Source organism: Centropristis striata, unplaced genomic scaffold (genome assembly GCF_030273125.1).
Source record: "Centropristis striata isolate RG_2023a ecotype Rhode Island unplaced genomic scaffold, C.striata_1.0 Scaffold_25, whole genome shotgun sequence".
Classification (NCBI taxonomy): domain Eukaryota; kingdom Metazoa; phylum Chordata; class Actinopteri; order Perciformes; family Serranidae; genus Centropristis; species Centropristis striata.
This window is the reverse complement of record NW_026739041.1, coordinates 173,640-245,728: the sequence shown is the minus strand read 5'-3', so window position 1 is coordinate 245,728 and position 72,089 is coordinate 173,640. Positions and strand designations below refer to the sequence as shown.

General features: G+C 39.5%; 2 protein-coding genes, 1 long non-coding RNA gene and 1 pseudogene across 3 annotated transcripts; 1 reads left to right on the top strand and 3 right to left on the bottom strand.

Moving 5' to 3' along the window:
• Nucleotides 1-23,067: 23,067 nt before the first annotated feature.
• LOC131967739 (scavenger receptor cysteine-rich type 1 protein M130-like) lies at nt 23,068-31,799 on the top strand. Its single transcript, XM_059328681.1, has 7 exons — nt 23,068-23,335; nt 23,429-23,719; nt 28,132-28,446; nt 28,540-28,833; nt 29,392-29,490; nt 31,196-31,278; nt 31,390-31,799. The coding sequence occupies exons 1-7, from the start codon at nt 23,218-23,220 to the stop codon at nt 31,504-31,506; spliced, it is 1,317 nt and encodes a 438-aa protein (XP_059184664.1). The 5' UTR covers nt 23,068-23,217; the 3' UTR covers nt 31,507-31,799.
• Nucleotides 31,800-51,950: 20,151 nt separating this feature from the next.
• LOC131967747 (uncharacterized) lies at nt 51,951-54,120 on the bottom strand. The gene is made up of 4 exons (XR_009393818.1): nt 54,105-54,120; nt 53,793-53,871; nt 53,591-53,630; nt 51,951-52,511 (listed from the first exon to the last, which is right to left on the bottom strand). It is a non-coding gene; the product is annotated as an uncharacterized LOC131967747 (long non-coding RNA).
• Nucleotides 54,121-54,152: 32 nt separating this feature from the next.
• LOC131967725 (vascular cell adhesion protein 1-like) lies at nt 54,153-55,752 on the bottom strand (annotated as a pseudogene).
• An 8,081-nt stretch (nt 55,753-63,833) lies between these two features.
• LOC131967724 (uncharacterized) lies at nt 63,834-67,913 on the bottom strand. Its single transcript, XM_059328666.1, has 6 exons — nt 67,877-67,913; nt 67,325-67,657; nt 67,065-67,241; nt 65,961-66,056; nt 65,820-65,863; nt 63,834-64,154 (listed from the first exon to the last, which is right to left on the bottom strand). The coding sequence occupies exons 1-6, from the start codon at nt 67,911-67,913 to the stop codon at nt 63,834-63,836; spliced, it is 1,008 nt and encodes a 335-aa protein (XP_059184649.1).
• Nucleotides 67,914-72,089: the final 4,176 nt, after the last annotated feature.

Below are 72,089 nucleotides of genomic sequence, written 5' to 3'. Positions count from 1 at the left end.
CCATGCAAGATGAGGATCCTCTACAGGGGGAAAATACACCTGTTTTCGTCACTGAAAGAGGCAGAAGACTTCCGCCGCGAACACGTTGGTATGAAACGAAAACCAGACTGAGACTCAGAAGACATTTATTCCTTTTCTTTTACTTTCCATTTCTTTCAGTCTGCATTATTTCCAGCATCCTGTTGTATTTTGAAAATGCTCGGTATTTTTTGCCGTCAGGATAACTGTAGTAGATAACTCAGAATTTTTTGTTTATTTACATTATTTAGCCAGCAGGTGTCAGCTGTGTCACTGGTACACTTAACTGGACCCAAGAAGATTTCTTTTTTCTTCTCACAGGATTTGCTTTGTTTTGCTAAAAAAAAATAATAATAATAATCCTCAACCTCTATTATTATTTTAGAAGATGTCTATACTGCCAGAGTGACTTTATCATTCTGCTTACTTTCATTTGAAAAAAAAAAAAAATTTTCATCTTAAAAAAAAAAGAAAAAAAAAAGGATGTCACTGCCTGCTTAAGAGGTGTAAAACTATACTGACTGGGCCCAAGAGAATCGATTTGTTTTCAATATATTCTTTCTTGGAATGAGAAATACCTCATCAACTTCTATTGTTTTTGAGTTTATTAAGAGGAGGTTTATGTCAACAGAGTTTTCTATAACAGCTCTGGTTGCTTTTGAAACTTGATTTGAGTCTTAAAGAACATTTTACTATTCAATATTGGTGTTCAAAATAGTTGCTACTCTGATGTTATTATTAAGCCATGAGGGTTAAATACGAAATGTTTTAATAGACTACAAGGTGCACGGCTGATGGAGACCATTGGCTGCTTGCAGGGTTAGGTTTGCACAGTTTAGCTGCTCCTCCATAGGGTGGATCAGTATAAGCCCCACAAGTTCTTGTAGTGAGTAAGGGGAGGGGGGTTCCAAGGGTTCAAATGTTCATATGTGTAAGCTTTTATATGTTTTTTGTTTTCTTTTATGTCTGTCAGGGACTCAGCACAGCAAAAAAACCTTTAATGACTTCTCCTTGTAAAACCAACAAATTCTATATATGGAACAAACTAACACCCTGAATACTTCTGACATTAAAATCACAAGCTGGAATGTTAGGGGGATGAGGAAGCCAAGAAAATTGAAACAGGTCATAAACAGGATTAAAGAGCTCAAGTCCAAAATAATTTTTATTCAAGAAAGCCATTTGACAGCCTCTGATATTAAATTGGTTCAGAATAGATGGACTGGTCAGGTAATATACGCATCATACAACAATTATGCTAGGGGTGTACTTATTCTTATTCACAGAACTATACCATTTCAGACCACAAAAACCATTTAAGACCCAGCTGGAAGGTATGTTATTACTCAAGGTCATATTTTATCTGTCACATTAAATCTAGTAAGTAAGTAATATGGGCCAAATGAGGATAATCCGAAATTTTTTGAAGATCTGTTTCTGACCATGTCCACTTTACGAGGATCTTATATAATTGGGGGAGACTTCAATTGCGTTTTAAACCCAGTAAAAGACCGATCTACAGGCTGTGATACCTCTAAGGCACAAACTAGAAAATCATTGAAACAGTATATTGTGGATTTAAATCTGGTTGAAGTATGGAGAGAACAGAATCCTGGTAAAATAGAATACTCCTGTCACTCAGGTGTTGGTAAATCCCGTTCTCGCATTGACTATTTTCTCGTCTCAAGGGAGCTTTTATCAAGGATTAAAAGTTGCTGGTATGATAGTATCATAATTAGCGATCACGCTGCTATTTCATTAAGTATTCATATAACAAAACTCGTACACAGTCCCCCCAGCTGGAGATTTCAGGTTTGGTGGCTACATAACCCTGACTTTGTTAAACATATAGGAACTAAAATAGATGGCTACTTTGAAATCAATACGGATCAAACCAGCGCTAGCACAAGGTGGGAAGCATTTAAAGCATACATAAGGGGGGAAATTATTAGCTATACAAGCTCCAAAGCAAAACAACGAAGAATAGAGATGGAAAATTTGGAAAAGCAAATAAAATCCATAGAGACAGATTTAAATAAAAGAGACAACCCAACAAAAGAAAAAGAACTGTTAGTTTTGAGAACCAAATACAATAAATTATCCGCAGACAAAGCTGCAAAAAGCCTGTTGTGGCTGAAGCAATCCTATTATGATCAAGGGGAAAAATAGACATGCCAATATAATTTTACAAAACATTCAGAGAAAAACGTCTTCTCCCACTCTTAAACATGTTTAACGAGTCCTATCAAAATGAAACTCTTCCACCCTCTTTAAGGTTAGCAACGATAACCCTGATCCTGAAACCAGGCAAACCTTCTACAGAGTGTTCTTCATTTAGACCAATAAGTCTTCTTGGAGTTGACACAAAAATCCTCTGTAAAGCTCTTGCCATGAGATTAGATCCTCATATTCCACACCTGATTCATATTGATCAAAACGGTTTTGTACAAAAACGCCAAGGATTCCACAATACTCGAAGAGTACTTAACATAATACATGAAAAATTTGACACTAAGGACACAGCAGCACTATCACTGGATGCTCGACAGGCCTTTGACCGAATAGAATGGCCATACCTATTTCATGTTTTGCCTTGATTTGGTTTTGGAAATAATTTCTTGAAATGGATTAAAATTTTATATACTAACCCAACAGCCAGTGTCTTAACAAATGGTATGGTCTCTAAACCAGTTACCTTGGAACGGTCTACTCGCCAGGGATGTCCTCTGTCGCCGATGCTGTTCGTGTTGGCCATAGAGCCATTGGCTATGGCAATAAGAACAAAGACAGGTCTGTCTGGCATCCAGCTAGGGGAACAGGAGCATCAAATTTCCCTATATGCTGACGACGTTATTATTTTTTAAACAAACTTATCTGTCAGTATCCCAAACTTAATGCAACAGATTGAAATATTTGGGCGATTCTCCGGATACACTATCAACCACTCAAAATCATCAATATTATTTCTGAATAAGGAAGAAAGACTGAAACCAATCATAAGAACCCCTTTTATTAATTCAAAGGAAGGATTCACCTACCTCGGTGTCAAAATTACCCCCGAAATTAAAACTATTGTCCCAACAAATGATCCGTTAGTGGATGAAGTGAAGGAAACATTGGACCGTTGGATGACATTGCCCATATCAATGATCGGCCGTATAAATATGATTAAAATGGCTATAGTACCAACATTTTTATACCTATTTCAATCACTCCCCTTACCATTATCGAAAGGATTTTTTGACAAAATAAATAGCATCTTTAGTAAATTTATCTGGAATAATAATAGACCCAGATTGAGACTTAGACTGCTATACCTGCCTTATGAACGGGGAGGGTTAAGGCTCCCTAACCTGAAACTGTATTATTGGTCCGCACAGTTACGCTCTGCAATGTTTTATTTTTCAACGGAAGCTCCTCCATCCTGGATGAATATCGAACAGGCATCAGCACTAAATCTCCCATTAAAGCTGTATCTTTATGCTGCAGACCCAAAAAGACTGAAAAGAACAACAAAGAACCCTTTCCTCAAAAATACTATTGATATCTGGTATGAAGCGCATCAGTATATTCAAGACATTCCTCCCATATCCCAGTTCTCTCCCATATGGGGTAATACAAATTTCAGGGCAGGAAGAGCAGATGGCGGTTTTAAACTCTGGGCAGAAAGAGGTGTTGTGAAAATAGGGGACCTTTATATGAATGGTAATTTTCTCACTTTTGATCAGATGTGTCAGACTTATAACATTCCAGAAAAACATTTCTTCAAACATTTACAATTAAAACATTTCATACAATCAAAACATAAGCAAATGTTATCTAAACCGCCACCGCTATCACATCTTGAAAAACTTACAATTTCAAATTTATATGGGAGAGGTCAGATTTCTCTATTCTATACAGCTTTGATGTCATATGACAAGGAATCTAGTACTGACAGGCTTGAGGCATGGAGAGTAGATCGTCAAGAAGATATACATGAAGCTGACTGATTGTTTTTGAGCTTTTAAGCATGCCATTTCCCAATCAATACTAGAATGAAACTATTGCAATACAAGTGGTTGATGAGAACTTACATTACCCCGGTGAAATTGAATCGTTGGTGCCCTGATGTTCCAGATACTTGTATTAAATGTTTGGAAGGAAAAGGCACCCTGTACCATTGTGTATGGGAGTGTCCAAAATTAAATGAATACTGGGTGAAAGTTGTTGAGTATATATCTAGGATTGCGGGAGTGAATGTGCCCCACCAGGCAAAGCTGTGTGTACTGGGTATATACCCGGACAATTGTGTAGTCAGCTCTAAACAGTCAACTTTGATTGACTTTGGACTCCTGCAGGCCAGGAGAATGATAGCTCTATCTTGGAAAAAAATGGATATACCTTCAATAAACGTGTGGGTGAAGGAGATGGCGTCCTCTGTGGTACTGGAAAGACTGACTTATATAACCAGAGGAAAAGCGGAGGAATTTGAAGAAGTGTGGAGACCCTTATTGAACTTTCTTGCAAATCAGGGTGCGCATTCACCTTGACTCGGTTGTGAGGTGCTGAGTTGTTGCTGAGTTTGTTTGTTTTTGTTTGTTTGTTGTTTTTTTTTGTTTGGTTGTTGTTGTTGTTTTTCTCTCTTTTGTTTTGTTTTGTCTGGTTTTGTTTGTCAATTTACTTGTGTTATGTGGAATATGTGAAATGTGATGTATCTTTTTTTATGAGAAATGTAACTTGGTGATCATGTTCCACTGCTGTCTATAAATGTGTAAAATTCAATAAAAATATTGTGAAAAAAAAATAAAAATGAATAGCATCCGCACATAACTGTCACGCTGGTCAAGGTGCGTCAGGGTGGAGTGGAGGGCTATTGACACTGCATCCTCCATCGACCTGTTTGCCCTGTAGGCAAATTGGTGGTTGTCTAAGGAGGGGGGGGATGCTGTTCTTCAAGTGCCCCAGTACCAGACGTTCGAAGCACTTCATCACCACTGGTGTCAGCGCCACTGGCCGGTAGTCGTTGAGGGACCTGGTGGCTGATTGTTTTGGGACAGGGATGATTGTGGCTGTCTTGAGGCATGTGGGGACGGAGGCCTGCAGCAGGGAGGTGTTAAACAGGTCCGTGAGCACCGCAGTCAGCTCTGCTGCACAGTGCTTCAGAACCCGCCCTGGAACTCCGTCAGGTCCAGTAGCTTTGTTGGGGTTGATGTGCTGCAGGGTCCGTCTGACGTCCTGGAGGCTCAGAGTCAGAACCGGTGGTGAGGGTCCCTGCTGTGTCCGTGTGTTGTCGCTGTTATCAGTGCAGTCAAACCTGGCAAAAAAGCAGTTTAGGTCATCAGGGAGGGATGGACTTTGAGCCTGGGTGGAGCTGCTGCTGTTGTAGCCAGTCACAGTTCTGATGCCCTGCCACACGCGTCGAGAGTCCGAGCTGTTAAAATGCTCCTCAATACGCTTTGAGGAAGGGCATCAGGGAAGCAAAGCACCGCTACACAGAGTGGACCTTGCTGTTCTGTAGGCCTCTGCATCACCTGAGTGGAGAGCTGCATCCCGGGCCTTCAGCAGACCAGTTACAGTGCCATTCATCCATGGCTTATGGTTGGGGAGTGTTAGTATTGACTTCTGTGTGGCAACACTGTTCATACAGAAGGTGATGTAGTCCAATACTGATGAGGTGTAGGTGTTGAGGTCTATGTGGTTGTTGTCATTGGCAGCCTGTTTAAAGATGTCCCAATCGGTGTACCCAAAGCAGTCCTGTAGCCTGTCCATGGCTCCGTCTGGCCAGGCAGTGATGGTGTGAACTGTAGGTTTGGACCTTGCAATGAGGGGTTTGTATGCAGGTGTTAAGTGCAGACTGATGTGACCGGATCGGCCCAGATGGGGAGAGGGGGACGCTTTGTAGCCTTTAGCAATGTTGCAGTAGACCTGGTCCAAGATATTATTGCCTCTGTTCGAAAAGTCAATAAACTTGTGAAATGTTGGCATTACAGTCTTCAGCTTGGCATGGTTAAAGTCGCCTGCTATTATAAACACACCGTCTGGGTGGTTGCTTTTCAGCTGTTGGATAGCATCATGCAGACTAGCCAGTGCTAGCTTAGCGTTAGCTTGCGGAGGTATGTAAACAGCAGTTAAGAACACCACTGTAAACTCCCTTGGCAGATGAAACGGTCTGCATTTAACTGTAATAAACTCCAAATCCGGGGAGCAAAATGTCTCTAAAATGTCAGTTGTGTTGCACCATGAGTTGCACACGTATATGCAGACACTGCCGCCTTTATCCTTACCGGAGTCAGCTGTTCGGTACGCTCGGTAAACAGTCTGGCCTGCTAGCTCAATAGCAGCGTCAGGGATGTTCGGGTTCAGCCAGGTTTCGGTGAAGAAGAAAGCACAGCTGTTCATCCTGTTGGAGTGACGCCTCAGTCTGAGTTCGTCGATCTTGTTGACAATGGACTGGGCGTTCGCTATGAACAGGCTGGGCAAAGCTGGTCGATCCGGTGAGCTCCTTAGCCTAGCTTGGATGCCGCCCCACTTGCCCCGCTTTGTCTTCCTTCTCCCGTCGCCGTCTGCGACGCTTGCTGCGTCGGCTCGTTAACCAGGCAGGCATCGATGTACGGAGCAGCTCCTCCGGTATAGCAGTTGCAAGGGGTGGAATGTAGTTTATATCCCGAATATTCAAGATGTGCATCCGGCTGTAGGTGATGTTCGTTCCCAGTTGGAGGGAAAGGCTTACAATGCAAAGAGTAAACATTACAAGAAACACGAAAAACACGAAAAGCCGACAACTAGAGGTAGAGCTCCGGGCCGCTGCGATTGTGCACGCCGCCATCTTTTTTTCTTTCATCATCCAAACTACAATGTACAATGATTTATTATAAACATTCAAAAATCAGTATTAATGCACTTGATCCATTTAATAATGGAGTTGTTTTTTTAATCATAATCCAACTGTAGTGAATTTAATGTATGTCTGTTACCCCAAACCATGAAACAAAGACAAATATTGAATGATTATTTGTGTATTATGTGTATGAGGCATACAGTGAGTACCTTTAATAGCTGAGAGTGGGATATGTTTGGACAGTTGACCATCTGCTTCAGCCTGAATGGAAAATATAGACACATAAATCAACACACCAGGTTATTATATCATTGAGTGTAATCCCTGCACTGTTAATCACTGAATTTAAAACTAAATATAAGAATACAGTGAACAACTGTATCTAGGCATGGGATCTATCCGATCCAATGTCATTATCAGGTCCAGAACTGATCCAAATAATACATCAGATTTCTAAGTCATGATACCAATTTACCTGGGGGTCTGGGGCCATGCTCCCCCGGATACATTTTTTACCCTAAAAGCCTAAATTTGGTGCCTCTCACACATCCTAATGCCACTATTCCATCTTAATCGTGGCATATTGTAATGAATTGTTGTAAAGGAGAATAAGGGTTCTTCTATGTTTTATTTAAGGCGTCATATTTTGACAGTCTTCTTGTAAATTCTGTGGTGCACTCATAAAATATCCATACGCTCTTATTTTGAAAGCTACATGTGTTTTCTTTTATTTTGAAGGCAGGTCTGACACGTTCTTACTGTAACACTTAAATACAAGCACCGTGAAAACAAGTGGAGGCTGACTGACCGCAATGTACTTTGTTCTCTTCCTGTAACGTTAGCTAGCATTAGCTCTAAAAGGCAGTCTGGCCCATATACCGTCTATGGTGAAACCTCACTCAGAAACTCCAGTGATGCTAACAGAGTGCTAGCGCTGTTACAGTTGTTATGACGTCTCAAGTGTTTGACGTCCTGCCACTGTTCCAGTCGCTCGTCCCCGCGCCGAGAGAGCAGGAGACTGTTCACTGTTAGAGTTTAAAAATTTTAAAACAATCCCCTATTCTGAAGTAGCAGCAGGCATAATATAGCACTAAATTAATACAGCAGAAACTCCTGAACCTCAGCTTGCAGTGTTGATTGAGTTTGTTGTCTGCGGCTCCCTCGTCAAATGACGTTGATTACTTTTTAAATACTTTATAATTACCTTATTTTTGGCTAATTTAATTTCCTACCTTTTAAAACCCGCAGCAACCATGGTATATGAGTTTATTTCCAAGTAAAACGCTTTACGTGATATTAAAATGGACTTCACTACACAGAATGCTCCGTGCCTTTACTCTCCCACTAAAGACGAGGTTTGACTTTGAGTCCAAAGTCCCGTCATTTGTAAGGTTCTAAGACGAAGCTGCAATAACACCTGGGCAGCAAAATTAATTAACAACGTTAGCATTTTTAACGTGAACTCTGTCGGCTCCAATACACACCCTTTGCTGAGCACACACACACACACACACACACACACACACACGGCATGATCTGGACGGATGTATCCGAGCCCACTGTGAACTTACAGCAGCTCCCCCTCCACTTTTATTCCAAGCGCTCATTGAAAAAGCATTTCTAACGTCTCACTTCTCTTTGTAGACAAGTGTCTTCACGCCAAAATTCACCAAAAACAGAGAAGTCTACCATAAACTGGAGTCTACCTTTGTACCAAAAAAGGTGAAGTTACTGCCACGGTCAAATAGCATGCTTGCTAGCGGTGATATTTGAATTTGATTTTATTTACTTTATTTACTCCTCCCTGGCAAGTACACTGTACTACACTACAACAAGACCAGGCAACGGTGAACCAAAGAGTTAAATATTTACTCACCAAATCAATGTGCAAACACAAGCAGTTGAAGGTGTTGAGAGAGCTCTCGTTGACCGTTCGGTTGACCGTTTTGTGTGGAAAGCACAAAGTAGATGAGACAGATCTGTGCATGTCTGAAAGAATGCCCAAAGGCCTCTGGGAACAATACATGTTTTTTATCATTTCACTTAACATGGATACATTAAGTAAAGCATATTTTGTAACTAAATATTACTACTTACTTATTTAAAAGTAGTGTTCATAACAAGTTGATGAACACTGAGTTTGGTTCACTTATCATATTTAATTAAACTGGATGTTAGCACTTACAGTGAGTTTGAGACATTTTTAAACAGGGAATAGGTTTTTAATCAGAACATAATTATATATTACGATGTTAAAAAACAAATGTGGTTACAAGAGATCAAGATTCAATTTTAAGTTTTAATCCGATTCAGCTTTAATGACCAAGTACATGTTCTTCTTCTGTTATAAGCATTCTTTCATTTCTGTCTCAAAATTCAAAAATCATATCAACATATTTCATAAAGATTTTTCTGCAGTTATTAATAACATCTAAAAAAACATATAAACGTTTCTGTGAATTCCTTCATAGCGTGGTCATTATTACTATGACCACTAGAGGCTGCTGCCTAGCAACAAATGTAAATCTGTCTGTAAATATGTAAATGTTAATATGTAAATCTGTCTGTAAATATGTAAATGTTAATATGTAAATCTGTCTGACAACAGGCTGCTGACAGCCATGGGCGTAGGCTAGCAGAGGGACGGTAGGGACATGACCCTCCCAACTTTAAACAACCTTATTTACATTATCTTTGAAGTGCACTGATATAGGTTAGTTACATTGTCTTCCCATATTTTGCAAGGAGAGAATTGACCCTCCTCCTCCTGCTCCCCCTCCTCCTGCTCCTCTTGTCCTCCTCCTCCTGCTCCCCCTCCTTCTCCTCCTCCTGTTCCTCCTCTTCCTCCCCCTCCTCCTCATCCTCCTCCTGCTCCTCTCCTCCTCCACTCCTTCTCCTCCTCCTCCTCCTCCTCCCCCTCCTCCTCTCCCCCCCCCCCCCCTCCTCCTCCTCCTCCTCCTCCTCAGTAAGTAACATCACATTAGTAAAAGTCGTCAGCGTGTCACTAATTTTCCTGCTGGAAGTCCGAGGAGCATCAGAGCAGCATCATGTTAATATATAATGTTAATATATATTCCTGCTCCTCCTCCTCCTGCTCCTCCTCCTCCTCCTTCTCCTCCTCCTCCTCCTGCTCCTCCTCCTTCTCGTCCTCCTGCTCCTCCTCTCCTCCTCCTCATCATGTTAATATCTAATGTTAATATCTGTATAAACTGTGTGAAGTGTAGCGAGCCAGAAGCTGCTCAGAGAAAGGTTTCCTGTCTGTTTCACAGTCTGAACACATGCTGCTGCTGCTGCTGCTGCTGCTGCTGCTGCTGTTCTTCTTATAAAAGGCCTCTTTAGGAGGAAGACATGGAGGCTGGAGCATCTTCTGACTTTGCACTTTTAAAACTAAATACCTTTTAGTGTATTGATTTATTAAAAAGTATTCATTTATTTTCTAAATTATTTATTTAAACATATTTTTATTTGCAGCCCATGCAGTCATTTTTTTCAATTTTCTCAGATAATTGTACATTTATCATAATTGAGGTAAAAAGTTCAATTAAAATTTATTTTCAGATCTGGATTTTTTCCAGGATGGCTCAGCCCAACCACTGATGCAGTTTAGAGATGAAAATAAGGGAGAAGAAGGTGAAAGAGACACCAAGGACAATGTAGGCAACGATGTGTAGATACATGTGTAGGGCTCACAGCTACTCCAGAAGATTCATTTGGATTAAAGACTGAATTCAGTGAGAATTGTCAACAAATTCTCTCCATGCTTCAAGATGGAGGTCGTTCTTTGTCCCCCTCCAAACAAAGACAAACGACCCCCACCCCCACAGGTATCTGGAGATACCTAAAGGCGTCTCATTGGCTGATACCAACAGGAAATACAACTTCCAGGTTGAGACACAAATGTGTCCTGCAGCCACCCCTTCTCGCTCTTCTCTTCTCAACTCCCTGAGGAACAGCATGTCTGCTGTCCTGGTCTGATCTTCCAGGAGGAAGATCAGACATCTTTCCTTTGTCTCCAGCTCTAAGGGAAGGCCGGTGAAAACCCAAACCAAGTGGGCCCACCACCACGCTTCTAAGTTTCCTGCCTGTGATCTATACTGGACATAATCACAGAGACCCTCACCAAGCTTCTGGAGCCAACAGCAACCAGCGCTACAACCACCAAAACCCAACCAGGAACCAGATTCTTCTCCAAAAGGATTTCTGCTTTCCCTTTCAACTCTGGACTCTGTGGTACAGTACTGGGCAGTTAGTAAGCAAGAACAAGTTTGTTAAGTTTAATCAATGGTGTTGATCTGTTGTGTGTTTAAGTATATTTGTTGGGATATTTTGTGTAGTTAGATCACTTGAAGTTGTATGATTAATGTTGCTCTACATATCTCAAGTTGTACATGTAAACTAACTATAACTCATTTGATTTGCTCACACACTAATCCACATGAAATATACTTTTAATCTGGCTTCCAACAACACATAGACCTTCAAGACCGCATGGCCTATTGTTCTTCAAGAACAAAAGGGCTTCCGCCATTTTGATTTATTTAAATGACCGCCTTTCGGCAGCCATTTTGTTACACATCCTTTCTCATCCACATTTCCACTGTAAATAGTCTTTTAGATTAGTTATTGTGCGTTCTGTTTGCTTTGCTTTATTTAGAATAAATATGTTTTTGGATTAATATGCTTCTCCCTTTAATGTTGCACATGAATGAGTGATTTGCTAACCTCTGCTATGGAAAGAACTCAAAATTCCTTCAACCGTTACTAAATATTAATAAGGTAATTCGATTATAATTATATTCATAATTAATAATCAATGTTCCAAATTCATAATTTGTTAACCTTATGAGACTGATTAACTATGATTTGCTATCTTTTCCTATTCCTAAGTGAATAGGTGGTGCCCCTCGAGTAACTTTAATTCATTTAAAGTATTAAATATTAATTTAGTCAATTTCCGATAGCAAAATTGACCTAAATTAGCTTTACCTCTAAATATTTTGGTACCCCTAATGGAGGCAATGTGTATCTGAAGCAGATACCCCTACACATGCATAGTTTAAGTAGTATCACTGGGTAAAATAACTGGAAATCACCTGTTTGGAGGGGGAGAGAAAAAGGAGGCGCAAAGTAAGAACAACTACACTGTTGCTTTAAGAAAAGGGTTTTTTGTGTGTGTTATTTCTTGACAGTAAGTTTTTTTTTTCAGTTATATATCATTTATTTATTTAGACAATGTAGACTGGTCTTAAGACAAATAATTATTTTTTGTTTTCCTTGATATTTAAGACATTAACACGATTTTATTGATTGTGAACTGTATATTAATATAATTTAAGTTATGTTCATGCAATGGATCATTTGTTAATTAATAAAATCCAGTCATTTATTCTGGAAATTTCCAAAACGTTTCTTCAGTAGTTTTTGAAAACAAAGGTTTGACCGTATATCAGGTGAACTTTTCTACCCGATTTTGGCTGCAAGCAGAAATGAGTGAAACAGAGAATGAGGCATTCTGTAGAACAGAAAGAAAAACATTGTCATGTATATTTGGAAATGGTGGACTTACTGATGAATATGAACATGTTGGAGGATGCATGCAGAAATGAGAAAACTGAAAATGAGGCATTCTATAGAAGAGAAAGAAAACAGTAATGTAGCTATATTTGGACTGGTGGGCTTACTGATCAATGTGAAGATGTTGGCTGCATGCAGACAATCAGAAAAGGAAGAGTTCTATAGAACAGAAAGTTGTAACAGGCTGAATGTTGTTTATAATGTTGTGTTGTAATATAATGGTGAATATGAGAATACACTTTCTATTTCACTGTAATATTACTGGGAAGTGAAAGTTAATACAGTCAGTACACTTTTTTTTTTGGATTGATCATTGAGCCGACCTATTCATTAGATTCACATTCACAAGAAATGTAGCCCCGACCCCGTCCATCAGTTTGGTCTTTTTAATGTCCCGTCCCCAGCAAATAATGTACATGCAGGTTATGCTGTTATATTGTCCCTACCAATGTTGAGACCAAACCTACGCCCTTGCTGACAGCTGACAGATATGAATGTTTTTGAGAGGTTCCACAGTAACGTGGAAGTTCTAAGACAAGAGTGAATTAACAGTCACTTTCTGGAGGTTTCTTTTTTCTCTTTATTCACTAGCAGATTTCTGTTTGACAACTAGTTCCCTTACTTCTTTAACTGTTGCTGTTCAAACATTTTAAACTGTGGTGGTAATAATAATAATAATATAATTATAATCATTAATAGTAATAATGATAATTATTATTACTATAAATACAAGTAATAATAATAATTATTATTATTATTATTATTATAACTTGTATTGCCTTGACAAAACAACCTGAGAGAATTGATTCTGTCCACAGCTCCAATCATGCTGCTTTATTCTGATGTTTATCTTCTGATTTTGTTGTCAGGACTCCAGGCTGAAGGAAAACTCAACTCAACAGGTAGAGAAGAGAAATATAAAATAGAGAACAGGGAAATAATGAATGATTAAAGCAGAATAAGCAGCCAGCTGTAGCTGTTTAATTCAAATTAAATTCACTTCTTTTACTGATGACTCTCTTGTTTGTGTTCAGAGCCTGTCAGGTTGGTGGGAGGAGACAGTCGCTGTGCAGGAACACTGGAGGTGAAACATGAAGGAGAATGGAGACCAGTGGATGGCTATTACTGGAACCTGAAGAGAGCAGCAGCTGCCTGTAGAGAGTTCGACTGTGGTTCTGCTGTTTCTGTAGAACGGAGAGAGGAGTCCTCACTCAGATCTGTGTGGAGGATCAGACCTGACTGTGTCCAGTCTGGATCTGCTCTGAGGGACTGTGCATCTTCATCTTCCTCTTCCTCCACCCTGGATCTCACCTGTTCAGGTAATGGACGTAGTCACCTTGAGGTCACCCATTGGTTTGTGGACTGCCCGTTTGGATATGTGTAAAGTGAATGTTACCAACCTTAATAACATGAAAATATCATTATCTTAAAATAACAAGATAATGTCATGTAATAACATGATAAATATATTGTTCAAACCTGAAAATATATTGTTATAACAATAAAGTTATAACTTAATAAACTCCAGATCAAGTAAAATATGAGTCTTGCCATATAATGCGTGTCCTCCTAACTTTGTCTCTGGATATCCAGGAGTGAAATGCTTTTACCAGCACATATTTTAGACTGTTTTGAGAGGACAGTTCATTCATTAATACTTACCTGGTCTGAGAAAGGAACGATGCAGATCTCGGCAGGTAATAAAATATAGTCCCACCTCTGCATATTGCATCCATAACTTTATCTCAGCACATATATTGGGCCATTAGATAGTGTGAGTTACATTCATTTAATAACAAGGTAAGATGATTTAGGGATGATGCATCTAAAATAAATAAAACTGCTACAGGTCAATCAAATGGTATTATTATCAACACATATTTGACCGACTTTGACAAAATAACAAACGCTGAGTCTAATAAAACATTGATGAGACTAAACTTTGATGAACTAAAGACAGCATGTTATTTATCACCATTGATGAAGCACACAAAGAGCGTTATATGGTTTTTAATTCAGACTTTACAGGAGAAATCATTGCAATGTAGTTTTTGCTGTGCATGCTCCTGCGAGGGGCAGCAGATCTCTGCAGGCATAACTCAGCAAACACCGGTAGCCAGTGTCTGACAGCAGTGTAAGGTCGTCACCAATCAGCCATAAAAAGGTGAGTAAAATGAAGATGGCCTTGTAGTTCTGGCTCATGTTTGGTCTGCCAAGTGTGGAAGTTTACATAGAACATTTAACAGTTCACGAAGACACAAGTTGGATGTAACACGACGCAAAAATAACCAGTCAGACGGAGTTCAGTGTGTTCTGTCGCAGCAGAGCGTGCCCCATCTAGACCTGAGTACTGCAAGTACACAATTGACCACCAGGTGTGATCAGCTTTTAGCGTAGTTTAGGAGCTACAGATCACACAACTGTACTTTCATGTCACTATGTGTTCCTGCTACACAAAATGTGTACAAGTCAGCAGGTCTGTGATGTTGTGTGGTTTGAAAACATTCACACTTGTTATTGTTCCAATGTTGGAATTCTGCTCCATCCAGTTTAAATCACTGATTTTTTTGTTTCATGACATCTTTTTATTTAGTGTCTGGTGTCTTTTACCTCTCTGTTTCTCTTCTCTCTCCTCTCCAGCTGTCAGGCTGGTGAATGGGACCAGTCTGTGCTCAGGCAGACTGGAGCTGAAGTCTGACCAGTCTAACCAGAGCTGGTCCTCAGTGTGTGAAGATGACTTTGACCAGCAGGATGCAGAGGTGGTCTGCAGGGAGCTTGGCTGTGGGGCTCCTTCAGTCCTCCAGGGGGCACTCTATGGAGAAGGGGAGGCTCCAATGTGGACCAAAGAGTTCCAGTGTGGAGGAAATGAATCTGCTCTCCTGGACTGTAGAAGCTCAGGCTCAGATAGAAACACCTGCTCACCTGGCAGAGCTGTTGGACTCGCCTGCTCAGGTAGAAGAGGAGCTGCAGCTTTCATTTGGTTCATTTCTGTTCTCATCAAACTCACTTTATTCTTTTACTGATGACTCTCTTGTTTGTGTTCAGAGCCTGTCAGGTTGGTGGGAGGAGACAGTCGCTGTGCAGGAACACTGGAGCTGAAACATGAAGGAGAATGGAGACCAGTGGTTGAGCGTTACTCTGGCTGGACCCTGAAGAGAGCAGCAGCTGCCTGCAGAGAGTTAGATTGTGGTTCTGCTGTTTCTCTAGAACGGAGAGAGGAGTCCTCAGAGAGATTTGGGTGGGAGATCAGCTCTGACTGTGTACAGTCTGGATCTGCTCTGAGGGACTGTGCATCTCCATATCCCTCTCGGTCTATCCTGGATCTCACCTGTTCAGGTAAGCCTGTCAGTGACATCATCTATGACATCATGAATGAGAGAAATGTTTCCAGTGAGTTCCTTCCTCTGTCACAGTGACAGTCAGTGGTTTATAATCTATATATGTTATATCTTCACATTTGTCTTTGTTTATCCTGGATCTCACCTGTTCAGGTAAGCCAAGAGTTTCTGTCAGAGTATTGTAAACCCGGCTGCTAGCAGAGCTTTAGTGGACTCACATCCTCGTATCAGGGAGGAGGAAAACTCATTTTGTGCAGATATTTGAAAGAAAAGAAACTGTTTAACATTATAATACAGTGAAACCGACTGCAGCACACACACACACACACACACACACACACATCCAGGACGTGAACCATCCTCTGACTTCACGACAGATGCAGCTGTAACAGAATTCAACCCAAGTCAGTGAGGTAACGTTGAGCTCGCTAGTATTAATGTGAACATTAACAGTTAGTTCACACTCGACTGATGAGAACGATAACGGTTCAAGTTAAAGCTAGCTAACAGTCAGCAGCAGACATTTGGATTAATGGCTACAGCTCAACGTTTTCCTCTACCTTACTAACTTTACTCCTCTTTATCTCCTTTAAACATAACAAGGCTGCAGTCAGATCTCTCCATCTCATTCTGTCATTGGCAACATGCTGCAGCTTTTCTCAGTACAGGTGCATCGTCTCCAGCAGCTCGTCCAACTCAGACGCAGCAGCTAGCAGGCTGTTTCTAACTCTTGGTGGCTCCGACCCCGCCCCTTATTTCAAGCAGTCATGCACACACACTGAATCTGCATCATGTTCCATATGCATGGAAATGAGACCACATGCTAGTTTTTACACACGAAAAAATGATTTTATTTAATGTAGCTGCATTTAATATCAAAATTAAAAAGAACACATACACCTTTTGTTTCATTTTCATGTGCAAGTTCAGTTTGCATTGTTACGTTGTGGTCTCGTTATATTTGTTCAAAGACAGGCAGGTACAGGGTAATAAGTGATTATTATATGGAACCAAACATGAAAACATTCTCCACTACAAATGGTTACAGGTAGACATTCAAAGCACAGAGTACTTATTTCATCTTCCTTCTCTCTCTCTCCTTTTTATATGTATGTATGTATATATGCATGCATGTATGTATGTATGTATGTATGTTTGTATGTATGTATGTATGTATGTACATATTTTTTATATTTTTTTAATTTCCTATTGATATTATCATTATCATTATTTATCTTTAATCGAGAAGGGAAAGAAAGACATGACTAGTAGACCAGTTAAGTTTATTTCTTGGAACATAAATGGATGCAGTAGTCCTATTAAAAGGAGGAAGATACTATCATTTTTGAAAAATAATCAGGCAGACATTGTTCTAATACAGGAAACCCGCATGCAAGGTTTGGAAGCAGAGAAATTTAAAGCGGAATGGGTGGGACATATATTCCATAGCTCATTCTCAAACAAACATAATGGGGTTCTGATTTTGGTTCACAAAAACATAAGTTTCATTTTGCCAAAACCAACTAAAGATGCAGAGGGAAGGATTATCTGTGTTGAAGCAGTGGTCGAGGGAGTGCCTCTTGCATTATGTAACATATATGCTCCTAATAAGGGACATCCCAATTTTTTACACAACGTAAACAAAATACTAGGAGACACTGAGGGTGGAATTGTTGTAGCTGGGGATTTTAATGAAGTTATGGACCCAGTACTGGATAGGAGTTTATTCAGACCTCCTCCCATGACTAAGGAGAGAGAGGCCTTACATATGTTGAAAAGTGATGTGGGACTAAAAGATATATGGAGGTTGACAAACCCAAATATAAAGGATTTTACTTTCTTTTCCCACTGCCATAAAACTTATTTCAGAATAGATTTTTTTCTAATAAGTACTTCCCTGGCAGACAATGTGGCTAACTGTGACATAAAGACAATCTCTCTGTCAGATCATGCACCAGTCGAGCTATTCATTAAGGCCAGTCTAAAGACTGAAAGGAGGGGGAGATGGAGACTAAACACTGGATTAATGTCGGAATCAACTTTTAGAAAGACAAAAGAGGAAGATTTAAAAACCTTTTTTGAAATTAACATTGGTAGCACTGAAGAAATAACTACTGTGTGGGAAGCCTCAAAGGCATATATAAGAGGGAAATTCATAGCACAAGCTGCTAAAAAGACCAAAGAGAATCTTACCAGAATTAAAGATTTAGAAAAAGAGATAAAAGATAAAGAATTAGATCTGTCAAAACACTTTTCCAATGGGAAATTTCAAGAACTCTGTAAGCTTAAATACTCTTTGCATGCGATTTATCACAAAAAAAGCAGAATATGCACTTCATAGATTGAAAACAAACTTTTATGAAGGTGGAGAAAAAAATGGGGAAATTATTAGCAAGACAGTAGGAAAAATTCTCTGCTAATACCATACCAGTTATAAGGCAGGGGGATGCACAGACATAAATAGAATATCCCAACAGTATTATGAGAAGTTATTCTCACCTTCTATATCTCCAAATGCCTCACAAGAAGATATAGAACAGTTTCTCCTTAGTATAGAGGTACCCAAGCTCCCACCTCAGGGGGTAGCTGGATTGGAATTACCCATAACGGAGGGCGAAATAAGGGAGGCAATTTCTTCAATGAAAAACGAGAAGTCGGCGGGTTATGACGGGCTCCCAGTGGAATATTATAAAGCCTTTGTAGATACTGTTGTGCCAGTATTACAGAGGGTGTATCAGGAGATGTTTGATAAGGGTCGTGTTGCTCCAACTTTCAATGAAGCGGTAATCTCACTAATTCCCAAAACAGGTAAAGATGCTGCAGATCCCTCCAATTTCAGACCCATAAGTCTGCTCAACCTTGATTGTAAGATTCTTACAAAAATTTTAACGACACGTTTACAATTGGTTTTACCGAGTATCATCCACCCCAATCAGGTCGGTTTCATGAAAAATAGAACTTCAACTGATCATGTCAGACTCCTGTTACACTTGATGTGGCTGAGTCAATCCCAAAATTCTCCTATAACTGCTATTTCTATAGACGCAGAGAAGGCTTTTGATAGGGTGGGGTGGCAGTTTCTGTTCTCCACCCTATCTCACTTCGGTTTCAACTCTAACTTCGTTAAATGGACAAAGATTTTGTATGAAGAACCCAAAGCAGTAGTGATGACAAATGGTATAACCTCCCCCTTCTTTAATCTGACCCGAGGAACCCGACAGGGATGTTCACTGAGCCCATTATTGTTGATCATCTTTTTAGAGGTTCTAGAAGTGTCTGTTAGAGTACACCCTGGAATAAGAGGAGTAAGGGGAGGAGACAATGAACATAAATTATTATTATACGCTGATGATGTCTTAGCAGTAATATGTGAGCCTTTAACTTCTCTGCCACATCTGATGGACACCATGAAATCCTTTTCAAAATGTTCTGGGTACTCTATAAACTGGAGCAAATCTGAGGCAATGCCTCTCTCCAAGACATGTTTTTCATCTATGGTGGAGAAGTTTAATTTGAGGTGGGTACGACAGGGAATGAAGTATCTTGGCATCAAACTTTCTGAGGATATGGACAAAATAGTGGCACTACACTTTAACCCCTTACTTTAAAAGATAAAAACAAACCTTGATAAGTGGGGAAAATTAAAACTAACATTGTGGGGAAAAAATAATGTTATAAAAATGATAGTTGCCCCAAAGTTCGGTTATGTGGCAATGATGTTACCAATTAAGATACCAGCCACCACTTTTAGACAATTGGACGATATAATAAAACATTTTCTGTGGGGTGGGAAGAGACCACGAATTAAACTGAGAAAGTTGTGTACACATAAAGAAAAGGGAGGGCTGGGCCTCCCAGATCTTAGATTGTATTATTTAGCTTTTGAGATGGCCAAAATAGCAAGGTACTGGCCAGCTGCAGAGGGTAAAGCAGCTTGGATGGAGGTAGAAAAGGAGATATGCCTGCCTTTCCAACCCATAGAGGTATTATCACAAAAAAGGTCTAACATTACAAATCCAATACTTCTGCATTCAAAGGATGTTTGGAGCAAGGTACATGAAATGTTTAAACTCAAACACACTCTACAAAGATATTCATGGTTGTGGTATAATCCTGATGTCTGTATTGGGAAGAAACCTGTGTTTTGGAAACACTGGCACTCTAAAGGTTTAACCACCATTGACGATCTATTTGAAGATGGGGTGTTTTCGTCATATGATAAACTGCTGCAGAAATTTAAGTTGATGGGAAAAGATAATTTTTGGAATTTTTTTTAATAAGGAGTTGTATTTCATCAAAGCCATACAATATTACTGATAATGTGGTGATAGACTTTATGAAACTTCCACTTGGAAAACGAAAAGCCTCACTATTTTACAAAATTGCTAATTGGTCTCTTGGTAATGACTCTAACCAGTTAAAGATGACTTGGCAGAGGGACTTGGGTGGAGAGATTGTGGTAAATATGTGAGAGAGGCAAGGGGTAAACTTACACAATGTAATGTATTACATAGATACTACAACACACCATCGAGACTGTTTAGGATGAAACTACTGGATAATGACTTGTGCTCGAAATGTAAATGGGTAACTGGAACCCTTCTCCACTGTTTGTGGGAATGTGTGTTAATCAGACCTTTCTAGACTCAGAGTTCTGGGCTTGAGGGGACTTCTGCTCCGAGCCACTTCCTCAAAATATTTAGAATCTGTTTACTGGGGGATAAATCTCAGTTATCCATTATTACTAAATGTAGCTTTTCTGTAATTTCGGTAGGCACAACAACAGCCTGTCGAGTTATTTTAAGGCGTTGGAAAGCATCAGAAATTCCACAGGTGAAAGAACGGGTCAGGACAATGACTGAAACTGTATCCTATGAATGTATGTTTAGTAGATGAAGTGATGACGGGGGGAGGGGTGACCCCTTGGGACAGGTTCTGGGATTACATAAAGGTAAATAATAACCCCCACTAGGATTCAGGACCCTGGTTTTGTGCTATTTCCCCCAGGGGGGATCTGGTAATATTGTATACCCCAGCAACATGTCTTTATGATGTGTGTACAGATATGATACATGTTTAGTTTATATTATTATGTACTCAGTTTCTTTTGTATTTTCTGCCTTTTGAGAGACATAAATGTGCTGAGACTGTCACTGTAAACTCTTAATAATAATACTTTATCTAATAATATAATAATTGTTTCTGTATGGAGATATGTACTAAGTTTGCCATGTACCTGGGCCTTGAAGAGTTGAAAAGTTCAATAAAAACTTGAATTAAAAAGAAAAGAAAAGGAGAGATAGTCCAGAGTATCTTCAGACCATCAGTCTCTGTCTTTGTCGCTGCCTGTTCTCCGGAGGGCACCGTCCGTTCGTCATGCGCCCTACTGTGCGTTCCCATGATGCTTTGCGCTTGGAGCGCCGCGGTGGCCTCAGTCGCCGTGTTGAACACCTGCTCCCCACCATTAGTAAACACCTTCAGCCTCGCTGGATACATAAAGTGAGATTTTATTTTCCTTTCACGTAATTCCTTTCGTATCCCGGTATACTGGCTCCTCTTCTTCATGACTGCTGCTGAGTAGTCTTGGTTGAAATAAATCCTCTCATCAGCATACATGATCGGGGTCCTGTTCTTCTCCCAGGCCGCTTGGAGAACTCTCTGCCTTGTCTGCCAGGTTAAGAACCGGACAACTATTGAACGAGGTGCCTCTCCATCCTCTGGTTTCTTTTGGGGGGATCGGTGCGCAGCAATTATGAACAGTTTGTTCCCAGGAATGTCCAGCTTTACAGATATCAGCTCATCTAAGAATTTCACCATATCCGCTCCCTCAGACTTTTTTTTGCTTTATTGGAAGTGATAGAGTGAAAGGGGGTGATAGAGGGGAAGACATGCGGCAAAGGGAGCTCAGGCCGGATTCGAACCCGGCTCCGCCGCAGCAAGGCCTCAGCCTACATGGCAATCGCTCTACCAGTGTAAGCCACCGGGACGCCCCCGACTCCTCTTTCACCTGGTGAATCCTAATATTGTTCTGCCTCGATTTGCTCTCAAAATAATCAAGTTTCTCAGCCATGAGACTTTGTTGTACCAGCAGATGAGTCAATATCTCATTCATAGTTGGCTCTTTATCCTCCTGATCACTGATTCGTTGTTGTGCGGCCGAGATTTCTCCTTTCATGCTTTTTATCTCTGCCTGCATTTCTTTTACTTCCAGCATTAACTTAGCTATTTCTTGTTTTGTTTCGCCTGAGTGCTTATTGAAATCAGCACGGAATGCACCAAGTTCAGCTTTTATACTCAGCATCAAACTTTGTAGGTCAGTTTCTTTGTTCTCCATTTGATCACCTACCATTGTTTTCGGCAATTGTTTGCGCTTCCGTTTCGTTTCCGCCTTGATCTGTACAGGTTTAGTCTCTCCCGAGTTCATGCCACCACTGCACGTTTGATATAGTTTTGCAACTTTCAGTCTTTAGTCTGCATTTCCACAGGGTTTTTTCAAAACAAATTACAGCTCAATACAGCCACTGTCTCTCCGCTCCGCTCAGCCGTGACTCATCAGGTATGACAGGATGTAATGATTTTAACTCCTGATAATGTATAAAGGCAAAGATTTTTAATGAGGGACAGGTCACATGACTTTGGGAATGGCTTGGTTTGAGCTGCTAGTGTCCAGCAGCAGGTCCTTTGGCTGAGCTGATCAACACTGTGTCCAGCAGGTCATTGGTGCCTGTTATGGTGACAACCAGTCAGGACCCGTCAGTATCTACACACCTGCATGGTGTTCATCACCATGGCAACTCCTTAAAAGGAGGAAGTCCAACCCCATCACTTTTTTTATGACGTCCCCTTTTTGGCAGAGATACAGAGTGAAAGAGGGAGACAGAGGAGAAGACTGGCAGGAAAGGGCTCCGAGCAGGATTCCACCTGGACCGCCTGCTGACTCCTGTTATTCTGGAAACAGATTTTTATCCTGTGCTGTAGATCTCTGCTGAGCAGGAGGAAGACAACAGATGATCATGTTGTGTTGTTGCTTGTAAACAACTTGAAGCTGTTTTAAAATGAATAACAGAAATGGAGTGTAATAAATGTAAATGTAGTGGGAACATTGCAGCAGTCTCTGGTGTTATAAAGATGTGTTCTGTAGTCAGTGATGAACTAATGTTGGAAATGTGCTGCAGTCCAGTTTGATTCACTGGATTATAGTTAGAGAGAATCTTTTCATACTGTGTCTGGTGTCTTTTACCTCTCTGTTTCTCTTCTCTCTCCTCTCCAGACTCTGTCAGGCTGGTGGATGGGACCAGTCTGTGCTCAGGCAGACTGGAGCTGAAGTCTGACCAGTCTAACCAGAGCTGGTCCTCAGTGTGTGAAGCTGACTTTGACCAGCAGGATGCAGAGGTGGTCTGCAGGGAGCTTGGCTGTGGGGCTCCTTCAGTCCTCCAGGGGGCGCTCTATGGAGAAGGGGAGGCTCCAATGTGGACCAAAGAGTTCCAGTGTGGAGGAGATGAGTCTGCCCTCCTGGACTGTAGAAGCTCAGGCTCAGATAGAAACACCTGCTCACCTGGCAGAGCTGTTGGACTCACCTGCTCAGGTAGAAGAGGAGCTGCAGCTTTCATTTGGTTCATTTCTGTTCTCATCAAACTCACTTTATTCTTTTACTGATGACTCTCTTGATTGTGTTCAGAGCCTGTCAGGTTGGTGGGAGGAGACAGTCGCTGTGCAGGAACACTGGAGCTGAAACATGAAGGAGAATGGAGACCAGTGGGTGATCGTTACTCTGACTGGACCCTGAATACAGCAGCAGCTGCCTGCAGAGACTTAGACTGTGGTTCTGCTGTTTCTGTAGAACGGAGAAGGCAGTCCTCAGTCAGATCTGGGTGGATGATCAGCTCTAACTGTGTCCAGTCTGGATCTGCTCTGAGGGAGTGTGTAACATCAGGTCCTTTCGCTTACATTGTGAATCTCACCTGTTCAGGTAAGCCCATCAGTGACATCATCTATGACACACAAGCACCAGCTAGAATGGCAGTGAACCGTCTACTGCAGCCTTGATGGAGTCTGCTGTAAAATACATGTCCAGTGCCTCAGCAGTGTCCTGGGTCTATCAACAACCAGCCTGAAAGGATTGGGTAGTCTTTATTATCCCTGAGGGGCAATTGGGTTTGCAACAGTAGTACACACAGCACAACCAGTACACATGACAAAACATACAATCAGACATAACACATAAAAAACATACAATAAATAAATCATTATTAATGCAATGAGCTTTGAATAAGATCAGTGAGAGTGCATCAGTTCTTGTTTGTGTCCTCAGCTGAAGGAACAAATGTGACCTGCTCCATCAATATGGGTCACATTGACCCAGAAACACATTCTGAGATTTTGATGTGTCTGTAAAGAGGAGACTCTTAGCTTCATGTCAATACCAACATTATGTTTCTACGCCAAATATTCCATGAGATATGCTCATCCAAAGTTCAACTGTTATCAAATGTTAGTTCTGAGAAAAAGGGCTTTAAAGAAAATGATACAGATTCATCATGTTTCACATTAAAACACATTTATTAAGACGAGACTCCAAATGAACACAATATTTTTGGGTCAAAGGTGATACCCCACATCTTTATGTGTAGTCTACTCATACTGTCACACATACACATGCACGTGACCACGTGCACGTGACCTCGTGCACGAGCACATAAACAACACAGTACAGGCCTAGAAGCTCATGTAGACAAGTATCCAAAACATATGGAATACAATAATGATAAAATATGAACAAATATACTGTACATATGATGTAATACAGAATATATGGTGGGTATTTAAAATATAATAATACTTTAAAAATATTAATATAAAGAATATTTATAAAATATTAGATATCGAGCCACATGCACACATGTACTTACACTAACTTACAAGTTCATATCCATACAATTAAAAATATATAGATATAATAAAACAGAATATATTTTATATAATTTCATGTTTATTAATTATTATTTTCATAATTAAACTGTTACATGCATCAAGGAAGGAGGCAGTCCTCTGGTGTTGCTGCTTCTTAGACTGCATCCTCTGACAGAGTCGTATGGAGCTTCACAAGATGGACCAAATGTTTTCATCTACAAAATAAGATAGCATCAATGAAAAATACAGTCATCACAAACCTTTTGGGCTGGCTAAATCACATTGAATAATTGTTGAATGAGGCCTGATCATTTCCGTATTATTGCTTCAATATGATCAGTGCATTCACTGATAGACAGACTGCAGCACAGGATTTAATACAGCCCCATATTCAGAAACATAACATATTCACCATATCAGGTCTTTTAAACAATACTTTTACTATACAATAACCATACTTTAGGCTGTTTATTTTGTTATAGCCTAAAGATCTCCTCACCTTTGTGTCTCACAGCAAACCTGTCTCCTACAAATTATGTTTGTATATTACTGTTTAATAATTAGCATCAATTGTGTGGTGATAAGGTCATCACTGCCTGGATTATGTTCAGAGACAATATTTTTTGAGAGAATGAAACACTGATTTTCCTCATTATGTTAATAACGGTAATTTATAGAAAACCGTAAACACCTGACACGCCCACACCTGGATGTTACACACACTATAGTTATCACACAGCATCATTAGCTGCTTTCTTAGCCTCCTCTAGTGATTTTATTAGCCCTTACTAACAGAGAAAAAAAGGATTATTAGCTATAACCACTATAAGAACTTACCATCAGTCATCTCTTTAACTAGGTGGCGTCTTCTCACGTCTCCTCCGGTAAACAGCAGCTAGCAGGCGCCGCTGTTGTGAAGTTTGCGGCTCCACTTGTACTCCACAGTGTCAGTCTCTTTAATATTGTCCTCGTTTAGATAACTACAGTCAGAGACATGGTATGCTACCATCGGCTCATCCATGAGCACAATATCTTCCTCCTCATCTTCCTCCAATTCACTCTCTCCGTCATTATCTTGGCTAACGTTAGCCGGACCGTCCACGTCCTAGTCGGAGGTCCCGCTGTCTCTCTCTCCTCTCGTCTCCTCACCTACCGGTGCGATGAAATAGTCCGTAATTAATTCTGTTCAGTTTCATCACATGTCTCCGACTCTGATTATATTGAAAAGTTTTGCAATGTTCTCCTCACATTAATCCATCTAGTTAAGCCAGCGATCTTCACCACTATCTGAACCACGTCATCCAGCCTGTCTGTGTGCCGCGAAAAACTTTCCGACAACGTTACGTTTAAGGTCTTAAAAACTATACTTATCATTTGAATTTCATATTAATGTTAACATTGTCTTAAAGCTGAGACTTTATTTATTCAGAAACGCATAAAACCCCAAAACAGCCCAAAATCACTGTTTTCATGTTTAAACGTGTTGATGCGACTTCCGACTCATTTTGATGGAACGCGTATCATATGATGTTAAATATCTGTTTGATTTGGCCTTCCTATGGGAAGTGTACCTCCGTCCTGAAGACAAGAGGTGAAACCCTGCACAGAGAGGGTGCTGAGGGTCTCTGGAATGGCCTTCTCCTCCTCACTGGCTCTGACTTGGTAAACATGGCAAAGATCATTCAAGCTGATGTCAGTGGTCTTTGGGCACTCTAACAAACCTCCCAGACAGTTTTTATTAGCCACACTGAGGCTGCCAAACCAAGAAATCATTGCAAAAGTTAGAATTGACTCTGTAAAAGCATAAAACATTTCAATAAGTGACCTGTGGATGTTAACAGACTCCTTCAGCTTGGCAGCTGTGTGAGCCACTGGTTTCCAGCAGCAGGTTATTCACTGATCACCATAACAGTCATCAATGACCTACTGGACAGGCCTTTGATCCGCTTAGCTCAGGCAGGACCTCGTCACTTTGCTTTATTGAACTCACAGTGAGTCTGATCTGCACAAAACTTTGCTCAAAGAATCTGTGGACGGCCATGATGAAACTTCTTTGGTTGTGTCCATCCACCTTACTCCTGGAGGTGCTACTGTAGAAATGATTATGGGTATGACTTCCTGTGAGATAGCAGAAGCAACAGTGAGCAAGTGGCCAACTGCCAATGGTGAAATACTTTGCCTTGAATGAAGAAAATACTGTTTTGTTCTGAAACATATATTTAAAGGACCATGATATTTGTTTGACTTGGGGTTGTATGAAGTATTTATCCACAGTCAGTGTATCACCGACTGAAGAAGCAGCCAGGAGTAGCAGCACGGGATCTAAGCAGAGTAACTCTACAGCTGTGGACAGGTGTCAGAGAAAACATTTTAGTGACCGAAGGAAAGGAAAGCCTAATAAATCAGCATCAGTTTAGGAATATTTGGAGAAGCTGCAGTGTGCACCAACAACCACCAGGTGGCACATGTGAGCAGTGTAGACTGTAGACAGTTTTACTCTTAATAAAGGCCCATCACACTGTCAGCATACATTTCATTATTTTTTTTATCAGCCCTGCAGATCATTTTCCATAATGGTTGATGTTTGTCCATTATAAGACACCGTAGTTGTACAGGGAGTGCAGAATTATTAGGCAAGTTGTATTTTTGAGGATTAATTTCATTATTGAACAACAACCATGTTCTTAATGAACCCAAAAGACTCATTAATATCAAAGCTGAATATTTTTGGAAGTTGGAGTGGGGCTTTTTTTAGTTTTAGCTATTTTAGGAGGATATATGTGTGTGGTGACTATTACTGTGCATAATTATTAGGCAACTTAACAAAAAACAAATATATTCCCATTTCAATTATTTATTTTCACCAGGGAAACCAATATAACAGCTCAACATTCACAAATATACATTTCTGACATTCAAAAACAAAACAAAAACAAATCAGTGACTGATATAGCCACCTTTCTTTGCAAGGACACTCAAAAGCCTGCCAAACACCAAGGCGTAAAATAACTGCCCATGAACTGAGAAAAGTCAAGCGTGCAGCTGCCAAGATGCCACTTGCCACCAGTTTAGCCATATTTCAGAGCTGCAACATCACTGGAGTACCTAAAAGTACAAGGTGTGCAATACTCAGAGACATGGCCAAGGTAAGAAAGGCTGAAAAACTCTCTGTAGTTGTTTCCTGACAGGAGGGCTCATGCCTTATGGGTAATGTAGTTGTTGTCACTGTTGATGTAAATAAAAGTAGATTAAACTCAAATGTATCACTCACAAAGTTTATATTTCTCTCATCTTCAGTTTTGAGTTTTAAATCATTTTTAAATAATTTAGTTAAAAATCTATTTTAAATGTTGGTCTGAACAACAAAAGGACCACACCACTGTCTTCATTGCTGCTGGTGTTTTTTTCTTCTTCTTTTATTTAGTGTCTGGTGTCTTTTACCTCTCTGTTTCTCTTCTCTCTCCTCTCCAGACTCTGTCAGGCTGGTGAATGGGACCAGTCTGTGCTCAGGCAGACTGGAGCTGAAGTCTGACCAGTCTAACCAGAGCTGGTCCTCAGTGTGTGAAGCTGACTTTGACCAGCAGGATGCAGAGGTGGTCTGCAGGGAGCTTGGCTGTGGGGCTCCTTCAGTCCTCCAGGGGGCGCTCTATGGAGAAGGGGAGGCTCCAATGTGGACCAAAGAGTTCCAGTGTGGAGGAGATGAGTCTGCTCTCCTGGACTGTAGAAGCTCAGGCTCAGATAGAAACACCTGCTCACCTGGCAGAGCTGTTGGACTCACCTGCTCAGGTAGAAGAGGAGCTGCAGCTTTCATTTGGTTCATTTCTGTTCTCATCAAACTCACTTTATTCTTTTATTGATGACTCTCTTGTTTGTGTTCAGAGCCTGTCAGGTTGGTGGGAGGAGACAGTCGCTGTGCAGGAACACTGGAGCTGAAACATGAAGGAGACTGGAGACCAGTGGTTGATGACTATTACTCTGACTGGACCCTGAAGGAAGCAGCAGCTGTCTGCAGAGACTTAGACTGTGGTTCTGCTGTTTCTCTAGAACGGAGAAAGGAGTCCTCATACAGATCTGGGTGGATGATCAGACCTGACTGTGTCCAGTCTGGATCTGCTCTGAGGGAGTGTGCATCTTCATCTTCCTATCGGCTTATCCTGGATCTCGTCTGTTCAGGTAAGCCTGTCAGTGACATCATCTATGACATCATGAATGACAGAAATGTTTCCAGTGAGTTCCTTCCTCTGTCACAGTGACAGTCAGTGGTTTATAATGGACTGGACTGTAAATTTCCTGAAGTGTAGAGAAGTGTTCTTGTTTCTGGAGACATAGACTGCTGAGCTTCACCTGACAGGACACACCTGGAGGAACCTGTCTGCTTCAGCCAATCACCTCTCTGTATTTACAGACCTATTTCAGCCAATCACCTCTCTGTATTTACAGACCTGCTGCTTCAGCCCAACATCTCCTGGTCCTCCTCCATGGACGGGGTCTCTGAGGCCCAGCAGCAGCAGCATCAGGAGGAGTTTCGGGTTTTCAGAGGCTCCACCTTCACCATCAGCTGCTCCATCCAACCTCAGTACCCAGGAGGCTCCTTCCAGCTCTCCTTCACCTCCTTCAACTCAGCAATCAACTACACCCAGCCAGCTGTCAATCACTCTGCTGACTTCCTGTTTCCTAACCTCACCCAGCCAGCTGTCAATCAGTATGCCCACTTCCTGTTTCCTGCTGCAGAGCCCGCCCACCAAGGAAGCTACAGCTGTGTTTATCACGTCCATGTTTTCTCTCATAACTTCTCCTCTGAGAGCCGTCAGCTCTCTGTCTCTGTTGTAGGTAAGCTGAATGTTTACAGGTTTGTTAAAGAAGATTCATCAAACAGACTGAAAATGATCAGCTGCCAACAGAGTTCATGCATGTTGTTGTTTCTGCATGTGACACTGGCCCTCATTTATCAAACGATCGTAGAAACGAGAGCAGATCTGAGTGTAGATTTTGTCTTACGACAGGGTTCACGTGGGATTTATCAAACGTTCGTATCTCGCCAATCACAGCGTGAGAATGGTCGGCTGTTGATAAATGTGGCGGCTTGAAACAAGCGTCATTTAAATACCACGCACTATTATACATATATATGTAAATATGTATAATATATACCCGACCCAGATGGCTCATCCCGAGAGTTTACGGCACCGAAGGACGCAATGCGGCCAAAAAGAGGATTTTTCCCCCCTAAAGTCACTTCATTAGCAAAGTGCACCGTTATAAATAACAACAGGAGGAAATAGACCTTTTACAGAAAGACACAGCGACGGAGGTTTATCAAATAAAAGTACTAATAGTTATAAACTCAAACAAGTTCAGTGAATATTTTACATTTGGAGCACAGACTTAAAGTTTCACAGCTTTGTGGTTGAAGGAGGTAAACAATGTTTTAAAGTCAGTTTTAATCCAAAAGAAGAGGAATTTCTCAGAGTCAGAAAGTGAAACGCTGACGTCCAACAGCTGCAACAACAAACTGGTTTAGTTTGGCAGCATAAAAAGAGAAAAGGAAGGAAATCAGTGGTGCTGTCAGCAGAGTAGCAGTGGAGCATTCAACTCCTGGTGAGGTTGGAATATTTCATTTATACATGGTGATATATAAAGACTAATAGCCTATGTAATATCCAAATATTGTTTTTATTATGATGGAGAGATATTATTCACTTCTTTACATTTAGTAATAATTCTGTCCCAGTCAGAGGAGTGTGTGGCTGATTGAAATGTTTCTATTGGGTCAGAACCGCTGGTGGAGGAGACGCTGACGCTCCAGTATCTGAGCCAGATAACAGTAAACAGCAGAAGACAACAACATTTAATAGCCTCTGCTAGTATTCTGGTTAAAGAATTTCACGGTCGCAGGGTGTATTCATTTTTAATAATGTTTTATTAATAAATGATATAGCTAAAACATGCTTTGGTTTGTCACCATTAAAAACAAAACACACAGAGTTTCATCAGCTCCAGGCATCGATACAATAGTCTCAGATCAGTTCTCAGACTCAGACGTGTCGACTTCACGCTGACTCTAATTTGTTTACACGAGCTGAGAGCCGACTGAGATCCGATCAAACCCTCCGCTCACGTCCAAATTGCTAAATGCCGAGCCTTGTGTAGAAATGATCGTACACCCACTTTACGCTCACTTTCTGGCGTACGCCCGTTTGATAAATGAGGGCAACTGTGACTCCTGTCATTGTGTTACACAGCTCATATAGTAACCAAACGTATACAAAGTGTATAATGACAACAGCAAACACTGAACTGTAGGACAGAGCATGTTTGGTTACCAGGATAACTCTGGTTCTCTGAGAACTGAGTGAGATCTGTCCCAGCAGCCCTGAGCTCCTAACTCGCCATTTTCAAGAGGCGTTCCTCCAGCGGACAGAAGCCAGAAGATCCATCACTCAGAGCTCAGAGAACCAGAGTTATCCTGGTAACCAAACGCTCTCTTTCCAACCTCCCTCACTGTCTCACTGTGTGTGTCTGTGTGTTTGATCAGATCCGAGACCTTTTATCATCAGAGCGGTCGTCCTGACGCTGATTCTGCTGGTGGCGAACATTGCCTCTTACTTCTATTTTAAGGTACTGACACTCGTCTGTTGTTTAGACCGCCGACTGAAATGAAGCACTCTGTCTGTTTTATTGAACTGAAGAGAGCAGGAAGTGACATCTGTGTGCGTCATGTCTCTCCAGACCCACAGGGTCTACAGGGTCTACAGGGTGCAGAAGCCCCGCAGACGGGAGGACGTGGAGCTGGATTATTATAACCTGGGTGTTCCTGCAGCTGAAGGAGGGCCGACTGAAGAATAAGGAGCTCAGGGAGCAGAGTAGCACCTCCAAGCAGCTCGTCTCACACCCACATGGATTTATATTCACAAGTTCCCTTCAATAATCAGGATTTGTTACATTACATTATGTTGAAAAGACCACAACATGTCCCTGAGCCTATCGGTTCCTACAGAAGACCTAAAAACACCTCACTAAAGTAAGAGGTGAGAGCAGGTCTACAGAGTCCAAGCAGCCGGCACGATTCAAAGCAAACACCCAGCGACCCAGGCCGACCAGGAACAACCAGCAGGATCATGTTAAATATCTAAACACTGTTAGAGCCGGGGCTCTTAAAGCCTCCCGCACTCTGTATTCACTTGTTTTGAGTCTTTTGTAAAAACCAAGTCGAGAACAAAAGAACGGGGCAATTTACCATTTATTAAAAGAACACAAGAAAGGATCACAAGTGCCAAAAAGTTCCTAAATTCACAGTTTTCTTCTGGCTGTGGGACCCACCCAGACAACAGGTTGGGCTTTGTCGCAATTGGTCAATTTTGTATGGTGACTCAGTAGCCAACCCATACTGGACACCTGGTGATATTTCATTTAAAAACTAGACACCTTCCCTTTCTACTTAGTAGAATAGTTTTTAGGCCTATGGTGTTTTGTACGTATGGTTCTTACTGAAATAGCTGCACCCTGATCTGGTTCTAACTGGTTTTCAGGAAAGGTTCAGTAAGAGGGCACAATGTGCTCTCCTAACCTAGAGCCAAATAGAGGCAGTGAGTCTTGCTCAGTATCTACATCTGGAGCCACGTCGACCATCTGTTGGTGTTTGTCCTCAAAATAATTAGTACGACATCATGAAGCTAACAGACAAAGTGGAACTTTAAACATCAGAGGCTGTTTTCAGACCAACTTCATCTAGTCAGTGAGGTATGAACTTTATGATTTAACTTTATGTCTCATTTATTGCTGTGAGTAAGAGCTCGGCAGCAGGAGCACATTTAGCTCAACAAGAACCATAATAACACAAAAAAGAGCCAAAAACAACAGAGGTCATTTTTATCAGAATTGACTTCAGGTTTTCCTTCAGGATGATCTTCTTTTTATCAGAAAGGATTTTACTGATTTCATCAGTTGAGTTTTTCTACTCAAGTCATTTCATTATTTCTTAAGAATGAGTTATTTTTGTATTTCAGCATTTTTTTTATTTCAAAAGAAGTTTCACTTAGTTGTCAAAATGATTTTGCTGATCTGATAAGAACTTTTTCAATGTTCTATTTTAGGAATTTAGTTGATTTTCTAATTGAGGAATTTTATGATTTCATAAGAATTTGACTTTTTTGTAGTTTGGGAATTTACAAATTCATTTGAGAAAGATTTTTTATTCATAAGAATTTCATTTTGTTTTGTACTAAATAAGGATTAATTTAGGAATTTGCTTTTTTATTATAATTGACTATTTTTGTATTTCAGGAATTCTACTAATGTGATTAAGGAAATTTAATTTCATTGTTTCACATTATTTAGAGTTATTTTTCTACTTTTGGAATTTACTTAATATTTCAATAATATTTGTTTTTTGAATTTTACAAGAATATCAATTAGTGTTGTACACAGGATCTTGGTTTTTGATATATAAATGTTTCTGCATATTTTTATAATTAAGATTTTGCTTTTTTCATAAGAACTTTGTCTACTATTTTTACTTTATTAACTGCATTTTATTTATTGTGTTTTGAAATTTTGCATTTAACATTATACTTTAGGACTTTGTATCATTTTTAATATAATGGGTTTGTTTTTTCAGGATGAAGGGTTTTACTTTTTTAATTTTAATCTTCATTATTTTTTGTGCTTCAACAATTTAATTAGTTATGTGAATAAGACTTGGAATACAATCATTTAATTAGAATTTGAGTTAATTTGGCTTCACAAATTTACACATTCTTTTGCAAATTTTATACTTCGGATTTGGCTCATTTTTAATTTTTGCATAGTTTTTAATATATATTCTTTAAAACTTATTTCAGAAGGAAGTTTCCTATTTTTGACTTCATAATAATAATAATAATAATGATACATTTTATTCGTAAGCATTTGTAAGCACCTTTTAAAACACTCAAAGACACTGTACAATAATTAGAACAAGACAAAACAAGGAATGAAAACAAGACACAAGAAATAAAAGAGAAGAAGGGAAGTGCGGTGCGGTGACATCAAATAATAGAACGAAGAGAGAAAAGAAGTGCGGTCCAATCAAACAGAGGCAGTGAGTTGTAAGAGATGAGTTGTGAGTGTGGATGTGAATACAGGAGAGAGTGGCTGTTCCACATGTCCGCTGGGAGAGAGCTCCAGAGTCGGGCAGAGCGGCTGAAGGCTCTGCTCCCCATAGTGGTGAGGCAGACGGAGGCTACAGAGAGGAGGAGCAGGAGGAGCATCGGAGGGAGCAGGAGGAGGTGCAATGTGGAGGAGATGGGACAGATCAGGAGGGGCCAGGTTATGGATGGCCTTGAAGGTGTACAGGAGGATTTTATAAATGATGAGAGGTTTGACTGGGAGCCAGTGGAGTGGCTGGAGGACAGGCTGATGTGGTGGAATGAGGCGGTTTTTGAGATGATGAGCAGCAGAAGTTTGGATCATTTGAAGTTGATGGAGGAGCTTGTGAGGGAGACCAAAGAGGAGAGAGTTGCAGTAATCAATGTGGGAGGTGACAAGACTATGGACAAGCATGGAAGTAGTGTTGGTTGAGGGAAGGGAGGAGACAGTTGCGGAGGTGGAAATAAGCAGACCGGGTGATGTTAATAGGCATGTTTTCATTCAGTACTTTACCCTCTAGTGAGCCGCTATGGGTGTGGCTTGGGAGAGAGGATCCACCCAAGATCCACCCAACTTCACCGGTTAGCAGCTCAGCTAGCGGCTCAGAAAGTACCTGCCTCGGTTAGCTACTTTATGAGCTCTGAGGGTTAACATCTCCTGCTCTGACTGCAGCTGGGAGAGACTGCTGCAGGAGGACTGGGCCGCTTGTGACTGCTTTGGGACGGACAAACTCATTAAGAATAGTAGGAACTAGTCTCCAAAAGTCTCCAATAACACCAGGAAAAGTCGATAGACTGTCTCTATATTTAGACTATTCAGACCCTCTAGAGACTCTTTGTCTCTATATTTAGACTATTCAGACCCTCTAGAGACTCTTTGTCTCTATATTTAGACTATTCAGACCCTCTAGAGACTCTTTGTCTCTATATTTAGACTATTCAGACCCTCTAGAGACTCTTTGTCTAAAGAGCGACTAGAGACAAAAGAGTCTCTAGAGGGTGTGAATAGTCTAAATATAGAGACAGAGAGTCTCTAGAGGGTCTGAATAGTCTAAATATTGAGACAAAGAGTCTCTAGAGGGCCTGAATAGTCTAAATGTAGAGACAAAGAGTCTCTAGAGGGTCTGAATAGTCTAAATATAGAGACAAATAGTCTCTAGAGGGTCTGAATAGTCTAAATATAGAGACAAAGTTGCTAAGTTGGCCGCACTAGTTAAGATTTTGCTTATTTCAGAGGAACTTTGACTATTTTTGTACTTTAGGAATTTAATTATTTTGGAATTCAGCATTTAATATTGTACTTCAGGAATTTTCTATATTTTTTAACGTTTGTTTAAGTAAGTATTTTGCTTATTTTATCGTAAATTTGGCTCTTTTTGTACTTACAAACATTTACTTTTGTGTGTGAGAATTGGAATTTTATCATTTCATGAGAATTTGAGTTATTTTTGTACTTTGGCAATTTAATAAGTTCTTTGAAAAAGATATTGTTTTTAAATTCATCTTGTTCTCAGGATTTTTTATATGTAGGCTTTTGCTTATTTCATTAAAACTTTGCCTATTTTTTGTACTTCAGGAATTTCCTTTTTTTTAATTCTTAAGAATTTTACTAAATGATGCGTTGAGGATTTTGCTTTCATTTACCATAGAACATTATTTTTGCTTCATATTTTAATGAATATTTTTGCTGACTTTTGTACTTAAAGGATTTAGAGACAAAATGTTGTCATAAGTGGTTTGTTTGCTGGAAGCTTGGATACACAGAGAGATGAAATGATGAAGATCACTGTAATAAATGTATCAGCAGCATCGACTATGTACAAACAACATGAATCACTTTAATAAACAGATGATTTCATGTGCTTGTGAAGAATCTGTTGTATTGTTTCTCTTCGTTAGGAAAAGGGCAACAAAAGATGATTTCTCCTGGCCGACCTGTTCAGCTGCCAACAGAAGCTCCACTGTGACGCTGTTATCCAGCAGGACCGTCCTCACTTCCTGCCTGCTAGACGGAGATGGCGTCTCAGAGAACGCCATTTCTCCAGAAAACCACCTGACAACCCCCAACTATGGCAACACAACAACACTTTAGCAGCTAAAGATCACAACAACACTTCCACCTCTCCGTGTGTCACATTCTTCCGCTCTAAGAAACTCACATTTTTCAGCTTTGTGCTTTATGCGTTTCACATTTTTCTGCTCTGTTTGACTCAAGTTTTTCCAAATGCACGTCTCCTTTTTCCGCTTCATGTGCCTGGTAATTTACTAGGCTGGGCAACATGGCTGAACAGAGAGAAATGTTGCTCTCCCACTTGGGTCCAGACTGAAATATAGCAACAGGTTCTGGACTGATTTTCAGGACATTTTGAGAATGAATTCTAAAGATGTGGATGAGCCTCTGAATCTTCCTTTAGTTCCCCCAGCAGGTCAAACTTTACACTGAGTCCCTCAACAATACTTAGAAAGTGTCTGTACATCATGTCGTGCTGGTTTAAATTCACTGAGTGTGTTTTCAGTAAATGTCTGAGCAGACCAGTAACATCCGGCATCAGACATGATAGGACATTGTGTGTTTTTTTTCCTCTAAATATGGTTTTATTTTCATTGAATTACAACTTTATTACTTTATTATCCAAAACAAACGAGTAAAAGTTTATTTCTCAGAATCGAAGGAGAAAAAAATGATACCGAGAGCCACAACATGAAGCTATTTTATTGTTGATTATCAGTGAGACTTTGATGTGTTTGTGTTGAGAAATGTTGACGATGTCATTAAAAGAAATCCTTAAAATAGGGAGAAAATACTTCCGTGCACAGGGTCCTCGGTTCTCCATTCAGATTGTCGCTGGCAGCGTAATGGAGGGCCGTGGTCGGGATATTACTGGAGTGAATAGACGGCTGTAAGCCTCTGCTCTAAGCGCTTCTCAGCGCCGCGAGCGGGTTTATATTGGAGTCAATTGAGAACCCAGAGCGTTCCCCACACACGTGGAAGGGTACCCTTTGCGTCAGTATGATACGTCTAGGGGTGTGACAAATCGTCGGTATATTACGCTTTGGGAATGAGAACGGGTTGTTGAGACATAGGAGACAAATTCAGAATTAGAGAGAAGAGGATTTAAGCGCCACGACCTGTTTAGAGGTCTTTCCTGCAGAGCAAGCTCAAGTTTTAGTGGTGAGTGGTCCGAAACAACAATACCTTGATAATCACACTCTCTAATAGAACCAAGTAGAAAAGCATCAACAAAAAAATAATCAATCCGTGAAAATGAATTATGCACGGAAGAGAAGAAGGAGTAACATCTGGAATTTGGGAATTTAAAACGCCAGGGATCAACATAATTATAAGTCTCCAAAAAAGATTTAACTACCTTGGATGATTTAGAGGCAGGATATGGTTTATTGGAAGAGCGATCACAGGCAGGGTCTAATACTAGATTAAAATCACCACCAAGGATTAAATGATGTGTGTCTAAATTTGGTATAGATCTGAAAAGATTATTAAAAAAGTTAACATCATCCCAGTTAGGAGCATAGATGTTAACCAGTGCAAGAGCTGTATTATACAGGGTGCCAAAGACCATCACATAACGACCGTTAGGATCTGAAATGGAGCAGGATACAGAAAAAGGAACATCTTTATGGATGAGGATCGCAGTGCCTCTGCTTTTAGAATGAAAGTTGGAGTGGAACATCTGCCCCACCCATCCCTTTCTGATCCTAAAGTGGTCTAACGTTCGAAGATGTGTCTCCTGTAAGAAGGCAACGCCCGTTTCCAGGTGGTGAAGATGGTCAAATACACGCTTTCTTTTTACAGGATTGTTTACACCATTTACATTCCAGCTAACTAAATTTGTATGTAATTTCATAAAGGAAGTGCAAATTGGTGTAATAACCTTTCACCGAGGTGAGGAAATTGCAGCAACCGGACCTGTGAGGTGGGGCAGGATAGGGAAGGGGAAACAAAGACGCAACTACAAAGAACACAAGAAAAAAGAGAAAAAAGTAAAACATAAAATAAAAAACGCACGTTTTGATATATAATTTGTCCTGCAACTCTTCAAGTTGTAGGACTAGTAGCGGGACGAAGTTGTGTCTGGAAGAGGAAGAAGAAGAAATCCACAGTATAACAGTAGTGCTTGGTGCGATCGCCCCGTGGCCCTAATAAATAAATATACATTGACACCAACAACAACTACGACCAGTGAGCGTACAGCAGAGCAGGAAGCAGAATGACTTCAGTTTATGCTGCATGTTGTGCATTAAGCAGCCTGATGGCAGAGGGGAGAAAATCATTTGCATACCGGTTTGTCTTCCAAATAATGAGACCGCCGACCTGAGGGCATGATTGCAAATTCCCTGCCAAGAATGTGATCAGGTTGGGTTAAATGACTAGTACTACTACTAGCCTGTAGCTTCGGTGCTAGTTACTGCGTTTAGCTAAACGCTTGGTTGGATTAGACTCTTACAGCATCACCTGCACTAAACTTAGAATGATCTGATGGTTGCATGGATCTGGCTTTGGATAAAAGCGCTATATAAGTGCACTCCATTTACCATATGGTCAAAAATGTAGTAACAATGAGAAAGCTGCCATCCAGACGTATGTTGAACTTGTGCGTGACTAGAGCGTTCTGTTTGATGAGTGGTGCCAAGCATGTAATGTTAAATCCATGGCGGGAACGAGAGAGCTCATTTTGTTTGAGGAACTCAAAGTGTTTCCCGGAACAAATTGTTGTATATTTGAAGGAAGAAAAAGAAGCATTGGTAAGCTCAGTAGTGTGTTTGTTGAGGAACCTGTAGCAGTCGATCCCTGTCGTTGTACCAGCGGTGACTTGTCTTTATCAGCATTAGGGGAGGAGCTTCTGGCCCCGCTAACTGGGGAAGAAGAACTTCTAACCCTAACTGCCCAAAGTTTTGCATTGAAATGAATGGGACGGCCGAAAGAAAATGAGCAAAAAAGTGTCCTAAAAAAGTGTCTGTCCACCGGCTGCTGTAACAGGTGTCAGTTAATTCTGTTGATTGCTTTGATCTTTGATGTGATTACAGTTACAGATACACACACACACGCGCGTTAGCGCTCACACTCCTCACACATGCATACACATGCTTCAAACACACACACACACACACACACACACACACACACACACACACAAACACACACACAGGTAACTTTATGCGATTTTCACAACACACACACATACACACACACACACACATTTTGAGGTTAAAGGGCATAGTTATAAATCTCTGAAGAATCTCATCATAGTGTACACACACCGGCAGTAGCCCCTGTGGCCCTTTCAAAATTTCCCCAGAGGAAATTTTCTAGTTATTATTATTATATGTATTATTATTATTATTATTATATTATATTATTATTATTATTATTATTATTATTATTATTATTATTATTATTATTATTATATTATTATTATTATTATTATATATTATTATTATTATGATTATTATTATATAGTGACGGCTGGTTTGACTACAGAGAAGAGAATGAGGCTTACTGACCAACAGTCAAACTTCTGGGTCACGTAAACTCGACCAATTAAATATTAAAATCAAATTAATTCCTGGTGCCTGTTTTTCCATTTCGTACTTTTGATCTGAGCCTCATACCGAAATGTGAAAAAGCAAGCATTTTTTTCGTTTTTTGTGTTATAGTTAAAAAACAAAATAACCAGTCAATTTTTCTTCCTTTGATTTTTGATTGCCAAATGAAAATGGAAAGAACGAATGATACACGGATTGAAAAGTGTCAGATTTTAGTTTTCAGAAAGTTCTACTGAATCAACTTACCAGTGACGTTGAGCTGCCATTTGGAAATATTTCTCCAATAGAGGTGTTCACACACATAAAGTCCAGAGTCATTGATCCTGAGTCTGGACACATGAAGTCTGAGTCGTCCTTCTCTGAGGACGTCTTGGTCAAACTGGACTCTAAAGTCCTGCTAACTGTTGATCCTGAGCCTCTGGGACCTCAACACCTTCATGGAGAAGAATCAGGACTGAAGGTCTGAGTTCAGTGAACAGCCGGCAGCCCATAAAAAGGCGTTGGAGAGAAGCTTCAGGTGTGGTGGTGAAGGTCCAGTCCACTGTGATTCTGGTTCTCCTCTGCCTGAGAGGAGCTCTGAGTCACATTCACTACAAATGTTCCTGCTGAGGAGACAGAGAGGGAAGTGAGGAGCAGACAGACTTTCTTCTTCTTTGTGGATAATAAAGTGAAGGAGTAAACTAAGCAGAGACACAGGAGGTCAGGCTGAGGAGATCATCTTCTCCCTGAGAGGAGACACAGCTGAAGAGTCACACAAACATCTTTAACAAAAAATACGGCTTGAGCTCCAAATACTGTGTTTTCCCCCGAAGGAGCAGCTCCTTTTGGTTTCACGCTCTGATTGAATGTGAATAAAACAAGTTCTTTTACAGCAATAACTCTCTGCCAATCAGTCCCAGTCTCCGTGGCCGTGAAGTACATTTTGGTGTCTGTTACACCAAATATTCAACTACACAAAAAGTAAATGAAAAAAAAAAAAAGAATTGTAAATTGTAAGTTTTTTCATCTCCTCGAGTCTAAGCAGTAGCTTCAGTCACCGCCCACAAAATGACACCAACCTGTCCACTTCCTGGTCTAGTCTGTGACTCTCTGGGCCAAATGGATGAAGCAGAACCAGGTCATTTTACACACGGAAGTCAAACCTTTTTGGCTTCATGCACCACTGAGCAGCCTTCATAGGAATGAATGGCCTCCCGCCTCCTCTTTATACATCCATATCATGAACAAACAAAAGTCAGAAGAACTAATTTCTGACATAAACTTCACGTAGATGTTAAATCCTTGAATATAAAAACAAATCATTGAAATCGAGTGAGAAATGTAGATGTTATACTGGTTTTACAGTCTTGCCCAGTTCAATCTGGTAACAAAGTTGATTTATGAGCCAAAGACCGATGTGACGCCTCTTTAAAAATCTCTATGAAAGGGCTGAAAGAAACTAAAGAAACTCTTATACTCAAATGATTTTACGGAGCAATCAATCACGGAAGTCAAACCTTTTTGGCTTCATGCATCACTGAGCAGCTTTCATAGGAATGAATGGCCTCCCGCCTCCTCTTTACACATCCATATCATGAACACACTGACATCAGAAGAATTACTTCCACCTCTGTAAATCTCTCTGAGGTTCATGTGAATGAACCAGTGGACTTGAAGGAGCTCTGTGCCGTTTCTTTCTGGTATAAAACTGATTTAACTCTCTCTCTCTCTTAGATCAATCAATTAAAGCTCAATCTGAAACCACTTGAATGAATCTTTAGTAACCCGTTACGCTGCATGCTACTCCTGTGTGTGGCGGGACAGAATGTGTGACATCAGAAGAAGACCTTTAACCCTCTAGAGTCCATGAAAACAACCTGCACATGAAGGGAAGACAGAAAATGAAGCAACATTGAGTCTCTCCATCAGCTTCCAAATAAACTTCTGGCTTCAAACTGCATAACAGATTTATTTTGATGATATTCAGCCCAGTAAAACTGGAAATAATGTCAAATATATTTAGTATAAATATAGAACTAGATATTATCCTCATTGTACCTGTTATATGTTATATATGCAACCTGTGTTCATATTTGCAATATTTAAAATTCTATGTTTTGAAACATCATTTTCAAGATCAGATTTGATGTTTTTTTGTTTCTTTTGGGTTCAACATTTTGATCAAGTAAGTCAAAGTTAAACATGAATAACCAGGACATAAAGGAGAGGTAACGCTGATAAAACTGGGCCTCATTCACCAGTTTCTTCTTAAGAACCTTCTTAGATTCTTTCTTAAGTCCTTCTTACGAAGGTTTCTAAGAAGACCCTACGTCACATTCATCAACGTGTTCTTAAGCCGCTGAATTGTTCTTAAATTGATGAACGCCATCTCCTGGTGAATAGAGCGGGCGTGCCAGGTGAGTCTAATTAACATAGGATTAGCATAGGGAACCGCCCATTAATGCCCATAAAAGGAGTGCAGGGCTGTGTGCAGACGCCACACAGAGGAAACAGCAACAGAATGTCTAAAGCAAAGCGTCAATCTGTTGGAGCAGGTAAAAAGAAAAACAACTTCATCAGTTCAGAACTACAAGTTCTGCTGCAGGAGATCAAAGGAGGAAGAAAATTATATTTAGCAGCTTTAGTGCATGTAGCAACAAGACAAACTATTTATTTTCTGGAATAATACATATATACCTATATATATATAGCAGATATCTCTATCTATCTATCTATCTATCTATCTATCTATCTATCTATCTATATATATATATATATATATATATATATATATATATATATCAGAACCAGAACAGACAGAACCTCCTGCAGCAGAACCAGAACAGACAGAACCGCCCGCAGCAGAACCAGAACAGACAGAACCTCCTGCAACAGAACCAGAACATAGTCCTCCTGAATTCAAAAGTGCTTAGTTCCAGGTGATTGTTATTTATCCTCTTAGTTAATTGCTGTGTATTGTTTTCAATTCTGTGTCTGTTGGGTCATTTTGTGTCTTTTTTTTAATAGTTTTGTGGGGTTTTTTGGTAATTCTGTGTCATTTTTGGTCATTTTGTGTCTTTTTTGGGTCATTTTGTGTCTTTTTTTGGTCATTTTGTGTCTTTTTTTGGGTCATTTTGTGTCTTTTTTGGGTCATTTTGTGTCTTTTTTTTGGTCATTTTGTGTCTTTTTTTGGTCATTTTGTGTCTTTTTTGGTCATTTTGTGTCTTTTTTTGGGTCATTTTGTGTCTTTTTTCGGTCATTTTGTGTCTTTTTTGAATAATTATAAAATATAAAATCTCTATGAATCTAAAAGTCCTGCAGCTCTTGGAATCAACAAAGACTTTTTAAAATAATTTTGTTTCTCTTTTAGTAATTTTGTGTATTTTTTGTTCATTTTGTGTATTTTTTGGTAATTTTGTGTCTTTTTAAAATAATTTTGTGTCTTTTTAAAATAATTTTGTGTTCTTTTTTGGTAATCCTGTGTCTTTTTAAAATAATTTTGTGTTCTTTTTTGGTAATCCTGTGTCTTTTGGGTCATTTTGTGGGTTTTTTTGTTGTAATTCTGTGTCTTTTTTTGGTCATTTTGTGTCTTTTTGGGGTTATTTTGTGTCTTTTTTTGGTAATTTTGTGTCTTTTTTGGGTTATTTTGTGTCTTTTTTTGGTCATTTTGTGTCTTTTTTTGTGTCATTTTGTGTCTTTTTAAAATAATTATGAAATATAAAATCTCTATAAATCTATAAGTCCTGCAGCTCTGTGGAATCAACACAATCATGACTAGAAGTTGAAACAACTCAAACAGTCTTTGTGTAGAACAACACAGTTAGAATGACAGAAATCATAATATATCTATAGACGCAAGCTGAATTTCCTTGATTAATTATTTTTTAAACCATGGAATTAAATTGAATTTATATATATATAAAACACTTTTCTAAGTGCCCAAAAGTGTCAGGAATATTGAAATTATACAAAATATTGAATTATTTGGATTTTTTATTCTAACCCTGACTCTGTGTGCGTGTGTGTGTGTGTGCGCGTGTGTGTGTGTGTGTGTGTGTGTGTGTGTGTGTGCGTTTGTGTGTGTGTGTGTGTGTGTGCGTTTGTGTGTGTGCGTTTGTGTGTCTGTGGAAGAAAGGAAGAAAGATAAAATAAGCACCATAAATGTTCCCGTTTGGAGTGAAGTGCATGATGGGAAGTACAGAAATCAATCGTCCCATCTCGGAATGAAAAAGAAGAAAATAGGAGTTAAAATCAATAAAATAAGCGACTGAGGCTTCAGTCAGACAGACACACTGAGTCCTTCAGGTTGACTTGGAAAAAAATAAGGTCTCTGTAAAAGATCAAAAATAAATATATGAATCTAAAAATATGTGTCCCAACTAGGCTGACAAAAAATGAAAAAAAAAAATCGGTAACACTTTCTATGAAGACTACATCTATAGTGCATTATGAGCGCATTCATAGTGAATTATAATGCTCATTATAATCAATCATAATGCATTATGACTGCATTCATAAACACATATAAAGCTTCATGATGCACTATATCAACAGTTATAAATATAGCTTATAATGACTTATAAATCCAAGTGTCTTATGAGTGCTCTTGACTGGTTATAAACTACAGGCTGACTGATGAGGCTTATAATACATTACAACTACTCATACCCCTCTATACACACACCTCAACAATCAATTGTTATAAGGACTCATAGGATGCCATTGACAACCAGTCAAGAGCACTCATAAGACACTTGGATTTATAAGTCATTATAAGCTATATTTATAACTGTTGATACAGTGCATCATGAAGCTTTATATGTGTTTATGACTGCAGTCATAATGCATTATGATAATGATTTCTGTCATTCTAACTGTGTTGTTCTACACAAAGACTGTTTGAGTTGTTTCAACTTCTAGTCATGATTGTGTTGATTCCACAGAGCTGCAGGACTTATAGATTTATAGAGATTTTATATTTCATAATTATTTTAAAAAGACACAAAATGACACAAAAAAAGACACAAAATGACCAAAAAAAGACACAAAATAACCCAAAAAAGACACAAAATTACCAAAAAAAGACACAAAATAACCCCAAAAAGACACAAAATGACCAAAAAAAGACACAGAATTACAACAACAAAAAAACCCAATTGTGGCCCTCGTGACGATATTTTGTGGCCCCCACCTTGATATGAAAGTTTAATGTGAATTTTGTATGAATGGCACTTTACCGTGTTGTGTGTGGAAGGTCCCTTTAATTACTCTTTTTTGCAATTTTGTGTCTTTTTCTTTGGTAATTTTGTGTCTTTTTTAATAACTTTGTGTCTCTTTTTTTAACAATTTTGTGTCTTATTTGGTAATTTTGTGTCAGTTTGTAATAACTTTGTGTCTTTTTTAGTAATTCTGTGTCTTTTTTAAGTAATTTCGTTTTTTTCTGTCATTTTGTGTCTTTTTTTCTTTGTAATTTTGTGTCTTTTTTTGGTCATTTTGATACTGCCTCCAGTGGCCCCCAGGTAATTTGAGTTTGAGACCCCTGATTTAGACCAACGTGTTTCCACTTGTTGCCTCTGTCAGGGTCATCATGAACCAGATTACAGACAACATTTAGTTGGAGCTCGACTGATATGATCACAGGAAATGATCAGCTGACAGTGACAGCTTTAATCTGATTGGAGCGTCTCAGCCTGCCCTGGTTGTCATGGTAACACAAACCACAGTCCTGTTATCTGTCATCTGTCTTCAGCTTCTGATCAAGTGATCAGTTTCACAGAAATGCACTTCAGAGAAGTCTAAATGTCATCTTCAGTGTATTTAAATACATCCAATGATCCATATATCAAATCCAATTGGGACAGCTGCACGTCTAATGCAATATTTATGTCCAGTACAACAGCTTTGCCAGCTTCTATTTTGGTTAAAATTTTACCTGCTCAGTTTTTATTTTATTTTATTTTTCAAGTCAAAGGTGATTATTTGACTTTAGGTTCATTACTATTGACAGTGTTCCTATATTTTTCCCCAAATAGTGTATAATGGATACAGTGTTTACTGTGTAATACTGTCTGTTTGTAGCAGTGGATTTAATTACATTACATTGTAATTTAGTTGTGTGATATGTGATGAATATAAAATGCATATTATTATAGTATTGGTTAAATTTATTTGGTAACATTTATCAAAAGAAACTAGCAATGATTACCTATTTTTAGTGAGTAATGTAACATAATGTGTAACATAATGCAACCTAGTAAATTCATGGCAGCAAGTGCTGCACTGTGGCAAATTGTTCTGTAGTCACTTTGTTTTACTTAATATATTTGATAAAATGTATTAAATATAAATGCGTCCTTGATTTTGAGGCAGTTGTTTAAGTAACATTAATATAAAAATGTTTGACATAGAATCTACTTATTTTGATCACATTAAATATAATCTTTATGTGTATGTAATTCTAAATCAAGAGAATTATGAATTAATTCAACACAATATAATTAGTGCGTTTTTAATTGGCAGGCACTTCCTGTTAAGTTATTAACTCAACTTGTAACGTAGTTAGATTTAATTAATAATATTGCGTGCACTCTGTTGCCTCATTTTTATTGAGGAGATATTGTTTTTTTTGTTTTTTTTACAGTGTACAGATATATAAAGTGTTCTTAAATTGTTGAGTAAAATTATGTTCTTGTTTATGAAAAAACAAATAGACTTTACTTAATTTGGTTAAATAAATATAACTTAAAACCTGGATGGAATTAAGTAAATGTTACTTAATATCTTCAGAACTGTTATGTTTTATGGAATGTAAAATTAATTGATACTTGCACGTGAGTGTTACTTGATATTGCAGCATTAAATTTTACTTAAATCATTTGTGTGCAAATACTGACAATACATTTTTTAAGTAAATCTTTTGAGTTATTTTTCAGTGTGGAAAGAAAAAGAGGCAGAGAGACAGAGGCTCCAAGGTTGCCTGGTGTTGTTCTCTCCTTCAGGACTGATTGTTTTGTTTATGGAGACATAACATTTTTCTTTTCAAATTAACAGTTACACTCACTCACCTTTACTGACTTTTACTGATCATCACACCTCATGGTATCTTTGGTTTATGTTTCGATGGATTTATTATCCTTTATGAGTTGTGTTTTGGGTGGAGGAGTTTTTGTTTTGTTTTTTTCCTGCTCTGTGTGGAAGCGTAGTATAATTGTAATTTACTGGTGTGCAGATTGTTACTGTAATGTAAACAAATGTTCCCCTGTGAGGCCAATTGGCGTTACCCCTTTGGGTTTGGTCTTATTTTTTGTTTTACTAGTGCTGTGGTGGCTCTGGTTAGAGCATTTGTCTCGGAGCACATCATGGTCAAGGGGAAGTGGCCAGTTCTGGTTGCTTCACCTCGCCATGGTTTCAGTGTATAAATACCCACCGCTGGTCACCACATGAAGACTAGGGTTAGATTAGCTAGACAGTAATGGTCAGGTAGTCAGCTAGAGGGGAGCCTTGTTTACTGTCTAGGCCATAGTGTTTGGCTGGTTGTGTATTGATTTTTTGCACACACCCAAGTATGACAAGTGTTGATGAGTTATTTTTTATTTTTTATTTTGTTCTTTATTTTTTATTTCCCCTTTCAGTGGAGCTTGTTGGCTTTCTGCACAAAAGAGCAGCTGTTAAAAATAGCACAACATTTTGGCCTTGACGTAGGTGACAAAAGTATAAAAGACAGAGTGAAACTTGTCTTGAAGGCCAGTTAAAAAATAAATAAAAGAGGGGGGATTTATCAGAAGTCCCGTCAGCTGTTTTCACAGTGTAATGTGTTGTCTCTGCATGTTGCAGCAACAAGTTTAACGTTTAAACAGCAGAGAGGTTGCTTTAGATGCACACAGCTTCAGATACATAGAGAGCATGTTTAAATGTAGTCCATTCATTATATTGCAAATATATATATATATATATATATATATATATATATATATATACATATGTGTGTATATATATATATATATATATATATATATATATATATATATATATATATATATATATAATGATACTCTTAGCACACTGAGTATATAAAACAAAGCAAAGGAGCGAAAGGTCATAAAAGTTTGGATGACACGAACCTGCAGCTGCAACAAATTTCGCTCTGCAAGACGTGATTGGCTGGGCGCGGTCACGTGACTATGTTTACATGAGGTAGTGTTTGGACAACTGGGAGAGCATAAATAATATTAATTATATTATTTTAATGTTAGACATATATTTAGGCAAATTCTTAACCTGGGTTACACCTGACCCTGGCACCACCTGAAGAGACTCAGAGTCGGAGGCTGCTCTCAACAGGAAGCTTAGTCTGGCCTGCAGCGTCCTCCAGATATCTGCCCAGCGGACTTGTTATTCCCAGTGGCGTCTCTAGGGGTCAGGCTCCATGACGGCCCTGGGCTACTGCCTTCATGTGGAAGTGTTCCTGCTCTAACCTGGTGACTTCATCCACAACCAGGGTTTCTTGCTGTCTCTTGGAGGCCTTTTACCAGAACTGTTGTGGTGCTGCCCAGACCAATCCTGTCAGACCGGTCTGGACTGACCCCATCCTCTCTCTGTGATGCAGTTCAGAGCTGGTTAGGTCTTCCTCAAGCTGCACCTTCCACATGCAGCCTGTACGAATGGCGACCTTTGAACTCTGTATCAGGTGGTCAGAGGAGTTCAGAGGAGACGTTCTGGCCTGGCTCATATAAAACTTTAACAATGAGTCAATAACACATCATAGTGTGTATTTTTGTCTCTTTCATCACAGACTCTCTGGATAAATCAAACTATCATGAAGAAGAAGCTCAACAGTCATAATGGACACAGTGCCATCTAGTGGTTTGTCAGAGCAAGGACGTTTTTCATACAATGCTCATTCAGAAATCTACCAAAGATCAGACACAGTATCAACCATGATATTAGTTACTGCTGGTGTTTCTTTTTTTTAATTGAAAACATACTTTTGTAATAAATAACATCAACAGAATCGTAAGGTAGAATAAACATTTGATTCCTCTTTGTAACTCTCTTTGTATTTATTGCATGTAAAATGGATGTAAGCCCAAAAAAAAAACAGATTGTATTGCTTTTTAATGGGACAGTAGGTAGATTGTCCTCTGTTTTGACACCAGACATCTGTCATTATTAGGTATTATTACTTTCCTAGTTTAAAATTCATATATTTTGCTTTACAGTTATATTCATATTTACCTTGTAATTTCAGGGTGCTCAGTACTTGTGTTGCCTTCTTAATATTTTAAATGTTTAAGTTTTGGGAACCAGTTTAATAATAAAGCACAATAAAATTTCAAAGTATAAATGTTTCAAATGTTAATTATTGTTAAAACCAGGAAAAAGGCGTGTTTTGCTTTATATTGACATTTGATTTGCTTTCTTCAGTTTGTGTCCATTTAAAACCTGCATTAGGGAAACTTTTCATGAAAGAAATGATCTTTTAGCTGCAAAATCTGCAAAAAGTTAAATGTCATTAGTTGAGCTTGCTATGTGTAGAAACCTTCTTCACTGCTCTGTTGGTATCTGCAGTCCGCACAAAGTGCAGTTAGCTCTCATGGTCACATGGTGCCATCTTTAATGTTAATGCATATTTAATATGGTTTTCATGTGATCACAAAAGCAGACGCAAACACAAGTTTATAGTTTATGGATACAAAATGCATAGTGTTGCATTATATTTGTGTTTTTAACGTACAATTTAATTAAGTCAAATTATTTATGTTTCAATACATACTTTTGTTTAAACATTTCATAATTTGAGCACCACCATGACAAAACTGAGAAGATAAATCTCCAGCCAAGAAGAGCATTATCGGCTGGCTGCCAGAAGATGGAGCCATCGACACCAAAGGTCTGAGCAGCAGTGTTGATATGGGCGCCCTGCTCCATGTGCCCAAGTCTTTCTGGCAGAAGGAGACGAAGGAGTTGAGAGCGTACTTCAGTCAGCAAGTCGGAGCTGATCTGCCGGCTCAGGTGGAGGCTGAGCTGAAGGCGCTGGAGGACAGAGTGCACAATTAAAACCCACTGACAGCAAGTTCAACCAGAAACACCCTGATGACTCAGGATTCAGATCATTAGGATCACTCAGAGTCACTGGCTGGGTTTACATACACAGAGAGATTAGTCCTGAAATATAAAAACATAACAACTCAGAAGGAGAAACAGGTTAATAACCTGAGAGGATGCTGTGGCTTGTTGCTTTATACAACATAGGATATGTCCTGAAATGTGAAGATCGCTCCGTTCAAAGGAAGACATGTTTGTTCAATCATCAAATAAAAAGCAACGTATCAAAAAGACCAGTAACCAGGCCACTAGTTCACTTTCTCTGTGCGTGAAAACACAGCCAGTGACTCTTGTCTTTCTCTTTTATCAAGAGAAATCTGTCAGGAATTGAATGTCAGAGATAAAAAGCAGATAATCTTTAATGCATCTTCACATGAATGCTGTGGGGCTGGTGTTATGTTGGTGCTAGGAGGAAGGTTTGACTCCACATGAAGGTTAGATTTCTGTGATATTGTCAGATTTATCATGTGGAGACACTAACGTCACTTCCTCCATTCACTCCCAAGACCTGTCATGGTACTAAAGCACAGAAACTGATTAGTGCCTCTGGAATATTGAACAGAACAGTGTCTAGGCTGCTAATGTTTACACACTGAAGCCCAGAGATCTTTTTTTCTGGTCAAATTCTGACAAAAGTAGATCAAGTTTTAACAGTTTTATTCATCAAAGGTTTTAAATTAATTTTAGCACCAGCTCTTTTAATACACTATGTCTCATTAAACGCCCTTTATTTTGAATTGATAAATATAAAATAAATATATTTCACAGGGCCATTAGCTACTCAAAACATTGTAGCAGATTTCTCGTGGGGATTACTATGCATAATTCATCTTGCCACTTTTGTAATGTTTGTGATTACAGTTTTTCACAACCGCTATGACCCGTTTGTCAGAACCTTAAAAACTTTTTCAAAACTGTTAAGGCACATCACACTTGATACACTCAATTCCCCAAACAGTTAATTTCATGGTCAAAATCACCCAGTGTAACTAAACACAGACACACACTTCCAAAATACAATAATACACTAACACAGTTGACCAAATCTACCAAAACACTGACACACGTTGTCTTCCAACAGAAACATTTAGTCAGTCACAGCACCGTGTCATAAAAAACACTGACAACTGATGGAAGAACACAAACCGAATCACTTTGCATGTTTCTTATCTACTTTTTTTCCTTTTTCTTTTACAATCAACAGATTATTGTATTGATCACACATTTAAATTAACCCTGTGGAGTCTCCAAAAGCACCAAAACATGACTTCTTCATCATCCAGACTAGAAAACAAAGCAGCGTGGAGCCCTACTGTACATTTACCTCTAAAGTTCTGGCTGTAAACTCCATGAGGCCAGTTTCAGTTTGATGATGATATACCAAGTAAAACTGGAGACAAGCTCAAATAGATTTAGTATCAAATGATAGAACTGGATGGAACCCTCTTATATGGTAGATTTGACACCTTTGCTCACATTTGACACATTTAACATTCTTTATTGAGCATGATAGTGTTTTGAAAGAAAAAAAAAGATTCAAAATCACATTTTATGTTGGACTAAATGACTAAAAAAAGACACAAAATGAAACAAAAAAAAGACACAAAATGACTTACAAAGACATGAAAGTGATTCAAAAATAGACAAAATAACCCAAGACTCCAGATAATGTTTGTGATGATGTTCTTCATTTTTCATTTGTTGGGCATGAATTTTGTTCCTTTCTTTTGTACAACACTCAGTACAGAAAGTGAGCGAGCCGTGTCAGAGCAGCTTTGCAGAATGTTTATAAAGAAGAATACAGTAAATGACAGGATTTGCAGTAAACACTTTACTGTATTGCAAATGAAAATGACTTACAGTAGAGTAAAGAGGGGAAAAAATCAGCTGTCATTCATTACTGTATTGTCAAATACACAAAAAGAAAATGGAGCAGAAGCTGTGATCAATGTAATCTTCAATCCATTAGTTTTGAACATGAGGTTTTCTGTTTTGACAAACTGTGTGAAAGTGATTTGAAAATTCACCAGTTAACATCTACTGTTTTGGTCTTGATTGAGCTTGTGTGTAAAAGGAGTTAAAACTAATTTTAAATGTGCAAAATGTGTGTATTTTGTGTCAAAAGAAGAAGAATTGTGTTAATTGTATCATCCACACAGGCTGATGTTGTGGTAACTGTGTGAAGAGTTTTGAAAAAGCGGTAAAAGTATTGAACAACGGGTCATAGCGGTTGTGAAAAACTGTAACTTGTATGATTTCAGGTGATGTTTACACACAATATGTGAAATGTTGGACCAATAAATGCAACTGAGATTAATAGGTATTTTTAGAAGTTGTATGCCATGGTTTTTATTACAGTGCAATGAATAAATATCCTCAAATGCAGAATTTCGGTCTCAAGTTTATTTATGAAGCAAATAAAGAACAAAAACATGCTGGTTACAAAATATGAAGGAAACAGAATAGATAAGTAAAGGATATTAAACATGTCTTGTTAAAAAATACCTGTATAATATCACAAAATTACATAAACATTACAAAACAACTATATACTATAAAGTGATTGTAAATCATTATCATGTTGTCATTTAGAAGCATTGATGCATGTAGATATGTAAGATATCGTTACACAGCAACAGCTGTATGAGTTAAGCCACAAACATAGATTATATAATGAGGAAGTGCAAAGCTGTCTGTGCTGCAGGGTGCTGAGGAGGTTTAGAGTTCCTCTTTATTTAACTGTGAAGGTGTAATTTCCTGCACAGGCTTCTGTGTCCTTTTCAACATGAACTAAGAGTGAAAATAAAAGAAGCCAAAAATGGCAATATTATGAATAATCCAACCCAACATGATGAGAAGAGAGACTCAGTGTTTCTTCACTTGAGCGTAGAGATCCTCGGGGACGTCTGGCTTCTCTGCTGTCTTGGACACTTTGACCTGTGCATACAGCGTCTCCTGCTGCTGTCCACTGTCCTGCTCTGAGGACGAGGACGCTTCAGCTCTCTGATTGGAGAAGCTGATCTCTCCATAATGGATGTCTTCTTCTCTTTTGCTGGCTGGATCTTCACCATTTGGACTCTATCGAAGAATCAAACAAGAAATAATGTGAGCTTGGATCCTTCTGTGATAATATGAAAGACTAAATGGCATTTTGGAGTGAATATAGTTTCTGACCACCTCACAGCAGTAATGAAGGTGTTAAATGTGGATATGTTGCCCCTAGTGATCATTATTCTGAGTGGAGTCCCTCAGGGTTTGATTCTCGGGCCTCAGCTATTCAACATCTATGTGCTTCCACTCGGCAAACGACCTGATCCAAATGTCCAAAGTCCAGTTGACTTACTGAGTTAGTGATTAGAGAGAGTAATATATATTTTAATATGAATGCAACTTATTTCCTTCAGTTCACCTAAATCAAGACAAGCAAGCTGAATTCCGTAACAAAAAGAAATACTCAATATTATTTTTCTCAGAAGGAACCTTATATAAACATTAAAGGCGAGGATAAGTCCTTCCTCATTTATTAGAAACACATTCACTGCTCTCAAACTGATTTACCTATGCACTAACAACCAATCTTTAGTTTGACTTTAGCAGACTTGGAAAATGTTTCTGTTTCTCCAAACTGTTTTAATTCAGTGATGCATTTAAACTTAATAAACACTTCACCGTGGCATCCTATAACAGCTGGGGCACATTTCTGCTATACACTGGTCTCCAGTCAGCAATAGAGGATATTTTAAAAATAATAAATAATAATAAATCATGTCAACTTCACCAAACTTTCCTTCTGATATCGTTAAAAAAGATTCAAAGGACCCTTTGCCTTTTAGGAAACAGCAAGTGTGTCTGGAGTCAGCACCAAACACAGTGAAGCTGCTTTTAGCTACCATGCTGTAAACAGACTAAAGTAACTTCCTGATAATATCTCATGTGCTCAAATTTTATCCATTTTCACGTCCAGACTGAAGAAAGAAGTGTCTGCTGTGTGTGTTTTACAGCTGTGGAGGATGACTGTAACCAGTGTGGTGCTAACAGGTTGTCTTGTCACTTTTCTTGCCCACTTAGTGTTAGGACTGATGCTTTCACATATTCTAGAGGACACAGTCACTGTTACACAATACAACACTGTACAACAAGCTTCATTATTTTCCCACCTGAGTTGGTTGTGGAGTTTGACATTTGGACTTCAAGCACCTGGAGAGACATTAGAAAGCTTTTAGAAGAATCATTGTGCTGTTTGAGGTGAAACAGACCACATGCTGCCAGTAGAGAGTCAGGACTGAAGGACTGACAGGAGACAGATATTACTGCATGTGCATCATTACATTTCTTTAAAATATCATTTAAGATACTCACCAAACACAGATGGCGAGGCACAGGATGAAGATGATCGCTCCAAGAGCTGAACCCCATTTTAGAGCGCCAGCAGAGTTCTCTGTTCACAGAGAAAAAACATTGTCCAAGACAAAACAAAGATGAAATATAGACATGGAACCATACACGTGGAACCATTATTTGTACAGAATCATTCCTAGCAAATACAGTAAACAGTGTTACAGTGAACAAAAATGAAAGAAATAAGTAAAACAAACAAACAAGGAAATACAGAAAGGAGAGAGGGAGCAGATTCTATTAAAATCAGCAGATTCAGTTTATTTCTACATTTACCTTCAATATTAATCCATGTTGACGTCTGATCATTCGTCTGATCATGCAATCATCATTTGCAGCCACACAGTAATAATCTCCTCCCTCAGTGACATTAAGGCTGTTACAGTCTCCTCCAGCTACTCTGACGGCTCCATCTTTGCTGTTCTTGAACCAGGTGAAGCGGCTGGCGGGAGGTTTGGCTCTGCTGGAGCAGGTCAGCTTCACCCAGCTACCTGCTGACACCAAACCTGATGGACTGACGGACACTGAGGTGTTCCTGGGAGCATCTGAGGAAAATGAGAGATGAACTTTATGAGTTAAAATCAGCTGATATAAGCATGAATCACCATGTTCAGACAGGATCCAATAACAAACAGTGGCTGTCTTACATGAAACACTGAGAGTGATTCCTGCTGCTGCTGCTGTCTTCACATCTTTTCCTTCATTCACAGGATATCCTGCAGAACAGCTGATGCTGAGTCCATCATGTGTGTCTGACAGAGTGATGGTCTCCTGGATTTTAGTGGTAAAGGTTCCATCTGTGTCTTGCTCCATGATGTTGTGAGGGTCTTGTTGGAGAGTCCAGGTGAGTTTAGGAGGGGAGTGTGGACAGGGAGTGAAAGCTGAGCAGGTTATAGTGACAGACTGCTTCTCCTTCAGATCATTCACATCACCTGAGAGATTCATCCTGGGCCTCGGAGCAGAAGCTGTGCTTTCAAATCAAACACAGGTTGGACTAAAGAAATAGATTCTGATAGATAAAGAAACATGTTTTTATTTACACTCCAAAGCTAAAGGTGACACTAATGTAATGTCCCAAAATTTGACCATTTTAAAGTCAAAGTGTAACAATAGATTCAGGGTTAAATCAGAATTTAAATTCATGACAAAATGTAAAAACAAATCCTATATTTAAAAGTGTACTGCAACTGAGTTCACCGTAAAATTGTGGATTGACTAATAAATCATAATTTTCTTACCGTTAACTGTTATTTGAAGAGGATCACAAGCAGCTGTTGCCCTGAATGATGGACCATCAATCCTGAAGTAGTATGTGCCTGTGTAATCAGTGATTAAACTGGAAAATAAAGTGGTGCAGTTTTTATCACTCAGGTCTCCAGTCAGACTCATTGGGTAGATGTTATTCATCTCACTGCTGTTGAAAATCACATTGTTTGGATAATTGGCTAGATTGGTAGTGCGTTTTAATCCACACTCCAAAGATTGTTCCTGTGCTGCTGAATTCCTCTTTGTATTTAACACTAAAGTTACATGGGATCTGCAGACAAGATCCACTCAGTGCTTCCATCTTCTTTGGTGCAGAGATGAAAAGGGCTGATTCATCAAGACAAACAGCCAAAGCAGCTGTGAAATCAGACACATGATAAACATTAAAAATAAAACATGAAGAGAGAAACTAAATGTACATAAGCAGTATAGTGGTTTAGTATTGGCTATTTAAAAACATTAGTTCATAAATCCTCCATCAGCCGACCTCAGTGGTGACTAAACCCGCCTAAACTCACCACAACATTTCCAATACTGAAGCCAGTATTGTTACTTGACTTTCTAAATTCTGACTTTAAATAATAAAGGTGGCATTTCCAAATAAAAGTGACTCACCTGAAAGAAAGAAGACGCTCAGTAACATGTTGGCTGTCACCATTTTCACACTCTGGACTGTAATGACACTCATCACCTGCATTTGACAACAAGTCAATATTTTAATAAAAACACATTTTAAATGAAGCGTTTATGTTCTTTTAAAGGTTCTGGGTTTTTTTTTTTAACAGGACAATGAAACAAAACATGTTATAACATTCAAAAGACATGTTCACTGCCCCCTCCTTTTTTAACTGAAGACAAACGAACATCCTTTCAAACAACATACGTGGAAGTCTAACAAATTAAAATTCAAACAATCTGTGTACAACCAGAAGTTACTGTGGGATAATAGTTTTTAATAACCTTTAAATATAAAATCATCCATTGTGAGTTTATGATATTTATTCTGATCTAATACCTAAAGAATACAAGTAGAGTTTATGAAAAAAAAACTTTACGAAAGTAAAAAAAACAACTCTAAGACATTCAGACATGAAGAACATTTAAACTCACCAAAGGAGCTGGCAGCAGAAACAGAAACAATCAGATTTAAATCAGAGAGTTGGTGAATATGATGAGAACGGCAGCAGACCCAGGACCAGACTGGCTCTATAAGAAGAGACTGAAATAGTCTTCCTGCTCACCCTGTGAGGGAGGAAGTCAACTTTGATGTAGCTTAAACTGATCAGGGTCTAATTCACTGATTTATTCTCAGAGATTATTTCATCACCACACTACTGGAAGCCTGTATGTGTCATCATGTCAGTTAATACAAAGGTAGCAGCTGTTGTTGCACTGTGTGGCTGTACATGTATGACAGTAGGGACGATTAAAAAGAGGACAGGTTCAGAGGATAAAACTCAGGTGATGTTAGATTTGTGCACCTTGTTGCAGAACACAACTGTAAAGTGTATCATGTTCATGTCATAAAGAAGCTGCTAGAAACATTATATTACAGTCTTTTAGTGAAAGTTGGATGTTTAGAAGAACAGTAAAGTACATTTACTGACCAGCTTCCTCTCAAATGTCTCATCATTTTCTCAGGGCTGTGTTGAAAACACGTCAGTGCAGCTCTCACCACTTCTCTTTACCACTTTATCTCATCAACCGGATGAACCGCATGCTATCAACACGCAGCATCTTCAGCACCAAGACAAACACACAGTCACATAGATGGCACAGGGTTTCTATCTGATGAATGTGATGTTTGTACTGCGTGTTACTGCAGAGAAACATGTTTCCTTGTCCTGAATCCTCACAAGCTCTTCAGGTGATGAAAGAACTTAGAACTGAGCAGTTATCATGAAGCCCAGTGGGGGAATGTAACTCAGTACATTTACTCAACTATTGTTCAAGTTCAAGTCTTTTCTTTTCAGGACACTTCCTACTTCTACTCCACTACAACTCACAGGAATATTTGACTTTATGTCACCACAATGATATTAAGTCACTTGAAACTTTGGAAATTAGATTTTTGACTGCAAACATATGAGTTAATATAAAATATGATGTTTCTACCTGTAGGGGTAAAAGCTAATTTAGGTCAATTTTGCTATCGGAAATTGACTAAATTAATATTTAATACTTTAAATGAATTAAAGTTACTCTCGGGGCACCACCCATTCACGTAGGAATGGGAAAGATAGCAAAAATCACAGTCTCAAATCTTAAAAGTCAATGAATCCTTGACGTGTCACAGGTTGGCTTTCACACAATATTTCATAAACAATACCAGGAAACTTCTTGTTAAAATAGGAAAAATATTTATTTACGGTAATAATATCCAAGTAAAATACTGTAAATTACAAATAAGGCACACAGTAATAGTAATATTATGTACGAAGCTATGTATGTGTGTGTATAACTATGTATGTAAGTATAGGCGTCTATGTGTATTGAGGTGAGTGTATGTGTAGACGAAATGAGAGAGAGTGTGTGTGTGTGTGTGTGTGTGTGTGTGTGTGTGAGAGAGAGAGAGAAAGAGAGAGAGGAGGGGCGGAGAGGGAGAGAAGTTGCGAACGCCCCCTCCTTTTGGGGTGGTACGCGCAAGATGGCTGCCGCGTACTACCCAGGTAGAATAAACACGCCAACAATGGGGGTTGAGTGCCCACGTGGCGTCGAGAAACAAAGCGCACAGTAACGTGGGTGACTTAGCGTTGGAGTTTGAACACAACGACCAAACCAACCACGGAAACAGCGCCTTGGGTTCTTTATGCACGGCGTGCGTAAAAGAGAGGCAGAGAGAGGGAGAGAAAGCGAGAGAGAAACGGCGAAGAAGCCGGTCGGGGGTCGCTCACAGTTAAACTGACCGTGCCGGTCAAACACAAATAACACCTCTACAATGCAGTAATAACACCAGCAAAATAAGAATGAGAAAGAGAGAGAGAGAGAGAGAGAGAGAGATGGAGAAAACAGCGCACCAAAGTAATACAACTACAGTAACACAAAACAGTAAAATTCACAAACAGATTTAAAAGAAAAACCTTTCTTAACTAAGATCTGCCCAGATATATTAAGCCCTTACTTGAGAGAAATCGTTCCGTGATTTCTCAGCTGATTCGGTCAGGCGGCGTGGAAACACGTGGAGCTGATCAGCTGTTCGTCGGCCTCGAGAGTCCCTTGCAATGAGCGGCAGGCTTCGTGGCACGGCGGTGTTTAATACTCGTCAGTAATAAACAGACTATTATCCTCGGATGAAGGATGCAGGGAAAAAGTGTCGACAAAGAAAAAGAAAAAGGGAATCTGGTCGCCTTTTTCCTTTGAAGTTATTCACTGTCCCTTAGTGAATAAATAAGCCGGTTGGTTTTCTCCGTCCTTAAAAACGTTGCACAAAGGTAATTAATCTGAGTTTACTCTGGCCAAAAAGCAAACTTTAGAAAAACTATGGTCCCTTTGTCTTGTTCAAAAAAAGGAGGGAAAACAATTCTGGTACCTGGAACACGTCTCTTTAGGTCAATGGAATACCTGAGAACGAAGGAGCAGCGGGCTGCGTTTGGTTTTTGTAAACCGCGCTCAGCTCTTGCGAGCGTCACCGGTCAGTGGTCAGTTGGCCAATGAGTGTTGAGGAGAGGACCCCCAGGGTGGGGCTCCGCACAGGTTTTGCAATATCAAAATGGCCGTCAATTAACATAATCCCTCGTGGTTTGAAACAAAGGACAGTACATGTGGTTTAAGGCGTTAACAGCTGGCTTTGTCCTTACAGTCCCCCCTTTGGTCCTGGGGTTGTGGTTCCAGCCATGAGCCTCAGGAGAAAACCAAGGTTAAGACAGTTCATTTATCCTGAGTGATTCAGGAGTTCTGATATATTTCAACAGTCCTTATTATGGGCTTTATATCTGGGCAGAGACAAAAGGGCACATCTGGGCATATGTATTTACATAACTAACTAACTATGCTGAATTTAAATGAAAGAAAAACACAGAAGATATCACATTTTTCTAAACCAGGTCACAAAGAAACACACCGAGAACAAAGAGAAATTGTGTAACTTTTGATTACCAAATCCTAGTTTGGATGGTACAGAGGTGAGAGGAGAAAGGAGAGGTTGAAGCTAGAGAGCAGAATCGCGCTTGAAACGCGGTGGAATGTGGGTTATGTCATTTAATCTGTGGTGTAATGTTTGTATTTTCTTGTGTAAGATGTAACATGATAGGCATGCATGGGTGGTGTATGATGCATTCAAATCTGAGGGGTGAAGTATGCTGCCTATCTATGGACGTACAATTGTGGGGTCTCCTCCCCCCCTTTGGGGCTGGGGGGCCGCTCAAAGTCTGGTATCTTATTTGGATCATTATTTTGCTTAGGCTGGAAGTGAACCTCTTTCCCAGGAGGGAAGTGGTTGCCTCCTCTGAACTTCTGTGGGGGTCCGCAGCGGTCATTGCTCTGATTATTCCACCCACCCTGTGATGGTCGATGGAAGTTCTGCTGGGGCCAGCTGCGGCCATTCCTTTGGTTCTGCCAACCCCCCTTTGATGATCGAGGAAAGTTTTGATGGGGCCAGCTGCGGCCATTTGTCTGCTTATGGCCCTGTGGTGGTTGGGAGGAGTTCTTAGGGGCCGTTTCCATGGGCGGCCTAGAGGATGGCGTTTCGGCACCCTCCAACTCCAGTCCTGCATTTTCAGAGGACTGGATGCGTAGGACTTTGACGTCCTCTTCTGCCCTGTCCACTGGACGTACAATGGTTTCCCAAGTCGACTGAGCCTCCTTTCGGATTTGACTCATCGTGGGCTTACCCTGTTTGCACGTCAGTGTGACATGGGTCCTTATACACGGGTGGAGGTTGTGGAGGAAGAGGGATTTGAAACCTCTGTCTTCCTCAAGACCCGGTTCATTGCTGCCCTGGAAATATGCAGTCCTTAAACGCCTATAATACTCACAGGGAGATTCTAGACGCTTGTGCAATATTCTAATGGCACTGAGAGTGGCAGTTGTCTCATCAGTGAAAGGCGAGTATTCCTCGCGTAGGACCCTGGTGAGCTTACTATAGCTGTCCCTGACATGTGGCGGTTGAGTTTCGACGAAAGCATGGACACTCCTAGACGTGGTTTTCCAGATGAGTTTGAGCTTTTCGTGTGAGGTAGCGTGTGGCAGGTCTGTCAGGCAGTGTTCGATTTCCCTGAGGTAATCGTTGATGTTGGCGTCTTTACCATTTGGGACAAAACGCTCAACATCATGTGCCAAGGAGTCAAGCTGACGCATGCATAGACCACTGGAGCGATGTTCAAGAGGTCTGCCTGACTCCCGGGAAGATGAGCGTCTGCGCCAGCGGCGGTCACTGTGGCGTGACCGGAGGGAATGCCACCTTGGTGGTGAGGGCGATGCGCTGCCCGAAGAGCAAGAGGGAGACCGCCGAGAAGTGGTTCTCCTTCTGAGTGGGGGAGGTGAATGTGATTCCCACTGACCTGTAGGGATATATTCAAGACCGGGACACTCAGGTGATGAGGGTCGTGTGCTAGTTGGACGGTAAGAGGAATGTTTAAGGGCGCGAGCCTCGGGAGACCTTGCCCTATCACGGGTAGAGTGAGAGTGGTCAAGAGCCTCTCGGGCTTCCTGAAGCCTGACCTGTTGGGCCCTGGCGTCACTCTCCTCCTCTTTAATGACCTTATTTTGCTCTTCCAACTTCCTCATCGCATCGTCACGATCGCGGAGTGTTTCTGTGAAATCCCGCAAAGTTTCATGTACATCCTCTAGCTCATTACTTAAAGACTGAATCTTTGAGTCTTTTCGGCGAACCTCCTCACTGACAGCTGCCAACTGTAGTTGGGTCTTATGCTGTTGAAGGAGGAACAGCCTGCCTACCTCTTCCTGGATAGTGAGTTGCTTCCCCTGTGGGTCTCTAATCTGTGCCACCAATTCAGCTGTCTCTGAATCGCACTGGGCCAGCGTGTAGCTGTCCAGTTCTTCCTTATCCTCAGGGTGGACATTAAGGAGATCTGCCACCATGTTAGACAGCGTCTGCTCCTCTTCCCTAAACTCTGCAACTACGGAAGCTGAGTGGGAAGTCATCTCTTATTCTGTCAAGAGGAATACAGCAAAATAATCTCTCTCTGGAGATTCACACCAATCTAGTGATTTATAACCACTCAGCTTCAAATCAGTCCACTTGGGGTCACTGATTTATTTTATTACCTTTTAGATAATAATAACACACAGGGGCCAAACCTGTGGCTTAGAAGTACCGCTGTACTTAACTTGGACTGGGTGTCAACTGAGGAGAACCCACTACTACCAGGAAGTTTTTATTCCAACACTGGTGCACAGAGCCGGGCCTGTGGCTTACAAATGCCGCTGTATTTAAACAACACAAAAAGGGGGTTTCTGCGAGGGACCACCCGTCACAAAGGGTCTTAAACAAAAATAAAATTATTATCTATTGATAATAATGCACAGTTTACTGTTACTCGCTGTTTACTTGCTGTTAACTTGCTGTTTACTTGCTTTAGCTTAGCTGGTTAACAAACAAAACCAAAAGCAGGTTAAACAACCAAAAGAAAAGGGGCTGGGTATTACTAAAAAAAAAATAATCCTCTCTACACAACAGTAACAGACTTGGTGACAAAGCACAACAATAACGAAAAGTTAGAAACACAAACCAATACTGCTGAGCTCAGTAACACAACACAACACAACACTGCGAAACGTATAAACACTACACAGTACAGAGCTTAGCACAACACTGCAACACTGCAAAGCATATAAACACTACACAATACAGAGCTTAGCACAACACTGCAATACTGTACCACTGTAGTCACCACAATAAACTATTCTTGACCTTAACACTCTATTCCTGAAAAGGGACGGGGAAGAGCTGTAGCTACAACCACTATATTAAATATTGTTAATAATTACAATGCTTAATTATTATAATAAAATAACTACAAAAAATATTTAATTATCATTTATGAAATATTGTGCAAAGCCAGCAATATCATGGCCTCACACGGGGCACCAAAATATGTAGGGGTAAAAGCTAATTTAGGTCAAGTTTGCTATCGGAAATTGACTAAATTAATATTTAATACTTTAAATGAATTAAAGTTACTCTCGGGGCACCACCCATTCACGTAGGAATGGGAAAGATAGCAAAAATCACAGTCTCAAATCTTAAAAGTCAATGAATCCTTGACGTGTCAGAGGTTGGCTTTCACACAATATTTCATAAACAATACCAGGAAACTTCTTGTTAAAATAGGAAAAATATTTATTTACAGTAATAATATCCAAGTAAAATACTGTAAATTACAAATAAGGCACACAGTAATAGTAATATTATGTACGAAGCTATGTATGTGTGTGTATAACTATGTATGTAAGTATAGGCGTACTACCCAGGTAGAATAAACACACCAAACAATGGGGGTTGAGTGCCCACGTGGCGTCGAGAAACAAAGCGCACAGTAACGTGGGTGACTTAGCGTTGGAGTTTGAACACAACGACCAAACCAACCACGGAACAGCGCCTTGGGTTCTTTACGCACGGCGTGCGTAAAAGGGAGGCAGAGAGAGGGAGAGAAGGCGAGAGAGAAACGGCGAATAAGCCGGTCGGGGTCGCTCACCGTTAAACTGACCGTGCCGGTCAAACACAAATAACACCTCTACAATGCAGTAATAACACCAGCAAAATAAGAATGAGAAAGAGAGAGAGAGAGAGCGAGAGAGAGAGAGAGAGAGAGATGGAGAGAACAGCGCACCAAAGTAATACAACTACAGTAACATAAACAGTAAAATTCACAAACAGATTTAAAAGAAAAACCTTTCTTAACTAAGATCTGCCCAGATATATTAAGCCCTTACTTGAGAGAAATCGATCCGTGATTTCTCAGCTGATTCGGTCAGGCGGCGGTGGCGGCGGCGTGGAAACACGTGGAGCCGATCAGCTGTTCGTCGGCCTCGGAGAGTCCCTTGCAATGAGCGGCAGGCTTCGTGGCACGGCGGTGTTTACTACTCGTCAGTAATAAACAGTCTATTATCCTCGGATGAAGGATGCAGGGAAAAAGTGTCGACAAAGAAAAAGAAAAAGGGAATCTGGTCGCCTTTTTCCTTTGAAGTTATTCACTGTCCCTTAGTGAATAAATTAGCCGGTTGGTTTTCTCCGTCCTTAAAAACGTTGCACAAAGGTAATTAATCTGAGTTTACTCTGGCCAAAAAGCAAACTTTAGAAAAACTATGGTCCCTTTGTCTTGTTCAAAAAAAGGAGGGAAAACAATTCTGGTACCTGGAACACGTCTCTTTAGGTCAATGGAATACCTGAGAACGAAGGAGCAGCGGGCTGCGTTTGGTTTTTGTAAACCGCGCTCAGCTCTTGCGAGCGTCATCGGTCAGTGGTCAGTTGGCCAATGAGTGTTGAGGACAGGACCCCCAGGGTGGGGCTCCGCACAGGTTTTGCAATATCAAAATGGCCGTCAATTAACATAATCCCTCGTGGTTTGAAACAAAGGACAGTACATGTGGTTTAAGGCCTTAACAGCTGGCTTGGTCCTTACAAGCTGTACCATGTAAACAGATGCTAATCAGTTCCTTTCCTTCTCTTCCCAGTCCTGACCATTTTATATAACATAATATCGGAACAATTGCTTAAAAAATATAATGAAAATTATCAAAAAAAATCCTTTTGATCCATTTTGATCACAGTGGCCTCCTTTAGGACACCTTTGGTAGCTGAGCCAGGGAATAGAGAGAGTCATTTTCATCGCTTTCACACTGATTTGGTTGAGATTGCCCAGTAGGTTCGATTTGTCCTTTGGGTAGTTGAGCAACAGAATACACCAGGTCACATTGTGGATCTGTGACTCTGCTGTCTGCAGATACCCCCCTTGAATTGACCTCACACCTGATAGCTGAATTGAAAGAAACATCACAGCGATTACCAGTCCCAGCTGTGTCTTGGTGGTGGGAATAATTAGCATAGAGACAAGCTGAGTCAGTCGGGCCTTCAGGTCTGATTTCATCATATTCAACAGCCTTAAAAAAGAAAACAGGAAGAAAAAATGTGGTAAGAAACATTAAAAAGCACAGAGGGCATGGTTGCAACCCCTTAAAAAGGTCAGTCAAATGTTGGAACATTATCAAAACACTACTAACACCTCTTAAAATGGGACACAAACTGAAAGTGAATGTAACAGCTCGCTACCAGTGCCGGTACACACCAATCACGTGTGAAACAATGCAGAGAAGAATTGATGCTGTTATGAAGGCAAAGGGTGGTCACACCAAGTATTGCTTTGATGAAGAATTTTCTTCTGTTCCCTCACTTTGCATTTTTTTATTTGATAAAAAATAAACTATTAACATTTTTATTTTTTGAGGCATTCTTAACAACAGCATTTTCACACCTGCCTCAAACTTTTGCACAGTACTGTTATAGATATACGTACATTTGTAATGAATGTGGAAATTAGTTTCAGAGAACAAAACTTTTTTTGTATCAGGCTGTAAACATGTTTCTTTTTGTTGCAAAAGTTAGGAATTTTGACATGGGTGACGATAAGAATTCAATCTCAGAGCCCTCAGAGTAAAGGCACACTAATTACACTCCCTTAATGCCACTTTCTCACTGAAGACAAGTCCAAGAGTTCTGTTGTTCTGATGTTTCTGAAGTGATATTGGAAGATAGGCAGACAAGTCTCATTCTGACCTGTGAATCTTCAGTGTCTGGAACACTTCTGATCTGTCTGAATTTAGCTGTGGGTAATTATACAATACACACCCATTGTAATCTCAGAATTTCTCCAAAAATGATCATGGTCATTGAACAGGGATTGATAAAAAACTATATGACCTATCGAAACGGGGATTAATACACCGATACACAAGACTTGTGTCTGCTGTTTAAAGTTTAAATGGAGTCTCTAGGTGGCAGTTTTTTGGGAATTCATATTCTGTAGAGAAAAGTAATAGCACACCGATCCCGATCAAACCGCATGTTTTGATATATAATTTGTCCTGCAACTTTTCAAGTTGTAGGACTAGTAGCGGGACGAAATTGCGTCCGGAAGAGGAAGAAGAAGAAATCCACAGTATAACAGTAATGCTCAGGGCAAAGCCCACTCAAATATAATTTGGGATACAAAAGCCAAGAGTTGAATTAAAGGTGCAGTCCGACTGTCTCTCTGACCTGCTAGTGATGGCTAATGGCTGCTGGGATTGGATAAGAAATGTGCCTTTATAATTTCAGACCTCAGTGGCTTCTCTGGGGCTCCCAAAGTAGCCCAAAATGTGTAAAATGAGCAAAAAAAATAGTTCACTAGCAGCTTGTGCCTTCATCATATATTGGGGAAACAGCTGTTTTAAGTCTACATAAATATACTGATATTGGTACCAACTATGTCCTGATATCTTGATGGGAAGAGGGCAAAACTGTAAGGCTTTAATCAAGGGAAACACTGACAGGGGGCACCTTGACCTCTGACCTCTGAGATATCAAAATGAAGGAAAATGGGTTCTTTGCATACCCACAAGTCTCCCCCTGACAGACATGCCCACTGTATGCAAATCACATTCAGTGAGGGTCAAAAACCCAGTCCTTTTTCTCATGCAGTTCAAACATGTGGGGGGTAAGTACGTTAAGTGAGCTGTTTCTGTGGGAGAGTCCACTTGGTTTCACAACTAAATTAGAATAAAACTCACCTCTTGTGCATCTTTTTGTGGCGTACGAGCACTTGACAGAACTTCTGTAAACACAAACAACAGTGTTAGTGAACAGATCTGATCAGGGCGTTACTGTTGTAACACGTATATGCAGTGTGTGTGGGGGCTTGTGGGTCTTACTCAGTTGATGCTTCCTCATTTTGTGCATAAGCTTCAGTAAGACCATCAGTATGGTTATTACGACGATGGCACCGACAGTTACATATGTCACACGTCCTGGACCGAGACAGAGAACGAAGGAGATAGATGAGAAAAAAAGCTTTCATTGTACCAAGAACAACCCACTCTGTATATCCTCTGAGATATTCTGAACTAATGGAAAAAATTCAAAAGTTTAAAATTCTACTGAAGTGCTCAAATTAAGGTGGCAGGCATGACTGATGTTCACTAAACATGTGACACTGGCAATGTATCTGAACATACAGTATGTTTATTGTATTAATATTCAACCCCGTTTCCAGAGAAGTTGGGATGTTGTGTAAAACATAGATAAAAGGAAATGTATCAAAGTCAAAATTCAGAGTTTATATTTACAACAAAAAAAAAAAACTCGCCTTTAGGGGTGGGAGGAGGGTTCGGATTAGACCATAAATAAATAAAAAACAAAGCCAAAGCTCACAACAGAAGAACTGTAAGGCCAAAATGCATGTATGAAGCTTCATTGAAAAGTCACATATTCTAGAGTCTGCATTTAAGCTCCACCCCTGCAAGCATATTGTTCTTTCAATTGAATATATGTCATAAAAGATTCTGACACATTCTGTTTTATTTTCATTTTAAATGTTCCAACTTTTTTGAAATTGGGGTTGTATTTACAGCGACATTTTAATACTAATTCATTTTTTTTAAAGCACTGACGATACTGTCTGACCATGTTTTTGTTCATTTTATACAAGTGTAATAATGATTTTGGTTATTATTAAGAAAAACATGGAAAATGTCTAGATATCAGCTCTTAAATTAAACTCGCATGAGCTATTTTTGTTGTTATCATTATATTTGCCCAAACAAATGTACCTTACGTTGTACCAGGCTTTAAAATGAACAAGAAATAGAAGAAAACAATGGTCTAATATTTTTTCCATGACTGTATATATTTATTCATTAATCAAGCTTGCAATTGTTTATCTCAGGATTGGATTTCAACATCTTCATGTACTTATAAAGCAAAGTAAAGTATATATGTATATGTTTCTACATTGTTGTTGAGATGAGTGCACTTACCAGCTGCTGGTGCTGCTGATGCAGTAGGTGTTGGTGTATCAAGGGTGGTGTCTGATGAGAAGACATCAGTAATAATATCTGAGCTGTCTGAAGACGTAGTGGAGCTGTATGGAGCTGAGAATGACAGCGTGGACACAATGAGGGGTTTTGGAGTCGCCTTGGGACTGGAAGACTTGGCTGAAAATAACAGACAATAAATATTAATGTATCAACAATTTAGACAGAGGAATTGTATTAAAAACTAAATGAAGAGCACTTACCATCTGTAACTTTAAGATTCACCGTTATAAAGGAATCTGTGCCCCATCTGTCCGCTCCACAATAATATGTGCCAGAGTCTGACTTATGGAGATTCTTGATGGTCACAAATAAACTTTCTCCTGAGTTAGTTAACACTACTCTGTCTTTATATGTAGTTTTTTGAAATGCTGCTTTGTTGATGATGTGTACCTTATCTGTGCATGGACTGTAACAAAAGTACTTATCGTTTTCCCTTACATTACCCCATGTGTTCCACCCTGAGCATGTGAAGTGGACCCTTTCCCCGACACGGCCATTTATGTTGAGAGTCTCCATCCCCACAACACTCAGAGCTACAAGTGGAAACAAAGGAAACATACATCAGTGTATAAATTAATTAAAATATGCAGATTTCTTTAAATACAGATGCATGTTTTTATTTGTTATGAAAAAAAACTTTTGCAAAACAAAAAACACATCATGAGAGCTAAGAAATGCAGCAGTTATAAAGGGGCTATGGTAGGTGCAAATACAGAGAACACATAAATAAACAGATAGATAAAATAACTCACCAGAAAGAAGACAACAGTACACGTAGATTTTAATCATAGTGAATATGACGGGCAAAGATAAAAAAAAATGAAGTATACATGAATCAACAGGTTGGTCCTACTAAGGCTTCACAGAGACCCTTCACTTCCCCTTCCTCTCGCCCTCAAAGGTTGCAGAAGCTCCTCCCTTTTTCTTTGAACACACACACACACACACACAGACACACACACACACACACACACACACACACACACACTCATAGAAAAGGTAGATACTGTATTTATTTGTAAAGGATAATTTGTGTGTGCATGACTTTCAATAACCACAGTGGCACAAACAGGAAGTTTGCTTGACCTCATGCAGAGAACGACACTTTGCAGAGTTCTTATAAAAAAACACCTTACGCTTTACAAGGGACACTGGGCTGCATTTATAGAGGGGCTATGGTAGGTGCAAATAAACAAACAAATAATGAAATTAAAAATATCCCAACAGAAAGAAGACAACAGTACGTGTAGATTTCAATCTGGGCGTACTGTTGTCTACAATGAAGTACACAAATCATCACGTTGGTCCAACCACAGTCTTCACAGTTTCCCTTCACTTCCTCCTTCGCTCACCCTTTTAAAGGTGGCAGCTCACACACACACACACACACACACACACAGACACACACACACACACACACACACACACACACAGACACAGACACACACACACGGAAAACATACAGATTAACATGTAAGATTATGATAGTTTGTGTACAAAACAGAAAACCATATATATCCTAGCCTATTCAGTTTGGGGTTGTATCCTAACACCCTGGTCATATCAAGAAACCAAAAAGAATCTTGTAAACACATGTTTACTCCAGACAACATGCTCCATGGCTTTATCATGGAGAAACACAGAACCCACACACAGGCCCACGGTTCAGGAGATGACTGATTGTTTTGGTTTGGAAAAGATAACTCATAGTTTGAAAAGGAAAATGGAACCTTTTGATAGAATGTGGGCCCTTACCAACTGTTGGATGGTTAATGTACGTGACAAAGTGAAGACAATAAGAATCTACCAGAGACCTGAGCTGATTAATAACAGGAGACAGCTTGAGGCTGCTGGTCGGCTCTTTGACTGGAACCAAATGTAGCGCTTGTATAGATGTGTGGATGTATATAGATGTATAAAGCTGAGCTTATGTTTGCATATATAATTCTGTTTCATCAAACAAAATCGGCGCTCCAGTCTTGTAAACAGTATTATTTTGGGAAGCTGTCAGTTTATGCATTCATGAACAGATTATTCATTTTTTCTATTAGTACCCTTTTTGTAGCGTTATTGCATGCTTGCTAACATCAAACTTAATTTTAGAGATTACACAGAACAGAGACAGAGTCTATGGAAACGGTGCAATTTCTAAAAACATTGCTCCTGCCCAAATATTGTTTAGGTTTTTATTACCCTATTTGTTACCTTTTTTTTAAATGTATTTATTTTTTATTGTGTGGTCCCATTTGCCTTTGTCATAGATATTTCATCTAATGTTTGTGTGATGTTTGTCAGTGGGTGTTAATGTTCTTTGAAAACAATAAATACATTGAAATACAAAAAAAACCCCAAGAAACAAAATTACATACTGCATTTATTTGTGAAGTATAATTTGTGTGAGCATGAATTACATTTTTTATAACCTCAGTGGCACAAACAGGAAGTGTGCTTGACCGCATGCAAGTGACGCCTGTCAGCATGTCTACATGCAGCAACTTAAAAGCAACAAGAAACAACAACAAGAATTTACATTGCTTTTATGAAAAAACATCTCATGCTTAACTGTTTTTCTTTTGTATGAAATTCAAATTCCAAATAAATAAGCATGAGACAAAGCATTTCAGCTTCAGTGTTTAGTATCATCACTGACTAGAAATATTCACTTTTATTCAAGCCAGTAATGGATTTAAAATGAATCTGATCACTTTGTTAAAAAACAAAATCACCCAAGTCATGCCTATTTACAGCACTAACCATCACAAAGTATCAGTTCTTAATCTTGAAATTGAGCAATAACTAATTTTAACGAACTTCTGTTCATGTGGCATGAATTGGCAAGAGTACAAAGCAGAATAGCAAAATAATTATTCATACTTGTGCTATTTTGAACGGTTCCAACTCTAAGAGCCACTGGTTGTATCCATCTCCATCGACTCCACAGCAGCATTCTGTGAAAATAAAAAAGATTCAATGTTAGAGAATAGAACTGAAAGATTGATTGATTTCCCTCCTTTTTGTGTCAGGCACACATAATGCCCAGCGCTCGTGGGTTTACAGGACACCCAAAAAACAGCTGCATTGGCTCAACATTTTATTGTAAAATGATAGATTTACATGTTTTTTTACAGCTCGTTCTTCAACAAAATATTCTGCCTTCTCCCCCAAGATTGACAAATAAAATCACCTTCCAAAATAAGTCCCTTTCTTGAAACAAAAGCTCAAGATTTTTATCGTCATTCAGCCTAAATAAAGCAACATTAATGGAGGAAATTTGAGGATATAAATTATGTACCTTTTATTCAAAGACAGAACAGTAAAACTAGAAAAATTAAATGATTTTTGAAGGTTCCCATGAAGTAAAACTATAATCTTCAAAAATAGATTGAATCACTTAATGATGCATAGTGTTACAACTTGTTCACAGAAACACCAGAAGCATAGTGAGACACAGGACACAGCCATGTCCCAGTCTAATCCCAGATAGGAAATGGAAAGAGAAAGAGAATAATGTGTGGAGAGGCAGGATATACATTCAGTGGTATTTCTCTAATCAGGATGTAATCTAATACTACAAATTAATAAATCAGAGTTGTGTCATGCAGTAGAGGTGTGAAGGGCCATACCTCTCCAGTGGTTGTGATAGTGCTGTAGACTTGGTCTTCATCCATCGTCACTGGGTGGAGTGATTGGTAGACTCCATCAGGACCTGCACTCTGTGGGAACATGATGGATTTATATTATCTGACTATTCTTAAATTAACAGAGTAAAAGAAAATGCACTCTTTTACTTTTTTATTTTAATGAGAAGACAATGCACATTCAGTGACATTACTCGAATCCAAATGTAATCTAATACTGCAAATTAATAAATCAAAGTGGTGACAGTTTTGTGGACGGGTGCAGTGTCTGATGCAGTCCACCAGGACCTGCCCTCAGGGAGAACATAACATTTTGGTGTTATCAGACTATCAAATTCAGTAGAATGAAAGTCACATTTAACTTAAAGTTGATCCATTTGTGCAACTTACTGAATGTACAACATGATCTCTTTGTGAAAGTAACCAAAATGCCTTTAAGGTTAGTAGCTGGGAGACAAGAGTGGAAAATATTCATATTTTTTAGGCCATTTTAAATTCAGCACAAGCTTATGTCATTTATTATTTTATTTTTCTGCTGATATGATATTGACATGATAGCTCTGTTGCTGTTGTCCTTCAAAGTTGTGACATGCAGTAGAGGTGTGAAGGGCCATACCTTTCCAGTGGTTGTGATAGTGCTGTAGACTTGGTCTTCATCCATCGTCACTGGGTGGAGTGATTGGTAGACTCCATCAGGACCTGCACTCTGTGGGAACATGATGGATTTATATTATCTGACTATTCTCAAATTAGTGAATTTAGCACAAGCTGATGTCATTTATTATTTTATTTTTCTGCTGATATGATATTGACACAGTAACTCTGTTGCTGTGGTCGTTCAAAGTTGTGACATGCAGTAGATGTGTACTACTACTACTACTACTACTACTACAACTACTACTACTACTTCTACCACTACTACCAAGAAGAAGAAGAAGAAGAAGAAGAAGAAGAAGAAGAAGATTTTTTTCATATTTTCTTTTTAAACACCACTTTATTTACAGTTGGCACATAACAAAACAAACAGTTACTTATTAAAAAAATCAGTTTAAAAATGATGCAAATTCCAGTTCTTTACTGATCACCTGGCACAAAAGCTCTTTATGAGCCCACTGTTGTGCAAAAACATCTAAATTTCCCGTGACCCTGTCGAAGCAAAACTGCAGCTTCAGTCTGGCCTTCACATTGTACCTCCACAGGGTCACAGCATCAAGAGTCCACCCTCCCTGTAGTCTGTCCCTACGAGTCAGGTAGATTGACTTGTAAAATTGAAAAAAAACATGTAAAATTCTCCATTGGAGATCTCCAACTCTCTTTTTTAAAGGAG

Bases quoted from the DNA above. Each gene is read 5' to 3' on its own strand.
- LOC131967739 (XM_059328681.1), top strand. From the start codon at position 23,218: ATGTGGACCAAAGAGTTCCAGTGTGGAGGAGATGAGTCTGCCCTCCTG. The intron at 28,447-28,539 runs GTAGAAGAGGAG...GTTTGTGTTCAG, and splicing joins TGTTGGACTCACCTGCTCAG to AGCCTGTCAGGTTGGTGGGA. The intron at 31,279-31,389 runs GTACTGACACTC...ATGTCTCTCCAG, and splicing joins CCTCTTACTTCTATTTTAAG to ACCCACAGGGTCTACAGGGT.
- LOC131967724 (XM_059328666.1), bottom strand. From the start codon at position 67,913: ATGATTAAAATCTACGTGTACTGTTGTCTTCTTTCTG. The intron at 67,658-67,876 runs GTGAGTTATTTT...TTCCACTTGTAG, and splicing joins GTACTGTTGTCTTCTTTCTG to CTCTGAGTGTTGTGGGGATG. The intron at 66,057-67,064 runs GTAAGTGCACTC...GTCTCGGTCCAG, and splicing joins ATCAGCAGCACCAGCAGCTG to GACGTGTGACATATGTAACT.